This window comes from Misgurnus anguillicaudatus, chromosome 20 (genome assembly GCF_027580225.2).
Source record: "Misgurnus anguillicaudatus chromosome 20, ASM2758022v2, whole genome shotgun sequence".
Lineage (NCBI taxonomy): Eukaryota > Metazoa > Chordata > Actinopteri > Cypriniformes > Cobitidae > Misgurnus > Misgurnus anguillicaudatus.
In genome coordinates, this window is record NC_073356.2 from 13,048,057 (window position 1) to 13,099,576 (window position 51,520).

General features: G+C 37.9%; 2 protein-coding genes across 3 annotated transcripts; one reads left to right on the forward strand and one right to left on the reverse strand.

Annotated features, from left to right (window-relative positions):
- Positions 1-3,714: 3,714 nt before the first annotated feature.
- Positions 3,715-7,003, reverse strand: tnfa (tumor necrosis factor a (TNF superfamily, member 2)). The gene is made up of 4 exons (XM_055219865.2): positions 6,771-7,003; positions 6,643-6,670; positions 6,463-6,534; positions 3,715-4,493 (listed from the first exon to the last, which is right to left on the reverse strand). The coding sequence occupies exons 1-4, from the start codon at positions 6,927-6,929 to the stop codon at positions 4,060-4,062; spliced, it is 693 nt and encodes a 230-aa protein (XP_055075840.2). The 5' UTR covers positions 6,930-7,003; the 3' UTR covers positions 3,715-4,059.
- Positions 6,747-50,292, forward strand: sacm1la (SAC1 like phosphatidylinositide phosphatase a). Of its 2 annotated transcripts, XM_055219864.2 has the most exons (21): positions 6,747-6,874; positions 7,020-7,140; positions 25,764-25,861; positions 28,236-28,310; positions 28,398-28,525; positions 30,481-30,630; positions 34,369-34,428; positions 34,530-34,563; positions 44,192-44,293; positions 44,373-44,458; positions 44,561-44,647; positions 44,747-44,815; positions 44,899-44,978; positions 45,076-45,174; positions 45,425-45,563; positions 47,620-47,689; positions 47,774-47,846; positions 47,923-48,016; positions 48,101-48,196; positions 48,861-48,918; positions 49,042-50,292. In XM_055219864.2, coding segments are annotated over exons 2-21 (1,737 nt in total). In that variant the 5' UTR covers positions 6,747-6,874; positions 7,020-7,138; the 3' UTR covers positions 49,179-50,292. The 2 variants fall into 2 exon arrangements, with proteins under 2 accessions (XP_055075839.2, XP_055075838.2); XM_055219863.2 differs by lacking the exons at positions 6,747-6,874; positions 7,020-7,140 and adding an exon at positions 17,676-17,800.
- Positions 50,293-51,520: the final 1,228 nt, after the last annotated feature.

A 51,520-nucleotide genomic window follows, 5' to 3' on the forward strand; every position in this document is an offset into this window, starting at 1 on the left:
GTGCAATACTGTGCAATTTAGCGTTCCAGTAATATTATCAATTGTCTAATTATATTAAACTTTCCATAATTGTTATATATTTTTCCTTAAAATATTGTTTAGGATTGACAAATATTTATGCGTTTTACACAAACTGTGTTTAACAATGCTCAAAGAATTGTCATGAGGTCAGGTGACAAAATAAAGCATTCAATGTAGGGCTGCAGGGCGATTGGTCGCGGCTGGTCGCTTGCAGAATAAAAGTTTTTGTTTACATAATATATATTCACTGTAAAAAGTTTGCTGTAATTATGCAGCTGGTTGCCGGTGACTTACTGTAGAAAATAAAGACTGAAAAAGTCTAATGTTTATTCAACTTTAAACAAACTGTTGCCAGTAAATAACATAAATGTAAAATCTACAGTAAGTTACTGGCAGCTAGTTGCCAGTAATACTGTAATTTCTACAGAAATTTTTTACAGTGTATCTGTGTGTGTACTGTGTATCATAATTATATATATATGTATATACACACACACATGCATGTATAATTTTAAGAAAGAAGATCTATATAAATATTAAGTATTTATAATTTTATATATATATATATATATATATATATATATATATATATATATATATATAAATTATATATAAATATAAAATGTATATACACATGTAAATATATATTTGCATATGTGTGTATTTATATATATATAATTATTATACACAGTAAACAAAAACTTTTATTCTGTAAACGATTTGTCGCGATTAATCGTTTTGCAGCCCTAATTAAAAGTTTAAAATGTTTATGATCACAAAAAGGAAAGTGTTAAATTTAATTGATAAGTTAGTATGCAGGATGCTATGTATACTGTACAGTAGTATGCAGTAAGCAGTGCATTGTTTTTTTGTTGTTGCTCCAAACAGCTATTGAACTGCAGTATGATGTCACTGGTTTCAAATGTCATAAGCACTTGTGATTGGTTAAATGATGCTTTACATAAACACTGACACAAATAGGAGTAATAACATAATACTGGTGATTTTTTTTTTGTCAAATGGTGGTCATGATGCTGATGCCCATATATGGACAATATGCACAAATGTTAATTGTGTAAATGATAAATGTACATGATAAATGTATTCTCTTGCACATAAAGTATGAAGTATATAAAGTTAAAGGTATTCGTATGTGGTATTTAAAATATATTTGTATTTGTACTATGATAGGATCTGTACAACACGACTGGTGTCTGGTGAAATAAAGACTATTGTTTTGCTACAATTTTTAAAAATGTTGCTCTCTTCAGTGTTTTTGTGTGTCTGTGTGCGTGCGTGCATGTGTGTGCTTGTTTTACATTGTAAAAATAATGATGATTCAGAGCTCATGTTTTATGTACAGTATATTATATATTAAATAATACTTTAATAATAATTATTAAATATTAATTATAATAATTATTTAATAATAATAATCCTATTAAGAAGTTATATTAATGTAAAATTACTGAAAAAAACTGTATTTTGTATTACGGAAAAAATTCTGTCATTTGTTGTGCTCGTTATTTCACGGTAATTTTACCATTTTATACAGATTTTTTCCGTAGAAATTACAGTGTTACTTGCAGCTGGTTGCCGGTATCTTTTATGTTATTTACTGGCAAGAGTTTGTTCAAAGATAAATAAATATTAAATATTAACAAGTCTTTATCTTTACAGAATATACAATAACAGCCTCTTGCAAAGCATTCTGGGAACCAGAAATCATCATCAACCTTTTTCTGTTTTTTTTCTCCAGATTTTGTTTCCCAGAATGTTTTGCTTGATGCTGTTTTTTTAGTTTTACTCTGTAAAGACAAAGACTTGTAAATGTTTAATGTTCATTTAACTTTGAACAAAATGTTGCCAGTAAATAACCTGAATTTAAATCTACGGTAAGTTACCGGCAACCAGCTGAAAGTAACATTTTAATTTCTACTGAATTTTTTTACAGTGTAGGGTTAAGCTGTACCACGTTATAATAATATAACGTCATAAGGTTATGTTTACTTTGGTTAGTTTAGTCATTTTCTGAGTTTTCTATGCATGTTTTTTACTATTAACAGAAACCAGAACCAAAGAAAATGGCTTCTAAATAAAGTGGAATAGTATCACTATAATTTAAAAAAGTTTCATATTCAGCATATTTCGATGTTGCACAACTATTTTCACGGTTTTGTTCTTTTCACCTGCCCCTGAATGTGGTGGTGCACACAAGGGAGTTTCCCTTACACCGAAACCACACACTTTCTGATGAGGAACTATTGTGTCTACGGAAACCCACTCGTGGAGCTAAAAAGAGGGGTTTGCAGATGCATGAAGGTGAATGCAAGTTCCCACAATCCTGATTTGTACCATTTATCAATACAAATATGATGACAACTACATCAACTTTCCTTATCTTCACCTTCACAATGAATAACAATAAGTATTCAAAGCTGATGACCTCATGATTTCCAGCTTAAGGTCCTGTGTCAGTCTATTTCTCTAACCTGTACCTCATGTTAAAAATAAAGACAAGAAAAGCCTAAAAAATATGAGTAAAGTTAAAATTACAAGGTTTGGACAATAAATTAAAGGTGCACTGTGTAACTTTTAGAAGGATCTCTTGGCAGAAATACAATATAATATATATTATTAGTGGTGTATAAAGACTTTATAAAATGAACTGTATTGTTTGTATTGCCTTAGAATCCTCTTACATGGAAGTCGCCGTCATGTTTCAGAGCATTTCGTCATTATGTTGTCTCTGATGATGACGTGTTTGTCCTGTGGTGGCTACAGTAGCTTCACTGTGTTTCGAAAGGGAGGGGTGAGCTGTGGACTGAGCCTGTTTTATCTCACTAAAAATCTACAAACTGGACCTTTAAAGAAGTTTAACCAAATAAAACGAACGATGTACATACTTTATGATTTTTTTTAAAGCAAAACAACGAAAATTAAACGAATTTAAACTAAAATTAAGTATTATTTTGTTACATTTAAACATATACTTGACATTGCTTGTCACAGCATCTTAACCAACCAACATAAGTTCTACTCTTCAGCCCAATGATATCCACACAAACGTCAAGAGTTAAAACTTTTAAATGTCCAACATAACTGAAAAATAAACACTAACAGGTATTTGCCTTTAGTCAGACATGTAGGTAAATGTAAGTGAATGAAACACAATCGTATTGGGTTTGGGTTGTGATAAAATATTCAGCAAAAAATGCAGCTTGAAGTTAAAACAACTTGGTTATGCAAGTCATTTCAACATACTATTTAAAGTGATAAGTTGACATAAAAAACAAGTTGAAATGGTTTAACTTCAACTTAATAAATTATGTTACAGTGCAGGTGTGCTCATTGCACTTAAGTAAATTAAACAAGCAGCAAAAATACCTTTTTTCCATACAGATGTACATGAATATACACTTTTAGAAAGGATGTGTTCATTTTAGACATCTTTTTGTGTTAAGCTTGTAATTTTAACACATTATGTGTAATTTTGTGTTGATTTTGTTAAAAGTAATACAAAATGTGTTGTTTCAATAATAACACAGAGATGGGTGGATTCTGGGACAACGCATTTAGTTGTGATGTGTTTTTAACACATCCGTTCTAAGAGTGTCAATTTTAAATGCATGTTTACTTTAAAGAAAAGGTGTGGAGAAAGTGAAAAGAAAATTAAAAACTATGTTTATAAATTTATTTTTTAAATGTTTACATTTTATTACAGTAGCAGTGCATTTGACATTCTTATATTAAATAAATAAACTCAAATATTAAATAAATAAATAAATACAAGGTATAATAAATAAATACATTCAATATAACATTATTAATTAAATATCTTTAACACATTCTTACACTTGATCTTGCTGATGGACCCATCAATCACATAAAGTTATTCTTATGTTTTAATATAAAACAAAAACTAGAGGTCTAAGCAAGTTCATATGTCATCCTATGAAACTTGAGGCTTGACATTTTGTTCTCCTACTTTCAGAAATCCTTTCCATTGTCCTTGTGTTTCATGTGCTTGTTTCATGTTCACAAAGCAAATGCTCCAAAGAAGGTTTTCCCGTCGCCACTGTCGATGCGTGACGCGAAAGAATTGGATGTCTTGGTGGACAATTTGTCTCCAGCACGCAATTGAAAGGCCGCACCGAGGTATATTGTGTTATACCATGACATTTCACTGTCAGGCACCTGGACGCATGCAGACCGCATAGCACTGAAGAGAGGTTTGTCGTCTGCATACGAGTCAGAGTAGCGCATCACTGCGTGGCTCAAATGCACCTCGTGGTCATCAGGATCGACTGAATTAGATGTGCAGGTCAAGTGGAAAGACGCCTGACTGTAGACAAAGAATAAACCATCTTCGGGAATGATGATTTTATTGTTTTCTAATTTCAGACCACCTTGAGAGAACGCCTGATCCTGGTCGTTTTTCCACTCCAGTGACTTTCCATCAATGTCAACTCCTAAAGGAAAATCCAAAAACATGGTCAATGTAAATAGATACCCACTAAAGAAGTGAAATAAAAGTCAAATATGGATTTCGGAACAAATAAATCATCATCAAAAGCAGTCAACTTCACACTGTATAAAGTGAAAAGTTGGATCAACTTGAAAAATTACTTTAATTGGTAACACCTAAAAAATTCAGTTTTTTCAACTTAGAAGAAAAATTGAAAAAGATCTATAATATAATGAAATAAAATTAAATAATTTGAAACAACTTTATTTTTTTATGTGTTACCAATTAAAGTAGTTTTGATCCAACATTTCACTTTTAACAGTGCATTTAGTGGCCCTAAAAAGTACTGACACATTTGAAATGTTGCATTTATTATGAAAGCAGCATTTCTTATTATTCAAGAATAGCATTTTACTCATGTTTAAGATGCTAAAACTGATCTACTTAATTGGTAACATCTAAAAAAATCTAGTTTTATACATTTAATTTTAATTAAAATAGAAAAACGTAAAAAATTACTTGGTAGGACCTGTTCTTGGATAAACTTCTAAAATTATTTTTATTTGTACGTTTTCTGAGAGGTGTACCATCCGAAATGGTTAAAATAATACAAATGATGGTTGTCCATCAGTGATGCGCGGGTTGATCCAAAATGAGCAGGTGCATGGTGTCACCCAACCCGGTCTCACGAAATTTCGTTATATAGTCACGTAATTTTTTTATTCTTTTTTCATGATATTATCATGAATTTCCGCGTTTTTTCGTGATCGTATAACGAATTCTTGTTTTTGTGTGATTATCACGTATTGGTTACTCAACTGTTTTGTCCTATTTTCTTACCATTGTCGCTTAGGTTTAGGGTTAGATTTTCATAAAATGACATCCCCAACTCTAACCCTAACGCCAGGCGACATATAAAAAATAAATCCGAAAAAAATAGTATAAACCAATATATAAAGTGAAATTCTAATGCCAGCACCAAATCTAACCCTAAATCGAAGCGACAATGGTTTAAAAATAGGAAAAAGCAGTTGAGCAACCAATACGTGATAATCACACAGGAATTCGTTATACGGTCACGAAAAATTTGTGATAAAATCACGTGACTATATCATGAAACCTCGTGAGACTGATCACCAGTGGTTACACATGGTTACGAGTCATACAAAAATATTTTTAATCGGGTTGCGGTTGGTCGGGTCGTTTGAAATAAAGATGACAATTAACTATGTTAAACAATTACTACTTTTAAAAAAATGCGGGCCAGGAAGCGTGTCGGGTACAATATTTAATTTTTTAATTTTTTATTTTTTTGCGGTCCGAGTTGCGGGCAGGTTATTTGAAAATGTCAGGTGCGGGTTGTTTATACATTGACCCGCGCATCACTGTTGTCCGTCCACTTGCGCATCTGTCATTTTGGTTTTAGTTTTAAAAAATGCAGGAATTAGAAAATAAAGTGCAGGACTTGCTTGATGTTAAAATAGTTATTAAGAGAGATAAAGTTTTGAACCTGATTAATGCTAAAAAAGTTATTAAGAGCGACAAGACTGCAAAACGATCTTCCTTGCGCTGACTGACACGTCTGAAGCATCCACACAGGCACGCGACCCGATAGATACAGTTTTTAAAATAGCTGTTTTGACAAGAATTCACGTAAATAATAATTTTATAAGGTCCTTGCATTACAGTATAACTAAAAATTTGCATAAAGCATCCATATTACAATCATGCCATTAATCTAGCGGAAATATTTTAATCGATTGACAGCCCTATTAAATAGTAAAATAATCACATGTCTATATATCCGTAAATAGCCATGCGTTTCAGTTTTATCATACTAAGGCCTGATGATGTGTCAAACGTCTAGTTTCTGCACTATTCAGTTAAAATTTGACCCATGTAAACATCAAAATCAAATATGTGACCCTCTCTGTAAAACACAACCTCACTTGTAACATGTTTTTGTAACTTACCTGTTAAATGTATGGCATGCTTTGTGGTAATATTTGCTTGCTGTGGAGCGGCTCTCAACATGTGTCTCAGGTCTGATAGAGAAAAACAAAGACAATCTTTGTAAGATAACTTTTGGTTTCCCTATGAACTGCTTCATGTATAGCAAAGAGGATCTGAAAGCGGTGGTGGTTTGAACTCACCTCTTTCGTCACCCTGACCGCTCTGATCCTAAAGAAGAAAAAGCAAACAGTTACACGGCTAATCATTTACTCATAATGCAGAAATACGTGTATGGATCAGTTACAAGTGAATAAACGAGAAGCTTTACCTTATTGAATGTGAAGCAAACGGCAGCGGCGGCACAAAGGGCCACAGCCAGGAGAGCTCCACAAATCCTCCAGATGCCTGACTTTGAAGAGCTGTTTCTCCTCGGTGAGACCTCTTTATCTTCAATGTCTAACAGTATCTCGCTATCGTGGTCCATCATTACTGTGCTATGTCTTGTAGTCCTTGTAGTCAGTTAAAAATATGTTAATGTATTGTGTCAGTAAGACGGTCTAATGTCTCCTCAATGCAGATCTTTTCAGTGCTTCGGTAGGTTGGTCGTCAAATACTGGACCTTCATTGGGACATTTGCTCTTTTTAAACCTGTGAGACAAAGGGAAACTCCAGTGATGTCAGTGGAGTATAAAGAAAATGTGAGTGTATGAGGGAGACGGAGGGGAAACCATAAAAAACTACAATCAGACACCCCCACGTTCACACCCACACAAACACACGTCTATCCTCTATCTAACCGTCTGTCAGTCAATCATCCATCGCTTTATTTGGTTTGTGTCTTCTGTAACTAAAAATAAATGGGGTCAGTGGGTTTTCTCTGGTATACACAATTTCCTGTTTTCATTTACAAAATGATTCACAAAATGATTCACAAAAGTAAAGAGCATTTGAACTATTCAAAGCATTAGCCTGAAGTGGGTTCTGTCCACTTATCTCCTTCAAGATCTTGCCACATGCATTTTTTTTCACCTGGGGTGATTATACATTAGTCTCAAGTTTCTCATCACTGCGCTTCGTGTAGTCGCTCGTTCCAAAAAAAAAAAACAGAAACTTTTTTATGTCATGTTACACAGATAATAACAGCTATTGGCTCAGGTGAGTCAAGGTTCATGAACTCGAGTGCAACTTCATTTCACAACATTAAGAAAAACTTCCACACTTACTAACTTGACCAAGATTCCAAAACATCCCATGAAATGAGGAAATTACCCCAAAAGAACAACATGTATAAAGTCACAATTTCAATCTCTCTAAATTCTCGGTTGTTTCTCAGCATAAATGGAGATTAAACTCAGAAGACTCGGAGCCGGATCTGCACCGGATCTGTGCCAAGCTCGGCAGCTCAGGTGTGGATACGGTGCGGATCCGGCCCACAGTCATCTGCTTTTTGGGAATTGGGACTTTCGGTTAACTCTCAGTCTCAGAGAGCAATAGACTCTGTGGCAGATCCGTATCATAGATGCCGACTTCAGAACAAATCTGGGGTAGATCTGGCCCAGAATCTATTGCTATAAAGTAACCTTTAAAGTTGCAGTGTGTAATTTATAGAAAGATCTCTTGACAGAAATGCAAAATAATGTACAAAACTATATTATCAGGGGTGTATATAAAGCAATAAGCCCCAAGAAGCAGTGGGGTTACCAGTGCATTTTATAACAGCTAAGGGGTGTTGTTACGACGAGAAGCGGAGTGCCTAAAACCCCCTTAGCTGTTATAAAATGCACTGTAACACCACTGCTTCACGGGGCTTATTGCTTTTATAAAACGGTTACTTCATATGCATAGCAGGGTTTCATAAAATAAAACACAAATAAGTTGTAATTATAATAGTACAAATATTAGTCTTCCGCCAAACAAAGTAGTTCCTCAGAATCAAGTGTAGCTGCAACAGAGCGCAGTTCACAACCAACACAGACGCAGCAAAGACACAATGAAAATATAATTTAAGACTGTGGTGTTTATTTTATAAACCAACATTCGTCTAATTTATACATTAACATTTATATCATGCAACTGTTGAAGTGATGATCAAATATGCTTGGAAGCATGCTGAACTCTTTCCCCGTAAGTGTTTTTTTTAATTTGCCACACAGTTTTAGTTTAATGCCTTACAGAAAAAAGTTATTCTTTAAATAAACATAAAATATCAAATGAAAGAACAGACCATCCGCTTTCAAACAACAACAAAAAAAACCCCGTAGATATTCCTTTTTGTAAATAACTTTTGTAAGAGATCAGATTCAGAGCACACATTGTTTTTAGTGTTGAGTGAATGCGTCAGTGTTTAAGTTGGGTAAGATCGCCACCTAGTGGAAAGCTGAAATTTGAATTTGAGGTAGAAACACCTCAGGGAACATTTTCTCTTTATTGACGAGATGACTCAACAATATTTATTGACATTTATCTGAAAATCGCCATTAATTGTGCAATTGTAGACAAATTAAAAATATGTCTTGTCCATAAATCAGTACGCAGCAACAGTGGCGCAGTGATACTTCTGTAATGCGGTCTGAACCGTGGGTTTACCAGGGTATTTAATCACGGCTTAAACGCGTTTCAACCAATCAGAATGAAGAACCAGAACTGTCCGTTTTATAAAGACCTTTTTATAATGAATCGTCATGCTTTTATTACCTTAGAATGAGACTTTTTATCTAAATACACAGAGGGTCCCCTTACATGGAAGTCGCCATTTCTGTTCTACAGAAGCCCTTAATGGACAAACTTTTTTACTAAGTTGTCTCCAACGATGACATGTTTTTTCGGTGGTGGCTACCGTAGCGTCTCTATGTGTTTCAAAAGCAAGTGGTGAGCAGTGGACTGAGCCCTTGGTTGCATTTCGCAACCTCACCACTAGATGCTGCTAAAATTTACACACTGCACCTTAAACTAGATCGCTGGAGTGTTTTGAACTGTGACTTACTTAAGATACCAAAATCTGCAATTTAAGAAAAGATTTTTAATATGAACACAGGAAATCAACTTCTCTTAACAGCATGCATTTCACCACATTTGTTACCGTTTCTTCTGATGGAAACTGAGTCCAAGTTCATGAATTATTTAAGTAACTGCAATCTGCGTTCAGTTTCCTGAGCAGTATTTTCAACAACGACGGTAATAGGAGAGCTCATTAAAACAAATGAGACGTCAAGCTAAACTTAAAACAGACATAAAACATCAACTTAAAAAGCCAATATATTAAACCATACTTGTACATATTATACACCATAAAGTTCCAAATTGCACTTTTCTTTTAAATTATTCACTTTATAACAAATCATTCTGACCAAAGTTTTATTACTGAGAGAGAACTAAATGGAGAGTTGGAAACATGAATTATACTAGTTGTACAGGATTGTTTTTTAACAGTATATAGTAATTAAATAGTAATTAAATGATTTTTGATGATTTTCATAATAAAATCATTAGTGTCGCAGGGATGATGTGTTTTTGTAAGGTAACCCCAAAGTTAGCAGGATGGTTCCTTCACAAAAATAGGCCCATTCATTTTTCCCCATATAGATTTTTGGATTATTGTGGTCTTAACGATACTTTGTAAATTTACTTGTGTTCAAAATGTATTTATCTTTAGTAATATCTTTTGCTAAAGACTTAATTTCGACAACTTTAGGCACCCACAGATTCCATAACCATGCATAAAGAAAAGCTTATTTATTCAACTTTCAGATGATGTATAAACCAAAACCCTTTTGCTTGGTTTTGTGGTCACATATCATTTCCAAATTTTGCATTTACAACTCTGTTTTAATCTTTTGTGATCTGCTAAATTTAGTAGGCTTGCTTTTCAGTAAATGTGTTAACTTGGGGTGTTATAGCACTTTCTGTATAACACTGATAGCAAAGTGTTAAAAAGTGACTTTTTTATTTCCACTGCTCGGTGAAATGATACAAGGCCCACCACATGAGAAGCGGTGATGTAAGAGATCTGTAGGCTTCAGCGTAACATGAAAATTCAAAACTAGGACACCTAAAAATGCTGTTTTAAATCTCTGTGGTCACATTTCAGTAGAATTTGACTTTGGTTAAAGGTAAAGCCCCCTTTTGACTCTGGGACACTTCTTTGTATTTTAACTTGTTACATTTTTATCTCAAAGCATTGTGGTTTTCACTTTTGTTATGGAAACATGTTTCTTATGATTACTCTCTTTTTATATTTTTAAAGATTCCCACGAAATTACTATTACTGTTTTCTGATCTTTCCCCCAGTATGACATTAAAAAATCTATTTCAATATACACTTCCTCTATAGGAAGTGAAACTGAATATTGGCCTAGATTAAAAAATAAGAAAAACCTCAAAAAGTTTGGTCATGCAGTTGCCAGAGGTACACAACAAGAACACCCATCCTTGGATTCATGACTTAGAGGCTTAATGAAATATGACAAATCCATATGACTGTCTTTGTCATCTCAGTCTTTCTCCATATGCAGCATCATGGCATGAATCTCTTTGCAAGACTCCCACATCTTCTTGACATAAACTGACAGTGATTGAATTGGGGTGTTGAAAGATGTGGGACACAACAGAAGGGTTTTTTGGCATCTGACTAATTATAACACTCTATTGACTAATTTCATATTTATACAAATAAAAAACTTTTTCATTACAGTTTGTATACCTGACATCTGTCATAATGCATTCACGTTCTTCATAAACTTTTAATTGATATGTAATGTGCAATGATCCTAAAATGTATTTGGATAAAGCTTACTTCAAGAGTATGAATGTCATTGTGTTAGATCAGGGGTTTTAAACCTTTTTGACAGCCTTGACCTACAGTAAAATATTTACTTGAAGTACCCCCAGAGATTTAAAGTTAATATTTTAATAATAATAATAATAATAGCAGCACATTTATTTAACCTCAAAAACATTTATTTTTTATCCATTTTAAAGTTTTTATTAGTAATATTTTTACTGTTATTTTATTATTGTTATTGGACCTTCATCTGGTAATTTCCTTTTATTGGTACAAAAACGTATCTGTCCAGTTTGCACAATATATTGTAGTGTTATGTAATAAGCACATGCACTCTACAAATGTCTGGGTTATGTTTGACTCATAACGGGTAAAAATTGGCCCAATGTGGGGTTGTTTTAACCTAACTGCTGGGTTATTATACATAACATCAACTCACTGGTCATTTTTAACTCAGCATGTGTTCTGTCCAATATTTGCCCATTACAAGTCAAAAATAAACCAGACATTTTTAGAGTGTGACATCCAAATTAAACAAATAAAATATATTATTTTGTTAGTGTAAGGTTTTTTCAAGGTGTTTTCTTGTATTCTTTGTATTTTTGTTATTTGTACTAGTATTTTGATTCTCTGCACTGTTTGGACTTTTATTTTGAAATTCATCATGCCATGTCACGCTTCACACTTCCTGTTTGTTTCTGTATATAAGTCACTTCCTGTACACCTGTTCCCCGCTGTATATTACATTCGTATGCCCAGCCCGTTACCTGTTTGTTCTGTTACCTGATCTGTTATTTGTTATTCCTGTACCCTGTATTTGTATTTGGATTTGGTTGCTGGCCCTTTTGGGATTTTACTAAATAAACACCTTTTGCACATGGATTCACTTCTCACTCGCTTTCTTTAAAGCCTCCGTTACAGAATATACAGCCTATACCGGAATCCAGCAAAGGATAGTAATTTCCCACCAGCAATATGAAACCCGTCTACACCCTGCTTGCACTTCGTCAGAACCACCGCCGCATTGAGGATTATGTTCAGGACTTTTTGGATTTAAGCTATCAGGTACATTTCGACAACACCACGCTCAAGAATCTATTTTACAATGCTTTGGACGAACACTTACGTTTAATTATGCCACGGGACATGGATGTATGGTCACCTGAGGAGTATATTGACTTTGCACTGTTGTTATGTGGTTCACCGTTCACTGTGGGTGTTGGGGATACACCTCCGGTGAGCACACATAACATACCTAACCATGATCTGCCCGTTCTGCCCAAGTCTGCAAATACCATGCCTGATCACAAAATGGCCGCCATCCTGCCTGTTCCCAAAATGGCTGCCATCCTGTCTGTGTCTGCACCTGCACCTGTTATCGAGAGAGCTATCACCATTCCTGCACCTGTTATTCAGAGGGGCATCGTCACCACCACACCTGCACTTAGGAGAGCTATTATTCACCCTGCACCTGCCGTGAAGATGGCCGCCATGCCTGAATCTTCCGTTGAGGTCTGTCTCCTGGACTATAGACTCTCAGAATTTGCCATAGCCCTGTGGTGCGTTTTGTCTGCCGTTTGCTCTGGTATTTCCCATGTTTCTCAAGGCTCTGAACCCGAACCCCTGGACTCATCTGATCTGCCTGATTCATCCGACTCATCCGATTCATCCGACTCATCCGATTCATCCGACTCATGCGATTCATCCGATTCATCTGATTCATCCGACTGCTTTGATTCACTCTACTCCTATGATTCATCTGATCTGCCCGACTCATCTGATCTGCCCGACTCATCTGGTTTGCCCGATTCATCTGATCTGCCTGACTCATCGGATTTGTTTGTCCTGCCTGATTCACTGGTCCCATCCAATTCATCCGATTCACCTGGCTCAAAGGACTCATCTGGTTCACCATCTGGGACATCGCCACCTTGGACAGTGGAAGCTTTCCCAAGTTTTTTTTGGGGGGCGGTAGTACCCGGACACAGGAAGGAGGCAGAGGACACCAAGGCGGAGGCCGAAGTGTGCTCGGACCCTTCCTCTCCTTGTGTTCCAGGTCTATTCCTGCCCCATGATATAGCTCCATGTCTGCCTAATGATCCTGCTCCAAGCCTGCCCCATGACCCAGGTCCAAGCCTGCCCCATGACCCAGGTCCAAGCCTGCCCCATGACCCAGGCCCAAGCCTGCCCCATGACCCAGGTCCAAGCCTGCCCCATGACCCAGGTCCAAGCCTGCCCCATGACCCAGGTCCAAGCCTGCCCCATGACCCAGGTCCAAGCCTGCCCCATGACCCAGGTCCAAGCCTGCCCCATGACCCTGGACCACACCTGTCCTATGACCCGGGCCCACATCTGCCTCATGATCCGGGACCATGCTGGCCCCACGACCCTGGACCATCCTGGCCTTATGACCCAGGACCTCTTATGAACTGCCCTGCCTTGCCAAGAGGTCCTGGCCCGCCCGCCCACCCTCTATTTGGACTTTATTATTTGAATGTTGGGCTCCGGGAGTCGCCCTTTAGAGGGGGGGTTATGTAAGGTTTTGTTCTGTGTTTTCTTGTATTCTTTGTATTTTTGTTATTTGTACTTGTATTTTGATTCTCTGCTCTGTTTGGACTTTTATTTTGAAATTCATCATGCCATGTCACGCTTCACACTTCCTGTTTGTTTCTGTATATAAGTCACTTCATGTACACCTGTTCCCCGCTGTATATTACATTCGTATGCCCAGCCCGTTACCTGTTTGTTCTGTTACCTGATCTGTTATTTGTTATTCCTGTACCCTGTATTTGGATTTGGATTTGGTTGCTGGCCCTTTTGGGATTTTACTAAATAAACACCTTTTGCACATGGATTCACTTCTCACTCGCTTTCTTGAAAGCCTCCGTTACAGTTAGTAAGTATTTTATTTATATTTTACATTTTAGAATTCCTCTGCATTTGCGAACCCTGCGTTCGATGAACTAAATTAAGTGATTATTTTAAAAGAAATATGAACTCACGTTTACCAAAACGTTTCACTGTAAAAAAATACTTTGCTGGCTTAAAATTTTTTGTTGAATCAACTCGGATTTACAAGTAATTTCAACATACTATTATTTATCTTGACTAGAGATGAGTTGTTATAACTAATAGTAAGTTGTTATAACTTATAAAATTAAGTTGACTTTTTTCAACTATATTTTTTTAAAAGTTGTGACAACTCATTTTTGTTGACATGACTTGTAAATCTGAGTTGATGTGGCAAGGAAATTTGGGGCAGCAAAGTATTTTTACAGTGTTATTAAATAATAAAACACTATTTAATAATTAACTGTTAAAAATAAATAGTTTTACACTATCTGGTGTTTATCATTGTAGATCCTTTAACAATTTTATGAAGTCCAGCAATTTGCCTTCAGATGCCACTTTAATATTTAGTTTAATATTTAATATTTTAATTTTAATATAGGTTCAGGCACATTCAGCTTGCATTTATGTGATGATATTTTGTTTGTGAGATGTGACTGCTTCAAATAGATCTAATTTTCAAAAATGTGTTGTGTGGATTAGGCATGGGGCAGTATAAGATTCGGTATGATAACCTTTAGCAAAAATACCAAGGTTTCATGGTGTTGCCGTATTGCCATTACAACACTAAAATTATATTTATAGTTATTTTCAAATGGCAGGTAAAATAAAGCCTTTAAATTATAATATGCTTTCAAAAAAATATATATATATATATATATATATATATATATATATATATCGGTTAAAGCAACACTAAAGAGTTTTTTCTCTTTGCTCCCCCTACAGGTTGGAAGCGGAATTGTCCATTACCACCGTCCTAAATAATTTGGCCTAATGCAGCAAAGCTGGCTCTGATTGGATTGTAAGTCTGCCGTAAAGCAAGTTTTTGTAGTTTTCACTCGAACTACAGGACCGCAGCCCGACGGTTGGAAACTTCTTTAGTGCGGTTTTGGCCGATAGAGGGCTGCAAAGCGAATGTGAACGTTCACCCTGTTTCGAGTGGATGAACGACTGAAACTTTTTGGAAATGTTATTTCAAGGTAAAAAAAAAACTGTTTAGTGTTGCTTTAAATTAACCCAGAAAGTGTTATCATTAAGGTCAAAGCAACTCAGCATTTTAGGTTGAAACAACCCAGCATAGGTTAAATTACAACCCATCCGGCTGGGTTTGTCCCTTTACTGGGTTGAAAATAACTTAAGTTTTTTTTTAGAGTGTTTATTAGTTCATAAGTCCAAGTCTTTCTTTGACTCTGTCATGTGGTGTGTCAATAAGTCAAGTCAGTGATTGTGATCTTTCCAGCCCTAGTGTGTTTGCGCCCTGCGTTTAATGACAAATATATTAAGGCATAATGCTCAATAAAACCCAAAGGAATTTAGGACAGACTTGACTTCAGCGTTGACTTCCGGCTGTGGCTGAAACCGTTCTTTGTTTCCTTCACTTACCTGTGTGAGTGGGGGGCTTACCCTTCACCTCTGACTCATGTCTGAGTTCAAATAGTGGGTGGGGGCTTCACATTCCCTAAAGGATTCTGGAATTTTTGTATGATGATGTGTATACTTTTAAATATCTGTGGGAAGCATACACACACTAACATAAAGGTGAGCTTTCAACAAGCTACCAAATACACACCTGCATACTTTCATATCTGTGTGTGTCAGTGTCGCAATTATGTGCATTATTTCCCACCCTGTTTTCTTTGTTATCCTGTCAAAGACAATTGTTTTCAGCATTTTATGGTTACTTTGTCATCATCTTACACAGCACTTTTTTCAATTATTCGTTAAGTACATATTTCCAGATTGAAGACTCAATATGTGATTGATATTTCATACAGGTGTAAAGGTTTTCCTATGTGTTTTTGTTAGCTATAGCAGCCATTTATTTATTTATATTTATTAAATTCTTAACGCCTTTCCAGCATCTATGTTTATATTCATGATGAGAAAGAGTTAACCTATACACAAGTATAAATTCATATAAGTTAATACACAAGTTGGGGAGGGGCAATAAGATCTCCAATTCCCCTAACCTGCATGTTTTTATAATATGTGTGATAAAAATGGAATAGCTCTACCTACATGAGGAAACCCAAGATGACACTGTAGAGAAACAGGTGTTACCCACTGAGCTACTGTGCTTACCTGAAATGCCATTTAACTATTCACAAGTCAAACCAGTACTGATTTGCCACTTTTCTCATAACTCTATACAGTTTAACTCTTGGAATGTCATTGGCTGCATCCGAAATCTCTAAAATGCTGTCTTCAGAGGCAGCATTCCAAGGCAGAAAGGCATCAAGGCACATCTGACTGATTCCATTATTTGGTTTACTTCCTGACTCCTGAAATACCTTCATCGTCTTGTCCCACAATTCTATGCATGTGTGTGCATGCGGAGAATGTGATTGGTCGATTTTGAAAAAGTAAAATTGTGCCCAGGAAAGCAGCTGGATCACAGGTTTAGTGTAAATAAGGTCATATTCTCACTTTGTGCACCTTTTGATTGCATTTCTAGCAAAGAATTTGTATTGCAGTTTTCATAAATAGGTTTAGTTATCACAAGCCTCTCTATGTTTGTATTTAAAACAGAATTCCGAATGGGTTTCCCAGAACTGCCTTCATGCCACCAAAGTCATTGCCTTACGAGGCAGCGAGGCAACAAGTCAGCTCCCTTCAATTTTGCAATGGCAAAAATAAACTGCACACAAAAATGGGCATAACCACATACCTCTTCAATAATGGAAATTTAATATTTATCAATTTAATGTTATTTATTTATTTATTTTATTTATTTGTTTGTTTGTTTATTAATATATAATGAACATTTAACAATATAATTGCCTTAAATGGCAAAAATTTAATTGAAAGAGTAAAATATTAAATATTAAAAATATAGAAAAGACAGTTATAGATGTAATCTGAATATAAATACAATATTTATTTACACATGATATGTGCAAGGGATAATGCAATGTGCAGAAGAGGTGATGATATTATTAACAAATAGCAATTTTATATTATTATAAACAGATCAAGACAGTCTATATACACTAAAATTATATACTAATTATTTTCTTGTTTTGAAGTAAAACATTGTTTATCTATTATGATGGATGTTCATGTTTTTTATATACCTTTAACAAAACTACAAATAAAGACAAACATACAGAGGTTAGGTTAAGTATTATACAAAAATTATAAAGGATTCAGAAAAATTATTATTATCTGTATGTGAAATGGGCTATATGGAAACAGTCATAATGGCTTCTCACGATTTAAATGATTATTATATACATTATATACAAAGGTCTATATAAACATAAAAAAGAATATAAAAATGTTGGTACAATTTTAAAGTAATTAAATAATACAGTATTTTGTTCCTTTAATCAGAAAGGACATTGTTAAAAACAATTCAAACATTTTATAAACGTGGGGTTCATCGAGTTTCTGCTAACAACATAACCGGAAGACGCGCCCTTCGTCCGCCACTCCCACAAATACGTCACGGCGGATTGGCCAAACCCGGAAGTGAAGATGGCGACCGCCTACGAGAGGTTCAACTTGTAAGTTAAAACTTTTATTTTAGCGCAAGATAGACAAACAAACGCAAAGTTTCACTTTAGCGAAGGTCAGCTCGTTTATTGTCGGTGTCTGTGGACGCTGTCAACGGTTGTTGTTGGGTGTATAAGAGAGTTTTAGCTACTGGTGGTGGTGGTTAAGCCGTTCATACACTGTTCAGACTGGTTGTGTCTCAAGAACCAGTCTGCCTAGACTAGCATGTTGTATAATCCTTCAGTCAAGGTAAACTGCAATGCCCCAAAATGTTGTCTGTGTAAGCAGTTCAGGGATTTGTGAGCAAGCCAGTGCGTTCTGACCACTCTGTGTACATATATGACCCTGAGCTACTAACGTTAACTACTACTTGCTCACCAACTGTATTATTTTTAGATATTGTAAATTAGTGATCACTCAAATGGGCATTAGAATGCTGAGGTCGGCCGAAACAGAGCTTTTTAATGGCCTGATTTGAACTGGCAATTCATCTTCTAATAAATCCAGCTATGACTATGCCACAATGAATGTGTTAGATCCTTCAGATCCAGTTCACAAGTTCTTGCACTAGGTCTAACTAGATCTCTTCATTAGGAAAGTGATATTGTGTGTTTGTCAAGTTTGTTGTGAGTTTGACTATCACTTCTACTCAAACATAATGACACAGATACAGTGATGGAGAATAACAGGAAGCAAGGTGATGAGTTTATTGAAACTGATCTTAGTTGTGCTCATCAATCTGACTTCATCTGAACAGTAAAAATGATTCAACAACAGTTATTATACAGTATCGTGCATGTAATATACAGCTTTGTACAATATGCTGTTTTGCATTATTGTTAAAATGTTTTGCGTTTTTCAAAACTTTGAGACCATTGAAGATCATTGGATTTTCTTGTGCAAGACACCACTAACATAAAACTGACAGTACTTAAAAGTAATGAATGAAAAAATAAATGCAAATATTGAATAAAATTTATTGTTAACAATAGTGAAGGTTAATAAATGCATATGGGTAAGAAAGTTTGGTAACACTTTACAATAAGGTTGTATTTGTTTACAATTAGTTAATGCATTAGCTAACATAAACTAACTATGAACAATACTTCTGCATCATTTAAAGTCCCTGTAAAGTCAGATATTATGGGACAGATTTACTAAAGACACACAGTGAATAATTAGCGCTGAAAAGGTGTGGTCTGGTTAGTTTTGCGGCTGACCTTATTGTTATGTTGTATAATTTGTGTCTTTTTAATAAATAACCCACATATTACCATTGCCATCAACACTTTTTTGTAAATGCGCTTTAATTGACATTTATGAAAACCTTAAATGTCAAGTAAATTTGCATAGTGATTATAAACGATAATGGCTCATCTCTATTCAGTGGTTTTCAGAAATCCTCATATAGTATTTATAAATGTCTTGACAAGTTATCAGTAGTGAATAGGATGTCCTCATGCCCTTATCTTTCATCAATATGATGTAGTCACTGATGGCACAGTGTATTGTATTCAGTCTCCAAAAAACAAAGAAAAAAACTAAATAAAAGAATCCCACAAGCCGTTATTAATGAAAAAATTGCATTTTGCATAAAAAAGTTTGTTTTTTGCATGTTGGTATTTTTTTTAGGTTGTTTCCAGATAAGTTGATTTTGATTTGCTTTTTATTCTCAATCATGATTTTCATAAAAATTTCAGGAACACTTTACAAAAAATTTGTATTTGTTAACATTAGCAAATACATAACATAAAGTGACAATGAACAATACTCATACAGCATTTATAAATCTTAGTTCATATTAATTTCAGCCTTTACTCATACATTTTTAAAAGTCAAAAGTTGTAACAGCTAAAATTAGTTAATGCACAATGCAAAAAAAACTAAGCATGAACACATTGAGATGAACTAACATTAACAATGTTTAATTAATAAATGTTGAACAACTATATTGTTCACTGTTAGTTCATCGTGCTAGTGAATTTACTAATGTTGAAAAATACAACCTTATTGTATCACAACAAAACACAACAACTTTTAAAAAACAATTAAAATAAGTAAGTGCAACAAATGTATACCTGATAACATCCTACAATTCAAATAAAACTTTTGGATTATGCTATTAGACATCGCCTTAAATTAAACAATAATTCGGATTTGGAGGAAATATGCTTAATTGTCATAACAATAGCACAACAATGTTATAAATAGATTGATTTTCTTGACGCAAAATAAAAAAATGTTTTTCCTTTGGGGTGAGATATGACGTAGGCATGTTTTAACAGGCTTTTTTAGATTTATAATTTTATTTACTAAATATAAATAGCATTCGGCTTTAAATACTGAGTTATTGGCTCATTGCGTTTATGTTTTTAGAGGCAAAATAGTCCTTAAAAAGTTTTTAATGACCTTCTGAATAATGACCCATTTCACAATAAACAAAACATTGCCAGTGGTGTTATAATAATTTAATTAAAAAATGTTATTATAATGACATAGTTTGCTAAACTAATCCACCCTATTAATAGTTAGAAAATATGATGCTTTTATCATACAAAGACATTGCATGCCACAAGACAATTTCATTGATGTCATGATTTTGCCCAAACTGTGGTCTGTGGTCACAAAATCTGCAGACATAATATGATCAGTACCACTAAAACTCCTTATATGCGTGACCTGATCATGTCCACCCCCAGACTTTGAGACTTATACGAACTGTATCATCAAACCGCACTGTGAACTATTCAGTAAATAGTGATGTAAATGCAGATTCCTATTGTGGTTAATGGAACTTAAGGTTAACCATGCAACTGCGTAATGCCTCCCTGATTGCAAGCGCATCAAACAGTGCACAGAAAATGTGTCTGCTCAGCATTTTGCCGAGGAAGGAAGGAAGAGTCTTAGGACATAAAAATTCTGAAACAGATCCTCAAACTCATCACACGCGCTGCCAAAACTTCCTTGATAAAGTGACTTTTGCAAATCTTATCTGTAATTTCCTCCAAGATGAAAAATATGCATAACAGAAAGTGAAATGGTTCTCAAGACTGCAAGTATTGTGATTTATGAGAGCTGAAAATCTGCTTTACCCAGATGGCTTGAGACAAGAAGATATATAAACGTATAAAAACGAGTACAAGTTGTTTTGCTTTGATTCGGAAAACACGATGTCATGTTGATATCACCACTAAATCAATGCTTATTTGTACTAGTTTGAAATAGTTTTATGGGAATACACATAAAATTTATGATAAAACCTACAGATCACCACCAACGTAAGGTTTATTGTGCCACAGCTGCCCTAAACTGTATTGGTAATTTAGGTTTCTTTCTGTAATGGTTAATCCAGCAGCCTCTTTAATCACAGAAGTATTTCTAATGCTAAAATAGCCTATAATAATTGTTGTTATCCATACATTTTATTAATTACAGTTATTTATTTGCAAAAAAAGTTTTAATGATTGAATGTAACACTTGATAATTTATTTTCTGACTTCTGAGAGAAGGTGCACCATAATGGGTAAATATTGGACAGAACACATGCTGGGTAAAAATGACCCCATGTTAGGTTAAAAATGATCCAGTGTTGGGTTGTTGTTATACAACCATTGGTTAACCAATTAGGGCTGTCACAGTTATGAAATTTGGCTGACGGACGGTTAATTGCCTTATAAATTGTGACGATTATGACGGTTAATTGCCTATTTTAGTGATTTTCACACATTATTGCGATTATTTAAATTAAATGTTTTGCCAAGGTTTACCTATATTATTAACACATAACACATATTAAAAAGGAATTATTTAATGAATATATCTTTTCAAAAACAGAAAAACAAATCCCTAAATTTGAAATTGCTGTTTTGGAAATGTATGTTTTACTTGGCAATTCACACTGATATTTAAAGTTTTGCAGCATTTCTTTAAATGTGGTTTTTCCATTAAATGGCTTTGCAATGTACTATCGCGTTACACTGTCAGTCAAGGAGCACCATTAGATACCGTCTCGTTTATACAGGTGCTGCAGCTCCCCCTTGTGTTTTTTTAGAGAGAATGCAATCATTGCGGTGATCTGAAATCATCGTGATGAGGTTAAACAATCGCGATAAGACGAATGTTTAATAATTTTAATGCTGCGTTTACACCAACAGAGTTTCAGGCGTCAAAATCGCGTCTACCGCGCCTAGTTTGCCGCTTGAACAGTTTGAATGCATTCACGCATCTAGAGCGAAGTAGACGCATGGAAAAGCAAGCATTTGACGCTCGTCAGAGGCACAATCCGCTTCTTGTTGGAGGGGCTAGTGCTATGCGGTTGTCTGTTTGCAAGATGGCTGATGTTGATTGTGCATTTATTGAGAGAGTTAACGATTTGTATTTAGTCACCTTAGTATTATGGGGGAAAATAAACGGCGCGGGTCGATAAACGTCACGTGACTCAAAAGTGAAATGTGGATTTACAACTTACCAGGTTGCCCAATGTCCTCACTGACACCCTTCCAAGTAGGGCTGCAGCTATCGATTCTTTTTGTAATCGATTAATCTAGCACTAAATCGATCGATTAATCGAGTAATCGGATACAAATTTTGAATGTGTTTTTAAACAACCAAAACAAATAATGCATAACGAAAATGACGTGGCTGTAAAATGTTCAAGCATTTGGCTTTTATTTCTAAAAAAAACAGAGGTATTTGGCTCCAGAAAATAAGCCTATTTATTTCAATTTTTTACCCATTTAGTGTTTATAAGTGCCAGTACCAACAATTAAACACTTTAATTTATTAATATGCACAACAGGTTTCATGCTGTAATCTAGCCCTGACATCAAAGTAAATATCTGGTTTATGTACATTTCTACACCTGCAGCATTTACCATTAGGCTTTTAACATATAATAAATCATTTCTGGGGTGAGCCTATTTGCTATGGTAACAACCTGTGTGTGTGCGCGCGCACGTGCACCTGTGTTTATGTGTGCATGCATGCTGTGCGTGAGGAAGAGTGACACCCCAGTCAGACGTTTAGTTGCTTCATTGCATTTTGGTACGGCAGAAATTCATACATTCATTTTCAATAGAACGCTGCATTTGGTTTGCATCACTTGCATTGCGGTGCATTTTAGGTTAAGAATTCGTTCGAAAAATCACAACATCACGTCCCGCTGTATACAGTGAATGCATGCTGAAATTATTGTTGCGTGGCTACATAAAAGTTTAAGCATATGTGATGCATTGCGTGATCGGTCTGACTCGCGTGAGAGAGAATAACTTATGCTAAACTCCAATAAGACAAAGATTATTATTATTATTGAACAAAATATGTCAGATATGATTGCACTGTGGTGCCGTTTTTTGGTACACACACCTGTAAAGTGCATGCGTGTGTGTGAAGGGGTTCTTTTTTAAGCTATACTCTCCTGCAATTGAACGTGAATATGTTTACTACTTAAAAACATCAAAGCTGAACATCATATCTAGTCAAACCGCATAACGACATCGCTACAAATACAGTATGGGATTAAAATCAGCGGAAGCTACGTTACCTTGTTTCATGGTGAAACAGCAGTGGATGTTTTCGGTTCAGATGCTGAATGTAATGCTAATGTAATGGTCCCAATTCCAAACTTTAGACATTCTCTCTCTGCCGTTTATGGACATATTCGCTCTGCCATCGCGCTAACTAAATTCAAAATGTACCACGCGCTATGATGTGCTTCCTGAACATTGAACAACGGTCCATGTGAATCAGATCTCGGCGCGTGTAGTGCGCGTCATAGGAATTTAACGAGGCTTCGAGGCAGAATTTTTGCCTCAAGGAATTTTTTGAATCGAACAAATCGAGTAACTCGATGAATCGTTTCAGCCCTACTTCCAAGCAAGGTCCTTTTTATTCCTGTCTCTATAGAAATTAGAACGTGTGTCGTATAGCTCCGGGTGACTGCTCACGGACAATATCAAGCGTTCCTTCATGTTGAATGAGTGACTCCGGGCAGAGCTGCCACCACCGCAGCAAGCAGGCTCCTGACGCAAAATTCCGCCAAAGTTCAAATTTGTCAACTCGGGCGTCAGCCACAAATTCACGTCAAACGCAAAATGCAGAAAAAGCACCATTTGCACGTACCGCGTCAGGCGCTCAATTCGGAATGGCGTCTTCCGCGCCACGCCAAACGCCTCATTTGCGCCGTGAGACCACCAGACACGGGTCAACGCATCTTCACATCGACTTAACATTGAAATCACTCGCGCTTCATGCCTCTACCGCGGCTGGTGTAAACGCAGCATTAGAGTGTAAATTTGCTGATTTGGGTATAGATGGTTTTTCAGCAGCAACAACATAAACAAAAGTCCTTTTACAGTAGTTTATTTCTGATAACAAGGTAAATACTGTAAATGGCAAATAAGTTACCTTCATTTTTATATCATATCGGACACGTCTGATGAAACCGTCTGTAAAACGTGAATTCATATTGACATTTCTCACTCCTGTTCAAAGTTAAAGGGTAGGGATGCTCCAATCAATGCCGATCTCCACTAATAATACGTGGCCGATCACTATTCTGAATCGGACAGCCGATCTTATTACAGCTATTTCATGTACTACGGCTTTTGATCAGTAAGTCCTTATCGATCTAAAATCACTGTTAGTTTGAGTTTAACATGCATTTGAAAAACCAACAATCGTCAAACATAATTATTAAACATATTCTTTATTATCATGAAAATACCTGAAAAGGTTTGAAGAACAGAAATATATATAATATAAATATATCCTTCAGCCATTTCATGGAGCTGCGTGTCATCACAGCTGCGTGTGTATTTTTCTTCGTCTACAGCGCATTTTGAGTTTCTGCACGAGAGCGCCCCCTGGCTTTTGGATGTAGCGGCATTTCACCGTAATTCATTGAGAAACATAGCAATCATTATCGGCCGATCGATCGAGCATCCCTATTAAAGGGTTCACTGTAAAGCACTTCACACTGCTAGTAAATGTGTTAAAGGAACCGTATGTAGGATTGTGGCCAAAACTGGTATTGCAATCACAAAACTTGTGGCTAAAACTTGTACTGCAATCACACAACTGGTGGCCAATACACAACATGACAACATAAACATCCGTTGAGGGCTGCAACTCCACTTTTTAAATGACAATATCCTGCCCAGACCACTGTTGTCAGTGATATAAGTATTTGAAATGAAAATCATTTCTTAATGTCTAGAGACATATCAGGGCCATTTTATGATTAATTGATATAAATTTCTTACATACTGTTCCTTTAAGCACTGTAATATCTTGTAATGCACTATATGTCGCTTTGGATAATTGTGTCTGCCAAATGTGTTTGTTAATATAAAGTTTTTCCTAATGTCCACTTAACACTCAACTTGAATATTCTGTTCATTCTCAATTGTTAATATGTAAGCAATTCCAGTGTTATGGATGTGACATTTTTAGTTAAAAATTACAGTATATTTTCAGAGAATGCTGAATACAGTGAATCATATGCTTACGTTTTCATAAACCACTAATGATAGCGTTAAAACATTAGAAAGTGTAAATGTTTTCTGATTTATATAAGGGAAATATTTATGTGTGTTATGGATGTGACAAAAGGGACACACGTTTTTGGTAGACAACATATTCTTTCTGTGAATTAAAATGCACAAGCCAGAAGTTAAATAGGTAACAATAAAACAGAGATGAGACTGCTCTGTGTAAAACATATATTTATTTTAACTTTCGTGTGCACATTTATGAGGAACCCACTGACTGATTTGGACATGAGAATTTCTAAAAAGTATTTTGAAAAATTTTGAGAAATTTAAGCCACAAAATATTGACATTGGAGATAACAGTATGGTTAAAAAACAATTGATCAAAACTTTTTCATGGTAAGGTTGACATTTGCATAAAATGAGTTTGGTTTCATTAAGAAATGGTTTTCTCTGAATTTTCCCATCTGTTTTATTTTCACAGGCATTCAACACCTGAGAAGTTTTACATTGAGGCCTGTGATGATGGTGCAAATGATGTGCTGGTTATTGATCGGGTGTCCACCGAGATGACACTCGCAGGTAGGATCTGAACTTCAATTACTTTCCGCATCTCTATCCCCCCTAAAACCTTAGCAAGCAGAGAGTTACTTTTAATTTTATTTAATGGTGCATTGTGGTACTTTTAGAAGGATCTCTTGACAGAAATGCTATATAATATACATTTATATAAAGACCTTGCATAATGAACTGTATTGCTTTTATTACCTTATAATGTGCCGTTTTTATCTACATACACTTTACACGGAAGTCCCCGTCATGTTTCTACATTAGCCATAAATGGACAAACTGTTCTACAGAGTGTTTCATCCTTACGTTGTCTTAAACGACGACATGTTTGTCCTATATGGCAGCTAACGTAGCTTCCCGTTGTGTTTTAAAATTCACGTTGAGTGCAATTCGCAATCTCACTGCTAAAAATACACCTTACACCTTTAATGAATTTTAAAAGTTAACTTGACTCGTTTTTTTATATCAATAAATATTTAAGTAGCATGAATATGAAGTGTCATAAGTGGAGCACGTAGAATGATACTGGTCATCATTACATTGGAAACTACTCTGAATTTTCTCTTTTATTAAAGTTTCACACGATCTTATCAGTGATGACTTCATTCCCAGACGACACAGAAACCTCCACTGTTTACCACAGTGATGCAATGACAGTACAAAACATTAAACATGAACGTATTAAAATAACGCTTGCCTAAATTAATATTTTACACTGTTAATCATTTGATATTGACATTGCACATACACTTAAGAAAGGGTGTGCCGGCTACATTTTTTTAAATGATTTTTTTGGTCGTGCAACAACTTTAGGTCGATGTTTTTGTGGTAACACTTTACTCTAAGGTTAATGGTAACACTTTATTATAATGTTCATTAATTAACATTAGTTAACTACATTGGTTAACATGAACAAATGATGAGCTGCACTTGTGCAGCGTTTATTAATCTTTATTAATGTTAATTTCAACAATTACTAATACTTTATTAAAATTTGGTTAATGTTAGTTAATGCACCGTGAACTAACATGAACAAACAATAAACAGCTTTATTTCTATTTACTAACATTAACAAAGATGAATAAATACTGTAACAAATGTATTGCTTATGGTTTGTTCATGTTAGTTAATACATTAACTAATGTTAAATCATGAACATTATAATAGTGTTACCAGGTTAATTTGTTCAAATTAGTTTACTACATTAGTTAACATGAACTAATAATGAACTGCAGTTATAAACATTTTTTATCTTTGTTAATTTAAACATTTACTAATACATTATTCAAATCTTGTTGACATTAGTTAATGCACTGTGAACTAACATGAACAGCTGTATTTTTATTAACTAACATTAACAAAGATTAACAAATACAGTAACAAATGTACTGCTCATGGTTAGTTCATGTTAGTTATTACATTAACTAATGTTAATAAATGAGACCTTATTGTAAAGTGTTACTGTTTTTGTGTTATAAGTTATAGAAAATTATGTATTTTGAAAATTATAATTTAATAAAATATTATAAAATTTTTAAAGTATAAATTAATAGTTTTAACACAGTATCAGAATTATTACACTTAAGAAAAAAAAGTAATTATTGTTACTTAAGAATTTACCATTTGCTATGGCAACTTTTATCTTTTTATAAGTAAATGGGACTTTTTAACAAAATTTTGTGTTCGTTCTACTATAGCTTTTATGTCAGCTACAGATCCAAAACATTGAGTGTCCAACCTTTTAAGTTATATTTTAGTTATAGTAGTTCAAATAGAGTGATTGCCGCAGACTTTGTTGCATCACAGATGGTTATTTTTTTATTTGCAAGTTTGCAAGTCAGAAAAAGTAGTACGTGTACACCATACATTTTTTTAATTTGTGCTTCGAATAGAAAAAATCTTGCTGCTTGCATTGATGCATTGCAAAAACTTCCAGAACTGAGATGCAATGAGGAGTTTTTAAAACATTTCGGATCTCAGTGACAAACTTGCAAGTGAACGTTTGACCTGTTATTGCAAATTCATCATGCAACTTATCTCATTGGTCAGTGACCAATGTGGTCAAAGTTGGAATTTTTTTGTACATCGTTCCAATGCTTGTCTGATGATGGTGCCTTATTTAAAGTATAACAACAATGCATACGTTATTTATTGTAGATAGCATCTTCTCTGTTTCAAGTGATAATTTATCATCACTGTCATATTGACATTTTATCTTTGAGGTAGTTGCTACGGCCGTTTGCTCGTGAAATGTTTTTTGACCTTCAACATTTCTTTTTGTCCAGAAATAACACAACTATGCCATTATTTACTCAGCTAGAGCATAGAAGAAAATACATAATGCATCTCCATAATCTGTTGGATTAAACAATTTATCTTTTTGAAGGTTTGAGGGACATACCCGCATCTGGCGTAACCAGACCAATATGTGGAATCATGGGAACTATACGTCTGGTGGCTGGTATGTACCTCGTTTTTTAAATTTGGGGTTTTGTCATATCGCATACAACATTGTATCGCATCCAACGCATGATTTTTCTCTCCACAGGTATGTACCTCATTGTCATCACCAGGAAAAAGAAAGTGGGCGACCTTTTCGGCCACACTGTGTGGAAAGCGCTGGAGTTTGATGTGATTTCTTATAAGAAGACCATTTTACACCTCACAGATATTCAGGTCATCAAAGTCCCCTACCGCAACTTTCAGTCAAATGCTGATGTTTGTGACACCTCCGGGCTATAAATGTCATATGATGTTTCATGACTTGTCAAGTGCGTTTAAATCTCAGATGTTTTCCTTGCTTGAACTTTTAGTTTTTTTCCATTTACAGTTTACTCAGAAGTGCTGTATGAGCAGATGCACTCTCGGCGAGTGAAGACGAGGCGTTCTCGTACAGTAAATTTTTTATCGAGCCCACGCTCGGATATCTCATTACGCTGTGGTGCATTATTTAACAAGACTAAGACTTTGTCTGAAACGTCGGCCTTGGATGCGACCTTTGAATAGACCAAGTGCTTAGTGTCAAAACATTGGAGGTACACAGAAGCCTCGTCTGGAGATGGACCGACTTTACCAATTAAGCACACTACGCTACTTTACCAAAAGGTTTGATGTAAGGGAATGTGAAGTTGCCGCTATGAACTGCAGTGTGATTGCCTTATTAATAAACCACTGACTTGAAAGTGCAAGACATTTACTAATCAGCGGTTATCTTGATTCTGTTCATTAGGAATTTTAACATTACCTTTTTTTGCATGAATTATCTACATTGTTCTAAAGCGGAAAAGGGGAGTGTGCATTAAGACACGAGGTTGTGTGTGCGTGTAAAGCCGACCAGAACAGAAGGAATCAATTCAGGTCCTATTTCACTATGATTCAGATGCTGTATTGAGGCATAAAGGGACATTTCACTTTTTTTGAGGGTGTGCTCATTTTCCAGCTCCCCTGGAGTTGAACATTTGAATCTTGCCGTTTTGGAATCCATTCAGCTGATCTCTCGGTCTGGCGGTGCCACTTTTGGCGTGGCTTGGTGCGGTCCATTGAATCTGATTGGACCATTGGCATTGCGCTCAAAAATAACCAAAGAGTTTAGATATTTTTCCTATTTAAGACTTGACTCTTCTGTAGTTATATCGTGTACTAAGACTGACAGAAAATTAAAAGTGATTTTCTAGGCAGATATGCTATGGCCACACTGAGATATGAGACACTCTCATTCTGGCGTAATAATCAAGAACTTTGCTGCCGTAACATGGCTGCAGCAGGAACTATGATATTACCCAACGGCCGAAAATAGTCCCCTTGGTTACTTTTAGTGCACGATGTAGCTGCGGAGGAGTCCAGTTTTGGATGGGCAGAATATCGAGGCTCTTTGGTTATTTTTTTGCGCGATGCTGGTGGTCTAGTCAGATTCAGTGGATTATGCTAAGCTATGCTAAAAGTGGTAGCGCCAGACCCGGAGATCAGCTTAATGGATTCCAAAATGGTAAAAATCAAATGTTTGGCTCTGGGGGAGCTGGAGAATGAACGTGTTTTCGAAAAAGTGGAATGTCCCTTTAAATGTTTGGCTAGACATCTGCATGTTTTCACGTTGAGGGAATGACTTGAGTATGATTGCCACGAGTGTATTGACACAATCAAGCAGATGAACTCCTCTTTGAATGCGTGATATTTCTTTACTCACAAGACTTTAACTTTCAGCATGCTAAAAAAAGCTTTATAAAATACAAACTCCCTGCTTACATTGAGATGTTGCTTATGGTTGCAAAAAACTTTCCTAGGTTAGTTGTTATGATAAGAGTATTGTCAACCACCGTTTTTCAATATTTTACTATGTTCTTACCTCAACTTAGAATAATTAATACATACTTATCTTTATTCAATGCTTGCACTTAATCTTTTGATCTATTTGTTCAGCGCGTCATGACTGTGTTAGCATTTAGCCTAGCCCCATTCATTCCTTAGCTTGGATAAAGGAAACATTTTGAGTCTGCATTAAACAGCCTTCGAATTGGGATGATCTTACTAGACTTGGGCAACCACAGTCACATGTTTTAGATGTGTTAACGGTGTTTATTTTTCTTTTTGAGAAATGTACAAATCTTGAATCTTTATGGCTCTTCCTCCCACAGATGCAAGACAACAAGACGTTTCTGGCTATGATCAACAACGTGCTCAACACTGACGGCTTCTACTTCTGCACAGACTATGACCTGACCCACACCCAACAACGACTGTCCAACACCAGCCCGGACTTTCAGGAGATGAGTCTGATGGAGAGGGTAAGCACATGAGACGGAGTCACGCAGTGCGGAGGTTTCATCTCTATCATATATATAGACAACTGATCATCTCATTGCTTTTAAACTGGGTGTCTTGTGGTGTGATCTTGTGATGTGGTGATGTAAGCTAGATTTGATGGATTGCTGGCATATGTGCACACACGCTGTTTCCTTTCGTATTGTGATGTTATCAGTTTTTGTGTGTCTGCCGCAGTTTATAGTATCACGGTTGGTTTGTTTCATACACATTAAAGCCAAAAAAACAGATCACCTTTCGTTGTGTCCCTTAAACTGGGTATCAACAAAGAGATTGAGCAAATAATCAATATCCGAATTTTTGACCTGCATTACAAGTGCTGTTTATGCTTTCTTTCACTCTTACACACACATACAGCATTTAGTATCACCCATCAATGTTAAAAAAAATATTCTGCATGGTCGGAGCCGATGTTGTAGTGGGCAGTGCTCCGACCTGGTGCAGACGCGCTTTCTGCGACCCAAGTTTGATTCCCAGATCAAGGTCCGATCCCGTACCCCTCTCTTCACCCTGCCTGTACCTTCTTGTCCCCTTCCTGCATACTGTCTGTCAAATATCATCAGCTGCATGGTTTCTTTTTGTAAAGTAGCCCCAACCCCAAAATCTGGCTTCACATATCTACACTAGTCAACATTTTAAGTGGATCAAAACCTTTCCTAAAAGTTGTCTTAAAACCAATTCCCAATATGCGTTCTTCTCTTAGGGCAAATTTGATGAACGTTCTTGATCCACTTCAAATGTTGACACGTATATTTGGTTATTGCTGTGATCAATGTTCAAATTATGTCAGAGATTATGGGGGCGTCGCCGTGATTTCACAAAGTAAGATGTGATCCTGGATGAAATTTTTTTTGTTGGTCCTGGATCAACGTTTTAATCAAAGAAACCCCAAATAACTCAAACCCTCTCCCATACAGCAAAAAAAAAATCTAATATATTTCAAAATATTTCAAAGTAGCCAGAAATATATTTTGAAATATAAAAAAAATGTTTTTACCTAAATATTTTGGCAATTTTTTTTATATTTTGAAATATCCGACATGCATACATACATACATACATATACATATCAAAGGGCAACCTTTCGATCTCTCTGATGAAGCCAATAAGGAAGTGGTTTAAATGTTAAAATGGCCAATTTTACAGTAAAAAATAATATGTTTACATTCTGGTACAAAATTTTTTTGGTCTGTGTAGCTAAGTTTGCCCTTCATGACAACTGTGAGGGGGTGAATTTTTTGTAACTCATCTGTTTAAATTATATTAAGCCTTAAAGTTCTGCATAATTAAGGGTGTGGCCACTTGAGTGATGGGGTGAACAGCCAATGCTGTCACTAGAGTCAAACTAGGTGGGTGTGGTTTAGTCACCTCAGCTTCACCCACGTCTCGCCTTTTTATGGCGATGACAGGTACCGCCTACTTTAAGATTTAAAAACGATCTTCAGAAATCTATGGGTGACGTCACAGACACTACGTCCAATTTTTTTTTACAATCTATGATACATACATACATACATACACACACACACACACATATATATATATTGCCAGTTTGAGCTGTCTCAGTTTAAAAACATCTTGCACTGATGTATCTTAAAATATATCAAATGCCATTGTTTTGTCTCGAGATGCTCACCAGTAATGTTTTTTGTAAGATATGTTAGTAAAACTACTTAAATGTTTTAACATAACTAAGGTCTAGTCTAGGGGTGTAACGGTACGCAAAATACACGGTTCGGTGCGAACCCCGGTTTTGAAGCCACGGTTCGGTTCATTTTCGGTTCAGTAAGGGAGAAATGCAAACATTAAACTGCAGGTTGTTTATTACTTTAAACTTTTTTTTTACAATTTGTTTACACTTTTTTAAACACTTTTTATTAAAATATAACAGATAAAATATATATAAAATAAAAAAATAATAAATAAACTACTACTGCAATGTTATTTTTTATATTATTTTATAACAGAATGTAACTCTTTTCTTAACCTTCTCTTAAACTTTTTCTACTAAAACCTTGAACTAACAAATTCAATTCCTGAATACATTTATGAACTATTAGCCTACATTTTTGCCACTAAAAATTTTCTGTTTTGATTTATTTTGGATTGTTTAACTTACAGTATTGAATTGGCTATGTACCATCTCTGTATAAAAATAATATTACTGCTCTATGTGTAACTGCATAGCAAGCAACATGATGATATACTTATTATACACTCATTTTGAGATTAGTGAGCTGCATACATAGCCATCTTTGATCTTTTGCATGTTTCTCCTAATCTTTGCTTGTGTCATCAATGTAAGCTGTGACTTTACTTACGAACCCCTCCGCAGCTGAGTAACAGCTGAGTAAGCCCGGGTTACAGCTCTTCTCTGTCCCGACCAGCTGATCGCATTGTGACAATGATATGATTGACGTGATATGCAGATGAAAAATCTGATCACGCATTCCTTATTCTCGCTGTCACAGAAAGCGCGTCTCATGAATGCGTAGCAACGAAAGACGCGCAACCTCTCACGCACTTTTGAAAGAACAAAGCAGCGCGTTGACACACGTTTAACATGCGCTTTTAGATACGACACGTAAACGTTTACATCAATAATCAAACGGATATACAACTAAGTAAATAAAAATCTTTCTGCGGGCCGAATTATGTTATATGTTTGACAGAAGACTTGCGCTGAACGCGGAGACTTCCGTCACTTAATATGTTCGTGCGGAAACGCACGTATTATGTTCCGCACAGGCGCACACAAAATGCATTCGGCCTTTCGGTGCACGTGCGCACCGTGCCGAAAGCCCTGAACCGAAACGGTCCGGTTCGAATACACGTACCGTTACACCCCTAGTCTAGTCCTATATTACTTTTTTTCCATATAGGTTGTAAAATTAAAAATGTATTTGTTGTCCTGAAATACATTTTGAAATATATGTTGATTATATGAAAGTTCAAACTAAATATATTTAAGCTTTACTTTCTACAAAATGTATTTAGCATATTATTTCAAACATATTTTTGTCCAGAGAAATTTTTTTTGCCGTATGGGTAACCATACCCCAAAAACAAATATTTTTACCCCTCGAATTAGTGTGAAATAATAGTTTGAGAAAAATCTTTAAAAGCCCGTAACCCAACTCTAAATCTAACAATCTGTCAGTTCCTTCAGAAAACAGCGTGAGGCGCACTTGAGAATTTTACATTTGTGTGTATTTTAATTTGAATAATTAACCCCCTAATTTATATTTTTTGTGCTTTAAAGGGGGTCCCTCAAATCTTATAGGAGGTCTGGGACCACCCCAGTCCCCCCTCAATTTGAACACTGGCTGTGATTGCATTGTGATTCTTCACGGAGTTGTTCAAGTCCTCATAAATAATAATTTCCATCACCATAATTTCACAATGGATCTATATGTAACGTAGATGTTTGTATCACTACATTAGTTCATTCATTTGTGCCATATGTTCTGTCAGAAAGTTGCGTACAAGCTGTGGTTGGGTTGCATCACACCGGATTTTTTGTTTTTAGTGTGTACAAACAAATAGCTCGTCACTGGAAATATGTGTTGTTGTTTCGAGTTTTACGTTCAGACTCCCTCAGCATGTTTGGTTTGTTGAGACCATTAAGATTTTTGTTTAATGTATTATACCCTTTATCATATTTATCAATGTCTTTTAACTCATAATGTGTCTTTTTACAGGCAGATCAGAGGTTTATGTGGAATGGAAACCTTTTACGAGAAATCATTGCACAGCCAGAGGTATAAATGGCATTAAGCATTAAAGATATTTAACTACAGTCAGATGATGGATGGTTAAGAGTACAGAAAGTTATAATTCACCATATTTTTCCTTTTCTCAGCTCCACAGATTTGCATTTCCTGTCATCCATGGATGTATCCTGTAAGCTAATGTCATGTGGTAAATGTAACTGGATTTAGTTTCTTAAGTGTTGCTTTTTATTGTTTATTTGCATGCCCTTATGTTCATGTTTAGTTGAAAATGAGGTTGCAGAAATTACTTTTATTAAGAAGGGGTTTTATTATGAGCATTTGTTTGTTGTGGTATTCATACCAGTAGCTGTATTTCTAATAATTCATCTTGTTGTGACATACCCTTTCCAGGTCTTTAATCTTAATGAGCGCTATTTATTCATATCACACATTTGAGCCATATTTGTTATAAAATGGCGGCGTACCCTACAGTACATTCGCCAAGCTCACAGCGTCCCGGACACTTTAACAAATGATAAAAGATAAATTACTTTCTGGCCATCTGGGATTTTGTTATGAAGACAAAGTTTAGGATTACATATTTTTACAGCACACCGTGAGTGTATATTAGTATAGTTTGTTGTTTGCCTAAGGCGTGTGGAGCGTTTGGGCCCATAAATTGTGCCGTGTGACATCACACTTAAACAAGTAGGTAAAGTGAGACTGATGATTTAGAAAAAGTGAATTTTTCATTTTCATTCAGCTGTTAGCAACATTAAATTCAGGGAAGTATAGCTGAGCACAAAATTTTCATGTATAAAAACTTGAATAGTGCAATGTTATTTTCGCCAAGTAAGCACACAAAGTTAAGTTTAGTATTAACAAAATCTTTTAGGGAAGCCATGTTTGCAATGTCATGTTATTTCATCATGCAATACTAAAGTCATATCTACTTGAATGGAGAAAGACAGATATCAGATAAAATCGTGTGCTAAAACCACAATTACACAACATATTTTAAACCAGCAATTAAATCTGACATCAGCTGTACCACAACTTTTGTTTCTTAACTCGTCATTAAAGGTCACGTTCTTCCTGATCCCATTTTTTAAACTTTAGTTAGTGTGTAATGTTGCTATAATAGCATAAATAATACCTGTAAAATGATAAAGTTCAAAGTTCACTGTCAGGCGATATATATATATTTTTTTAGAAAATTCCCCTTTCAAAGCCTACAGCGAATGGCTGGTTTGGACCAGAGTCGTATAATAAGAGAGTTACGACACTCACATAGACGTCCGTTGTAAGAATGGAATGCGGAAGTAACAGCGTGTCATGTAGTGACGCATAGTTCCAAACGCAGCACTGAAGCCCATTCATTTCAATGGCACCTGCTGGTAAATCGATGAAATTACCGTTTCTCTTTACATTTTCAGACATTTTATGAATATAGTCAACAGTGATATTTTATGAACTCTGCTGTAGGTGATGATTATCGTTAATAATAACTAGAATTTTTTTTATATTTTAATGAGTTGTGTATAATGTGTGAATTATATAGATTTAATGGTTTAATATTTTATTACTGGTGGGCATCTACTTTATACTTATCTTTTTTTTATATATTACGAGTAACACTAGGGGGCAACAGCGACAAGCTAAATGCCTTATAAGAAAGTCACACTGCTTCACAATGCTGCTATGTGTTTCATTGTGTTTGGTAAGTAATACGAGTGATGTATCCTCGAAAATCATGTATAATTATATTAAAATTTAATGTGTACTATAAATACAATTAAATATGAATTTAGTGTGTTTCTGTTATGCTTCACTGTTACAAATAACCGCGCTGGCGATCTTTTTTGTGATTTTAATATAGTAAAAGTGTAGGAATTATGTTTTTAGCAGATTGATAGCCATTTATATAGCCATATTTTTGCTATAAAAATAAAAGATAAACTGTGTTGCTGTAGTTGGTATAGATAACCACAGTTATCTGTTGGGTCATCATTAACTGTTTATCTTTATTAACTGATTTACTGTATTTCCATCACTCCCTAGTAAAAAAAAAAAAACGTTATAAACATAGTAAGTATAGTGATCAATTCACATTACATATTTACCTAAAATAGCTGAAAACCTATGCAAACAGATTGACAGCCCTGCTTGGTTAGGAACTGTAGAACGTTACATGAATCACGTGACCGCGCGGCGGCGAGATCAAAGCGTTTCGTAACTCTCTCTTTATATGACTCTGGTTTGGACTACAGCCCTCTATTTCCTGCTTTAATGATGTCATTAGAACAGTTTTTGACTAAACTCCGCCCACAGGTATACGTCAGTTGCCAGCTAACGGCAAGCTAAGCTGATGTTGAATCACAACACATTAAACAAACGACACAATCAGAACTCGATACATATTTCTGAAGGAGGGACTTCATAGAGCAAGGAAGACATCAGCCTGTTCCCTTTCAGTCGGTCACTACGACGTCACGTCGTGACCGACGAATTGGGAACTCGCTTAGAGAGACCAATCTGCTTCGAATACTACTAAAACGCCAATGAACTTGGCATTGAGATATTTGCATAATGCTGGCGCCGCCCCGCCAGGTGCGTATATAAGCCCCAGGTGCAAATATAGAAATCAGCTTTTTATCGCTTCGAAAGCCGGCAGTATCTGCTACTGAGAAGCTACTCTCTGCTCTGGTGGGAAACGATTGCTGAAGTTGGTTGGACAAGCAGTACCACAGCGGACGCCGCAGTTTTCCACTACTCTGCATCTTTTTTGTTTTGAGTTATTAGTGAGTGCGTTGCTGATCCCTGTGCGCATCATCAACTGAGCATCTAAGAGTGAATTTCCCTAAAAGAGTGATACGGAGAGCTTTGTGCCTTGTTAAAGGCAGCCACTCTCTCGTATATCCGGAGATCAGCGTCCTTTTCAGGATGGCTTTTCGTCCGTGTGTTCTTGGATGCGGCAAGTACATGGGTCCAAAGGACGGTCACGAGCGCTGTCTTTCATGCTTGGGCATCGAGCATGCGGAGGCGGCGTTCGCTGGGGGTGCATGTTCTCATTGCGAGGAGATGTCCCTTCTGGATTTACGCAGGCGGTTGTCGTTTCTACGGGAACGGCGTCCGCGTCCGGTGAGTTCTGACCGCCGCCACGGAGCGGCTGCGAAGCTCTCTAAGGACGATCTGCGTTTAACTGTGTTGAGCCGGTCAGGGGATTCGTCCTCCGGCTCTCAGCCTTCCCGTCCTCAGCCGGTTGAGGTGCCTATGGAGACTGCAGCCTCGTGTTCTACGAGCGCTGTAGAATCCGTTGCGCCTCCCTCTGGACCCGCTTCGACCGCAACACCCGAGGGTGGAGCCCCTCTTTCTGAAGCTGACTCCGACGTTCTTCCTCCTTCTGGTCGGGTTGTGACGCCGGAGTTTGACCCGGAGATGGTGGCTGTGCTCTCTCGAGCGGCGGAGACCGTAGGGTTGGAGTGGGTTAACCCCCCTCAGCCCGAACCGTCCCGCCTGGATGATTGGTTCTTCGGAGCTGCCCGGGCTTCACAGCCCTCTCCACCAGTACCTTTCTTCCCTGAGGTGCACAAGGAGCTGTCACGGACTTGGAAGTCGCTGTACTCTACCTGGTTACGGCCGGTTCAGCCCTCCCCCCTCACCTCCCTCACCAACGGAGCCGCTAAGGGTTATACGGGGATCCCCCCTGTAGAGCGCGGCGTCGCGATGCAGCTGTGTCCGACCACCGCTGCCTCCTGGAAGGACCGCCCAACCCTTCCCTCTCGGGCTTGTAGACAGTCGTCCGGTTTAACGGGCGCTGCCCATCAGGCTTGTGGAGAGGCGGCTTCGGCTCTGCATGCAATGGCTTTGCTGCAGGTCCATCAAGCGAAGGCCTTACGAGATCTGCATGAGGGAGGACACGACTCACCCGTCTTCTCGGAGCTCCGGGCTGCCACTGATTTGGCTCTCCGCGCTACGAAGGTGACGGCGCAGGCGATTGGTCGTGCGATGTCTACACTCGTGGTCCAAGAACGCCACCTATGGCTGTGTCTGGCGGACATGACGGAAGCGGATAAGAACAAGTTTCTGGACGCTCCAGTGTCACAGACTGGCCTGTTCGGCGAGTCGGTGGAGTCTTTTGCACAGCAATTCACCGCCGCTCAGAAGCAGACTGAAGCGATCTCCAAGATCATGCCCCGGCGCAAGAGGCCTGCCTCTCGTCCACCAGCACCGGCTGCCCAGTCTGCTCCTCGCCGAGGGCGCCCTGCGGCGGCTGCCTCCACCCCCCCCCCTAGGAAGTCATCCAGACAACGGAGGGGGAACAGCCGTCGACAGCCCGCCCCGCCCGCTCCACCCGCTTCCCGTGGTCGCAGACGGGGATCTAAGCGGCCCTGAGACGGGCGACCTGGATTCGGATGGGATCACTCTTCGGGAGGTGGTGAACGCACCGCTCCTTCCCCCGGAGGAGGGCCGGGTGGAAAATCTTTGGTTTCGTTTTGTTTCTGTTCCGCCGGCTTCTCAGCCGGCACCCACAAAACCACAAAAAGAGTGCATTCCTATTCCTTCTCCAGGTCTTCAGAGGATCAAGAGAGCCGTGAGCGGGCATTCATCTGCTCATCCTCCCTCTCCTCCATTGCCAGCGGGGGTTCTGAGGAGTCCGAGCTCTCCATTGCGGAGACCGGACCACCAGCACCCTCAGCGGTCTCAGGTCAGTGTCACAACACACACACACACTGTAGTTGCGTGCGCTCTTACGGCGCGCGCACCGGCAGTCTCACCTGTTCCGCTCGTCTGCCCCACCGCGAGCTCTCCGGTTGTGCCGTTAATTCCCCTCGCACGGTCCCTGGAAGCTTGGCTTCAGCTTACCAGTCCGTCTCGATGGGTATTACGCACAATCCGCCTCGGTTACGAAATTCAATTCAACCGGCACACACCCAAATTCTCGGGCGTTCGTTTCACTACAGTGAAAGCGTCCGATGCACATGTACTGCGTGCAGAACTCGATGTCCTCCTGGCAAAGGACGCGATCGAACCGGTCCCTCCAACCGAGATGAGCTCAGGGTTTTACAGCCCGTATTTCATAGTTCCAAAGAAGGGCGGTGGGTTACGACCGATCTTGGATTTGCGCGTTCTGAACCGATCTCTCCAAAAACGATCCTTCAGAATGATAACGCCGAAACTGATATTTCAGTCAATACGCCCCCAAGATTGGTTTGCAGCAATAGATCTGAAAGACGCGTACTTTCATGTGTCCATTCTCCCTCGCCACAGACCGTTTCTGCGCTTTGCGTTCGAGGGGCGGGCATACCAATACAAGGTACTACCGTTCGGGCTGTCTCTCTCTCCCCGTGTATTTACGAAAGTAGTGGAGGCGGCGTTAAAGCCCCTGAGAGAGAGCGGTGTTCGCATTTTGGCTTACCTCGACGATTGGCTTATAATAGCGCATTCTCGACGGACGCTTTGCGAGCACAGAGACTTAACGCTTCGGCATCTCGCCCGTCTGGGTCTTCGGGTCAACTGGGAAAAGAGCAAACTTTGCCCCACGCAGAGGATCTCTTTTCTCGGGATGGAACTGGACTCGATCGATTTATCAGCACGTTTAACAGAAGCGCGCGTCCAATCAATTCTGACTTGCCTTGGTTCTTTCCGAGGGAAGAACGCGGTCCCTCTGAAACAATTTCAGAAGCTCCTGGGAAATATGGCAGCGGCCGCGGCCGTGACACCGCTCGGGCTGCTCCATATGAGACCGCTTCAGCGTTGGCTTCACGATCGAGTCCCGAGGAGAGCGTGGCGCGCCGGCATTCACCGTGTAACCATTACACCTGCGTGTCGTCTAACATTCACCCCGTGGTTAGACCCTGCGTTTCTGAGAGCAGGGGTGTCCATGAGACAGATTTATTGGCATGCTGTTGTACACACAGATGCATCCAACACGGGGTGGGGAGCCACGTACAACGGGCTTGCAGCTTCGGGGGTGTGGACAGCACCCCAGCTGCACTGGCATATCAATTGCCGCGAGTTGTGGGCTGTATATCTGGGACTCGTACGCTTTGCTACGGAGCTGCGAGGGAAGGATGTACTAGTACGCACCGACAACACTGCGACCGTTGCGTATATCAACCGTCAAGGCGGTTTGCGCTCTCGTCACATGTCGCATCTCGCCCGTCATCTCCTCCTTTGGAGTCAGAAGCATCTGAGGTCCCTTCGTGCCATTCATATTCCGGGTTCGCTCAATACAGCGGCAGACGCGCTTTCCCGAGCTGCGCGCCCCGGAGAATGGCGACTCCACCCCCAGACGGTACAGCTAATTTGGAAGAAGTTCGGTCGTGCGCAGATAGATCTGTTTGCGTCGCCAGACGATACCCACTGTCGCCTGTTTTATTCACTAACCGAGGGCAGCCTCGGCGTGGATGCGCTGACACACAGCTGGCCGCGGGGGATGCGCAAATACGCGTTTCCACCAGTGAGTTTAATCGCACAGACGCTGTGCAAAGTCAGGCAGGACGAGGAGAGCCTTCTACTGGTCGCTCCTTACTGGACGACCAGGAATTGGTTTCCAGAACTAATGCTCCTCGCGACAGCCCCTCCCTGGCGGATTCCCCTGAGGAAGGACCTTCTTTCTCAAGGAGGGGGCACATTATGGCACCCGCGCCCCGACCTGTGGGATCTCCACGTATGGTCGTTGAGCGCGCACAAGGTTTAGGTGATTTATCGCAAGCGATATCTAACACCATCGCCGCTGCTCGAGCTCCGTCCACAAGACGGGCTTACGCGCTTAAGTGGAACCTTTTTGTCGATTGGTGCTCTTCGCAACGCGAGGACCCTCGAGAATGCCCCATTAATGTTGTGCTTTCATACCTTCAACACCGGTTAGATGGTAGGCTGTCACCCTCCACCATTAAAGTTGATATCGCTGCTATTTCTGCTCATCACTCACTTATTAACGGCAGATCAGTCGGCCAGCACGACTTAGTTATTAGGTTTTTAAGAGGCGCTCGTAGGCTAAACCCCTCGCGCCCTCCCTCTATTCCTCCTTGGGACCTGTCCATGGTGCTGAAAGCCCTGCAGGGAAACCCATTCGAGCCTTTGCAGTCTGTGAGTCTGAAGTTTTTATCAATGAAAACTCTGACCCTACTCGCATTGGCCTCTGTTAAGAGGGTAGGTGACCTTCATGCATTCTCTATCGACGATTCGTGCCTTCAGTTTGGCCCTGCTGTCTCGAGTGTTACATTGAGACCCAGACCAGGCTACGTGCCCAAAGTGCCCACCACTCCCTTCAGAGATCAAGTGGTGAGCCTACAAGCTCTGCCCGCGGAGACGGCAGACCCGACCATGGCTTTATTATGCCCCGTACGAGCGTTACGCATCTACGTGGATCGCACACAAAGCCTTAGGACCTCAGATCAGCTCTTTGTTTGTTATGGTGGTCAGCAGAGAGGGAAAGCTGTCACTAAGCAGAGGATGTCTCATTGGATAGTTGATACTATCGCCCTTGCTTATAATCTGCAGGGCATTCCTTGTCCATTTAATTTGAGAGCTCACTCTACTAGAAGTGTTGCCTCATCTTGGGCACTCGCTCGTGGTTCCTCGCTAACAGACATCTGCAGAGCTGCTGGTTGGGCGACACCTAATACGTTTACTAGATTTTACAGTGTTCGTGTCGAGCCTGTCTCCTCTCGTGTTCTTTCCTCGTTAGGGGAAGCACAGAGAACAGGCTCGCAGGTCGGCTTGCAGCCTCCGACTGCTGCTCCAAACTGAGCTCAGTATGGAAGGCCATTTAGGCAAAAACGCGTAATAATTTGTTTTGCCTTCCTCCGCTGCCTTGGCAGCCTGATGTTGCGGAGCATCTGCTGCCAGCCTTTCACTAGCTGCATCCTCGCGAACCTGTGTTTGGCTCGGGCATCCACATTGCGTCCCACCGGGTTCCTTTGTGAGTATTTTTCCGTGGGGTTATTCCTACTAGCCCACGTTTCCCTCAGCAGAGCACTGCTTTGCTTACACAGCCACGGCTGTCATTTATACCTCAACTACGGTTGACTTTCGCCCACCAATGGCCCTTAACGGGGCGGTGGCTTCCGCAGCGTCCCTATACCGCTCAGATAGGGCGCTTCCCAGTCGCTGGCACTACTGTGGGTTAAAGGAACATCTAGTGCCCGGCCTTCTGCCTTAAAACCTAATTCTCCTTATCCTTAAGTGGAACCGGAGGGCTTTACGCAGACACTGGAAGAGGTCAGCCCTCAGTGGCGTTTTGGTAGGGATTCCCAATTCGTCGGTCACGACGTGACGTCGTAGTGACCGACTGAAAGGGAACGTCTCGGTTACGTATGTAACCCTCGTTCCCTGAAGGAGGGAACGGAGACGTCACGTCCCGTCGCCACAGGGCTGCTCCCTGCTGTTTATCGGCCGGTCACACTTTCCGGCTTTCTCAGCGAAAAAGAAGCTGATTTCTATATTTGCACCTGGGGCTTATATACGCACCTGGCGGGGCGGCGCCAGCATTATGCAAATATCTCAATGCCAAGTTCATTGGCGTTTTAGTAGTATTCGAAGCAGATTGGTCTCTCTAAGCGAGTTCCCAATTCGTCGGTCACGACGTGACGTCTCCGTTCCCTCCTTCAGGGAACGAGGGTTACATACGTAACCGAGACGTTTTTAGGAAAGCAGCGCTATAAAGTAAATTGTGTGAAAAATATCACGTTTTTTTTACACATGAACACATGTTATATTGCGCACTGTAAACACAATCAAAGCTTCAAAAACACAAAAAGAACGGGAACTTTAAGAGAAAATGCTTCCCTTCCAATGACGTATTTTTACGGCAACCCATATTTCCGTCTCATCTACGGATCCAAAAGCAGTAAATAGAGATCTGTTTGTCTACGGACTGCAAGACAAGGACAGGATTTGAAACAGGGGTATAACTTGAAGTTGTCCAAATCACACAGAACCACGCAAGATGTCAAAACGATACAGCAAACGGTGAAATGTTGTAAAATCTCGCAAGATGTGCACTGTTTTTATCCTAATCCTACTCCAAACCTTAACCCTAAACCCAACATTTCAAGGGATTAGGCCCATTGAGCAAGAATCGCTGTTTTCGTCCTGATCCTACCCTGAAAATAAAACGTAGCGCTTTTCTAAGCGGATTTAAAAGAGGAACTATATGTTATGGCGTAATAGCACTTTTGGGAGTACTTCGACTCGGCGCAGTAACACCCTCCCTGTCCCATTATGAGAGTGAGAGGGGGAGCGTTCTTTTCAGGCGAGTCGAAGTACTCCCAAAAGTGCTATTACGCCATAAAATATAGTTCCTCTTTTAAATCGGCTTAGAAAAGCGCTACGTTTTATTTTGTACCACCAAACTTGCTCGTATAACTACTCGTCTTAAATAGGAAAAACGTTGATGTGTTTGGTCACTTTTAACTTTATCTCTAAATGGTACCATTGAATGAATGGGGCTAAGCTAAATGCTATCGAAGTGTTGCAGCGCGCTCCAGCGCTTACGTGCACGCACACAGATGATAGAGGGATGTATCAACTCTTCTTAGTTAAGGTAATAACATAGTTTAATATTGAAAATGAGTAGACTATTCCTTTAAACAAATATCTTTGGTATTGATCATAGGTACCAACCCTAGTTTTAACCATAGCTAATGGCAAGGCTTTATAGCTAAAACACTAGGCCATATCCAACTATAGAGGATCATTATGCAATACCATAAGCTTTTCACCAAGCCAGGTACAAACAATGTTCCTGAGTTTGTTCATAATATCAGTGGTGTGTGTATTAACACTTAACCATCTAGATCAGTTATTGTAATGAAGCCATGTTGCATCAATGGAAAGGTCTTTGAATGGATCCTCATCTCTAGACGGAGCTGTTTCAGAGCTGGCGTGCGATATTATGTCAGAGGTGAGACACACTCATACTTCTGTAAATATTGATGCTGTATTTTTGTTTTCAATGCTCATAAACTGATCCCGTACTCTAGGAATTGACTCGGAGGGACATGCTGCTAACTTTGTCGAGACGGAACAGATAGTCCATTTCAATAATGCCAGGGCGTCCTTTGTGCAGGTAACTGCAAATTACCATTGCCCTCAAACGCAGAGATATCTGCTCTTTGGCCTCCCGTAATCGAAACTATCGATTTGATCCGTGCTCTTTCATTTTAAACAGACACGAGGCTCGATGCCTTTCTACTGGTCACAGAGACCCAACCTGAAGTACAAACCCAAGCCGCAGATACGCACCGACACCAATCACGTAAGAGCTCTTGTGCGGCGCTGCGGCAGCTGTTTCCCATCGTAAACACTTTCCGTTTTTCCATTAAGAGGAATCTGCATAATGCTTTTAATCTTGCAGATGGATGGATTCAGGAGACATTTTGAGTCCCAGGTTCTCATTTATGGAAAACAAGTGATTCTGAATTTGGTAAATACTTTTTGTGTCCACTTGTGGGGAAAAGTTTGATGGGTTACTGGTAACAGACTTGAAGATAATTGCTTTGTCTGCAGGTGAATCAGAAGGGATCCGAATTGCCTCTTGAACAGACCTTCGCCAAAATGGCCAACGGCATGGAAAACGGACTGATCAAGTACTTGACGGATTTTGGAACGCTTACAGATACAACGTTTATATACTTTTATACCCCTGTTGTTTCGTTGGGTAGTGACTCTCCCATCTCTTTTGAGGTACATAGCGTATGATTTCCACAAAGAATGCAGTAAGATGAGATGGCATCGCCTCCAGATTTTAGTTGATGCTGTTGCCGATACGCAAGATGAATTTGGGTATGCATGCTCATTTCTACACCCCTTCACATAATAAACCATGCATGTGACATGTTTTCTTGTAAATAAAATTTTTATCATGCTCTCAGGTTAAGGTTAAGTAATTTCACATATTTTACATTATTCTATTGGAGGAACAAAGACAACATTTCTGTAAGCTGGAAAGTGTAATATGTTTAGTGGGGCCAGTTGAACGTAAAGGACATTTTGTCACCAGCCTTAATCTGATTCCTGAGCATTAATGTTGCAGGTACTTTATGCTGAGTTCAGATGGGAAGGTGGTATCGGAGCAGTCTGGAACATTTCGTAGTAACTGTATGGACTGTTTAGACCGCACCAATGTCATTCAGAGCCTGCTGGCCAGGCGTTCCCTGCAGAACCAACTACAGGTGAGACCACGTCACAGCCGTGCAATGCTGCATTGTGACTGGAGGGATGGCTATTCAGACCAATTTGATGATTCAACTTAATTATAATTTAAATGGTTTCGATTTGATTTCAGTTCAAATCAGTATCGATTTGGTTAGCACTATTTCATTTAAAATGTTAATTTGCGAACATTAAAATCAATGTTCAAATATAAATGCTGGTAATTGAAACCATTCTACTTAACTAGACGATTGACAATTGAACACACACAGTTGTTTGTTTATTTACTTTTAACTTTGATTAACAAACATTAAGAAATGTATACATTGCACACAAGGTAAGCACAAACTGCACATCATTTAGTCTAACACTTAAATTCATCAAGTGATTACATTTTTATTATTATTTTGTTGTAATTGAGTTTAATTGTAGGATGTCCTTTCTCCAAAAATACTTATAGTTATTCTCTTTTGGCTTAAATCTTTGCTTAGAATCTATTTTTTTTTCTATTTTGTTACTCTCTGCCCAATGTGAAATCGCATTGGTCTATTAACCCTCTTTATAATATTAGAGCAATAGCTCACCTAGAAATGTATATTTAATTGTGAAATTTAAGTTTAATTTAAAATATGCATCTCTTATGTGGCACACAAACAGATTACTTTGTGTTCGACAGAGCAGTGTGAAAATTGTCTCCATCGTCTTTCTGTGAGAGTAATGCTGCTTTCACATGCTATTTGAATTATCGTAAATACGAGTTTCCTATGTAAAAATTGCATATGAACAAAAATTGCACCGTGTTTAACTTTGGAAAGTTCGGAAATAATTTTGATACCCAAATTCCAGTTAGTGGTCTTAAACTTTAAAAAATGGCGAATGTTAGAAGAATTTCTGCAGAACTTTTTAAGTTTAATCAACTTGAAATTACAACTAATTTAAATCGTTTTGACTTGTGAGGAGTTGCTATAAATTATACAAATAAAGTAGAGATAACTTAAGCTAATTCAACTTTATTTTTAGAATTTAAAGCAACTCCTACTACTATACTGTAAAAGTGAAAGTTGGATCTACTTAAATAAATAATTTCAGTTGGTAACACTTAAAAAGAAAAAGAGAGAAAATAGAAAGAAAATTTCAGTTGAATTTTTTTTTTTTTACTTAATCCAACTTTCACTTTTTACAGTGTAGTGAAGAAAGTTGAAATTAATTGTAAATTCAAGTTGATTAAACTTAAATTATTAAATTTAAGTGCAACAAGAATTTTTTCAGTATATCTTTTAGTAGTTTTTATCGGAAATGGCTCCATTGTCGTTAAAGTAGTACATATTTTGAAGCATATTGCATGTTGTATTGTTTCAATAACGCAAGCATGAACCTGGCGTCCTTTATTATTTCCGACATCAAAGCACCTAAACACAACAAGCTTGTAATCACGACTTCAAAAGTGGGAATTATCAAATTTCCAATAGCATGTGAAGACAAGCATTTAGTCATACAGGTTTGGATTGACATACGGGTGTGTAAATAACAGGCATTTCATTTTTTTACTATTTTAAATTATTTCCTGAAACGTAAAATCTGTTCCGAATTTAATTTGTAATTTTATAACATTTTTAGGGCTGTCAAAAGATTAATCGTAACAAATCACATGCAAAATAAAAGTTTGTGTTTGCAAAATATATGTGTGTTTGTACTGTGTGTATAATAAAATTAGTAATACACACATACGTGTATTCATTTTTTTAAAAGTGTTATTTAGGATTATTTTATATTTATAATATAAAATATATCAAAATATTTATGAACATACATGTAAATGTTTCTTAAATACACACATTAATGTGTGTGTATTTATATGTCTAAAATAATTACACACAATGCACACATAAATTATGCAAAAAACTTTTATTTTGTATGCGATTAATCACAATTCATCTTTTGACAGCCCTAAAATGTTTGTAGCATTTAAATGCACAAAAGAATTTGAACCACATCTTGCCTGGTTATGTTAAGACGTGAGACTTTTCTGAGGCTGTGTTGCTCAACTGTATTGTCTGTAACCGTGTGTCATTTCAGAGGTTGGGTGTCCTCCACGTGGGCCAGAAGATCGAGGAACAGGCCGATTTCGAGAAAATCTATAAGAACGGTGGGTGGTGTTAAAGTCTCAACATTCAAAATCGTTTGAGTCGGTACACAATGAAAACGGCAGTATTTTCTTTCTTTTTCTCAGCGTGGGCGGACAACGCCAATGCCTGTGCTAAACAGTATGCAGGAACGGGAGCCCTCAAAACCGACTTCACCAGGTAATGATCTCAGATTTCCATCAGAATATATTCAGTTGTGCTAGCGTACCGTTATAACCTTCACCCTCGACCTCAGAACCGGGAGGAGAACTCACTGGGGCTTAGTAATGGACGGCTGGAACTCGATGATCCGCTACTACAAGAACAATTTCTCAGACGGGTTTAGACAAGTGCGTATGAATTCTCTGCCTTTACGTCCTTCAATCAGACTCTGTTTGCCACGCTGAATGTTAAGTAGCTTGCTTTGCACCCAGGACTCTATTGATCTCTTTCTTGGAAACTATACGGTGGATGAAACCGATGCTGGACTGCAGGCTCTGCATGCGCAGAAGGACTGGAAGTTCCTCATGGTCAGTGCTCCTTTAAAGGGGACATATCATAAAAATCTGACTTTTTTCATGTTTAAGTGCTATAATTGGGTCCACCGTGCTTTTATCAACATAGAAAATGTGATAAAGATCAATCCAGTAACTTAGTTTTGGTAAACCATTCTCTGGAAGCATGTGAAAAAATAGGTATTTGAAATGTGGCTCCCCTTGTGATGTCATAAAGGGATCTTATTATTATTATAATAATACCGCCCCTTAATCTGCACTATCCAACCACAGCACTGCTATTTAGTGCAGAGAGAGACAGAGAAAAATGATTGATCATTTAATTTTAACAAACCACTATTATGGTGATCAGTGTTTGCATTTCATCATTTTTGCTCACACCTACAAAGTGGCAATTTTAACATGCTGTAATTAATTGTCTGTGGATATTTTAAACTAAAACTTCACATGTGCACTCTGGGGACACCAAATACTTATTTTACATATTTAAAAAAATTCATGAAATGTCCCCTTTAAATGTTAATCGTAGTAAGAGAGAGTTAATTAAAGATGGATGGACTGTTAGCGTGATTATTAAAGTGAAAAATATGTTGTGTGCAGCCCTAACTATGTAATTGCTTGTCGTTTCCTATATATGAATTTTATTGAATTTATTATGTCTCCATAATTATTCCCGTAGCTTCCTGTTATAATGGTCGTGGCTTTCTCCATGTGCATCATCTGTCTCCTAATGGCTGGTAAGCTCTGACTTTATAATGCCATGTTTTATAGAGTAATAAACCGTTATGTCTGTGCATTACAAACATTTTATCCTTGCGAATGGTTTATGTGACATACAAATTAACTGCTCTTTGATTCAGGTGACACTTGGACGGAGACCCTGGCGTACGTGTTATTCTGGGGCATAGCAAGCGCTCTCACAGCCGCTGTCGTTATAGTCAACGGACGAGAATTTGTGGACGCTCCCAAACTGGTCCAGAAAGAGAAGATGGATTGAATGAGAAAACCTCTTCTCTCTTCTGCTCTTCATCTTTCCTCCTCCTCCTCCTCGGTTTCCTCTCAAATGCATCATCAGGCTTGGAGTTTATACTGAGTTTACACTACAAATTCCCTTTGAATCATGAGACAGGGTGCCCAAACTCCATGACAATACCTTAAATTTAACAGTTAAGTGGCGTTCAGTATTGCACATGGGTTTGCACACGATCTCTGGCCAGTAAGTGTATTGTGTCTAAATTAACTAGTTGTGATGTTAGTTATTGTTATTATTTAATCATGCACACATCGGCTCAGACTTATTAATAAAGATTCACTTACACAAATGATGTTACATTCCTCATCTCAGCTCTTCAGATTTGCCTTACCTTGGTTTATTTTTTGTCGTTGCAGTGGCAGTTTGTGTTTCAATGTAGTTACTTTTTGTTCAGCCAGCAAATTTATGGTTTTGTTCTGTGATAAATTCTGAAATTGGACAGCTAGGGCCCGGCAAGGGGGAGGGAGGAGTTTTAAGCACCGTTTCTCTGCAAGTTTACAGACAGCACTTTTCTGTCTAGCCTCTTCATGTCTCTTCATGGACCAATAAGCACTAAAAGAAAGACATAAACTCACACTTTAATGACTTTTTGACTTTTTTTCAAAGTTCTCAGTGCCGTGGCAGTTCATTAGACAGAAATAGACTTTGTTAATGGCTTATATCAGAATATCTGTCAAATTGACTTGCACTTAATTCACGTATAGTGTCAACTGTGAACGTATTAGCATCATTCAGACAAGTGACTTTATGAACACAATATATCAGAAGAAAATGAAATTATAAAAGGCTCTTTAGGTTCACTTTTAAGATGGGATGTTTTATTATGGCTTTCACTTAATGCTATCTAGTCCTTTTAGCTAGTAACGCAATAATTTGGGATGGGATTTTTGGGCACTTGAATTCATTTGAGGTCTTCCGTTTTAATTTATTATTATCTTTAAAAGTGTACTTTTGGTTTAATCCGATGTACACAAAAGAATGTATTTTCTTATGTATCCTATGTATGTGTTTTAATGATCTTTAAGTGGGATTCAATAAATAAATAAACAATTAAGTTGTGTGCAAAGATGAATAAAAATCTCTCTGATGTTTTTTATTGCTACCTGTATAAATCTAATATATTCATTAATGTACATCTAGAATAAATGTATGCGTTTCATTGTATTGATGTACTGGTTTACAACGGCATACTTTGGCACTTTTAGTTGAGAGGGATGCTGTCATGATCACATTTGATCATCACAAAGTGTTGTGAATACGGCTTTGATTTTCCAATATTTATAAACCACTTCATTGTACTTCCACAGTGGGTTTAGTTTGAAGTGAGATATATTTTATGTATGATCAATATTAATTGTGTTTTTGGATTTGATCCTGACACTGTTTTAAATCATGCTTCTCTCTCTCTTCCTGTTTGTTTGCATCTGCATTCCAATAAGTCATTTGATTTACTATGTGCACCTGTATAATGTTCATTGTAATTTCCCAGTAGAGATAAATTGAGTATTCATCCATGATTTCAAGGGAACAGTTTGTGAAACATCACATCAGTTAAATAATCATCCTCTAATCATGCACTGTGTTTCAAGTCAATAACAAATAATCCAGGTATTATTGGGCATCTTTTGAAAGGGTTTTCAACCACTGAAACTGTTTAATAAACTGGATCTATAAAATAATTCTTGTTTTACATTACTGACACACACGGTAACAGATATTGCCAGCTATTATATTTCAATTATTATATATTATATTATAAATTATATATTATAATAAATGTCTAAAATTGTGATACTGTAAATATAAAATTCTGGTCCAATAAATATTACTCAGTTCATGTAATAACATTATTAATTGATTCTTGCCTATCTATTACATACGTTTATATATTATATGCAAATACATATGTAGTGCAACTTGGCGGGTTGTGGTTAGGTTTTTTTTTTTGCAGGGAATTTTGGTCTATTTCTCAAAACATGATCATCTCTTTTTATATTAACGTAATTATTTTTATGTAGCCTATTATTATTATTTTTATTGTTTATTTATTTGTTGCTTTAATGTTTATCCTGAATACGCAGCGCCTCCTTCTGGTCAGTTAGCCTTATTTCGCATAAGTGTAAATAAAAATGAAGGTTTTTCGCAGTTATTTCGGTTCCCCGAAGAACCTTTAAACCAAAGGTTCTTGAAAAAAAAAAATATATCCTTGGGGTATGCTAAGCCCCGTGATGGCACGACCCCTCCCTGCACCTCTCTCCGCTAACGTTAAGTTACAAAGCAACTTTTGTGGATGTTTAATTAAGGAT

Excerpts from the sequence above, each read along its gene's own strand:
- tnfa (XM_055219865.2), bottom strand. The coding sequence starts at position 6,929 with ATGATGGACCACGATAGCGAGATACTGTTAGACATTGAAGATAAAGAG. Across the intron at positions 6,671-6,770 it reads TTTGCTTCACATTCAATAAG|GATCAGAGCGGTCAGGGTGA; the intron begins GTAAAGCTTCTC and ends TTTCTTCTTTAG. Across the intron at positions 6,535-6,642 it reads CGGTCAGGGTGACGAAAGAG|ACCTGAGACACATGTTGAGA; the intron begins GTGAGTTCAAAC and ends TTTCTCTATCAG.
- sacm1la (XM_055219863.2), top strand. The coding sequence starts at position 17,772 with ATGGCGACCGCCTACGAGAGGTTCAACTT. Across the intron at positions 44,459-44,560 it reads CCAGGGCGTCCTTTGTGCAG|ACACGAGGCTCGATGCCTTT; the intron begins GTAACTGCAAAT and ends CATTTTAAACAG. Across the intron at positions 44,979-45,075 it reads ATGGAAAACGGACTGATCAA|GTACATAGCGTATGATTTCC; the intron begins GTACTTGACGGA and ends ATCTCTTTTGAG.